This window comes from Carassius carassius, chromosome 23 (assembly GCF_963082965.1).
Source record: "Carassius carassius chromosome 23, fCarCar2.1, whole genome shotgun sequence".
NCBI classification, from domain to species: Eukaryota; Metazoa; Chordata; class Actinopteri; order Cypriniformes; family Cyprinidae; genus Carassius; species Carassius carassius.
In genome coordinates this window covers 19,105,695-19,177,783 of record NC_081777.1, presented here as the reverse complement: position 1 = coordinate 19,177,783, position 72,089 = coordinate 19,105,695, and the positions used below count along the sequence as shown (strand labels likewise).

Genomic DNA, 72,089 nt, shown 5'->3' with positions numbered 1-72,089 from the left:
CTGTGGTTTTTTTCCACATAGCTGGCCCCTTCCCTTCCCTTCCGGAGTCTCTCCTATGGTGTACCAAATGAAAAATAAATCACTTAAAGTAATTCAAACTCAGTAAAATAATCAGTATGTGGATAAAACGTTTAGAGGGATCATGAATTGCATGTTTAAATGATCTTCTGATTTAAATACTCAAATTAAAGGGATGTGTCTGCTTAAAGACTTCAGTGTAAATGCCCACTGCCATGATTAACATTTTTTCATACAAATCTGTATTACATGAGGAACTCTTTTGAAAACTTCCTTTACATTAGGATCCTTTGAGAGGTAATATTAATTTTTAATCCACTAATCCTGTTTTCTCTCATCTGTGAGTTCACTTACACACCAAGTGAAGGGCCAAAGAGGCATTGAATAAATTGATGCAGTTTTTGTCATCTCTGTTACAGCATAATCAGTCAGATTATTCAAAAATACTTTATTTTTAGCTGCACATTATTGTAGCATCACAATCATTTTAAATTGTAAAGAAATAGTCCAAAAAGTTTTCAAGGCAATCAAAATTGCTAAAGTTGCAGTGGCCTTTTCTGATCTATGTTGCACTATTTAATTTTTGTGTGTTAATGATGTACAGACATCCACTGCTCATTTAGAGCTGTTAATTATGACCAAAGTTTTACTTTAATGTAGTATAGTTTTTGATAAATGTCTCTTGAGGCCAAAACATTTGGCTTTTATCCTTAGATCTTAGTGACAAGCAGCAATTATAATGGACTGTGAAAACTGCACTCTTTGGAGTTTGTCAGTGATTTATTATTTTTTTGCTGTTGTTGTTGATCTGTTGATTTCACAGTTGTTTACTCGGTGGGTAACAGTTGTTCCTGCTATACTCACCATTCTTCGATGAATTTAATGTAAACAGCATATGCCCCTCGGTTCACACATGCTCGTAGTATCAGATACGATGCCACTGCAGAGGGTGACAAGGGGGAATCCCCTTCGATCGTTTTGCCTGTTTAACAGGGACAAGGGGTCATTTTTCTGATTCATTACGGGAAAACTGAGTCTCATATAATATGCAGTGGAAGATCTGACCCCAAATGTTATGTCTGTATAATTAAGGCAGTTGGCAACCCTACTACAGGCGCACATCGAATCTACCCGCAACTTCACATATATTCTTCATCTTGCACTCAATATTGTTTATGTAAAATAAATCCGCAGACTGTTTCGAAGGCTGCTTCCTCAAGGAGGTCGCATTTTGTAGGCCACATACGTCATATAAGTTGCCTCATTTGAATCATTAACGTTAGATTCAATAGTAAAGAAATTACAATTTACACCTCACAATGAATAATGGTCCATTTTAGAATTAAGGCCCTGTCCACACGGACACGGGTATTTTTATAACCGTGACTTTTTTTACGCGGTTCGGCCTTTCGTCCACACGAAAACGTGGTTTCAGGGCACCGAAACCGAACATTTTTGAAAACTACGGCCAGGGTGAGCATTTTCAGAAACGCCGGTTGCAGTGTTGTCGTGTGGACAGTATAACCGGGGTTTTTGCCTTGCGATGTCAGAGTGTGCGCCGTTATCCGCTGTGTTTGACGTCAGATTGTGCGCTGCTGACTGCTTCTGTTTGGCCAAGGTGACTTTACAATTTGGGTTATATCACCGCCTGCTGGTGTGGCATGCTCTTGACAGTGCTTGATAGCATGTTTTGGCGTTTTCATGTGGATTTTTTTTTTAAACGCAGGAGGAAAAACTCTGGTTATAAAAATACCCCTGTCCGTGTGGACTAGGCCTAAGACACCCTTCATGTATGTGGCCGACAAATGCAACAGTCTTCGAAATGGTGCTTGGTAGCAAATAATAACTGATTAAATCATTGTGTAAATTGTCAAACTGCCTCACTAGTTATGACAAATAATGACATATCAAGAATCTGGTAGAACTTCAGTTAATTACTGTGTTCAATTAGCATCACTCACCTGTCTTTACTCCTCCTGATCGGCCATGTTGAAGAGACTGTACCGAGTGATGGTGCGTTCAAGTCCTCCTGGGAAGTTCGTACGCACTAGGTGGGAAGTCGTGCTTATGAAGGCATGTGCGTTCAAGTCATTTTCTTTGGAGAAAGAGTACCTAAATACAGCAATGTTCTTAAACTCTTGTTCTAGAAAAGGAAGAACAAAGAAATGTGCATTAAGTATACTTCGTTTTTAATGTTTTAAATTAATTTATGAAGCCACTGCCAACTTTATTGTTACAAGTTGCATTGTTATATTATAATGCCATCATATTATGCATCGTCGATTAACTTACTGCGCTGTAAATAGAAAAGCCTGACAATATCACAGCTAAATACCTTTAAGTATTGTGTATTCCGCCATGTTAATCACTGACACGGCCCCAACTCGTACAGATCGGGGCTTAAAGAAAATCCCGAGTAGAGGTCTTCACAGGTCCAAAAATTCATGCCCGAACCCGAAAGAGACTCGTAATGTACTACACCGAACCGACCCGGCCCAGTCTAATATTTCAAAAGCTGGACCCGGACCCGTGTAGATCCGAGAAATGTCTACCCGGACCCGACCTGTACCCGTCTATTTGATGTCACGGTGACGGATGACAAATGCAGCTGTGCACATGTACATTCTGACTCGAGTTAACTCGCATAATAACCTCAACTGTTTGCCCTTTTGAACTATAATAACGATAGCTCGTGCAATGCCATGGCAGCTGATGTTATTTATTTGCAAACATCTCTGTGCTCTCTGCTCTGCGTCGAGTCTGAATCTGACCAATAAAACTTTAAGATTAAACGGTTCATTTATATTATTGTAGGAAGTGAAATTTAGTTATAATGTTCTATGACTTTAAATAGGAATTGGGTTAATATCCCGAGAATAGCGCCCGCGATTGAGATCGCGGGAGTGGAGGAACGCGGGGTTTTGATGAGATGAGAGAGAGGGAGAGCTAAGACGCACCCTGTAATCGGCTGCGGTCAAGTTGGAATATTGCCTCTGATTGTTCAATAAACAAGTGTTGTAATCACCCGAGCTCCTTGCCAGTGTCCTCTCTATAGTGTGGATAACAGAACGAAGCCAAGAACCCACGACACAGCGCTGGGTAAGGACTTTAGCAAGTGAATACTCACGCGCGTTACACTGGTGGCAGCGTTGGTTGGCTTTTTTTTTTTTCTGTTGGACGCTTGTTTTCTCCATATTGAACGACGCGAATATCACCGCTTTAACCTGCAGAGCCGTTGAAATACTGTTACATTTTTTTTTTTTTTTCACGTGCTCCTTTTGCAAGTTTGGATTACGTGCACACCCCCCCCCCCCCTCTCATTAAAATGGCTGATGACGAGAATGACGCAGCTGCAATACAGAGAGACAGACACGCTGCAGATGAAATGAGTTCACATATGCCATTTAAAATTGATCTGCCTGCTCCTTTTTCTGGAGATGGTAAGGAGCCTTTTAGTGCATGGATTCAGAGATTCGAAGTAGCATTAAATGTCTCAGCTGTACCACTGGAAAAGGCCAAACTTCTCCCAGTAAAGCTTACTGGTTCAGCATTTGCATACTGGCAGTCTCTCTCCACTGCGGTGAAAGCTGACTACGATTCGACTAAAGCCAGTATGACCACTGTTTTTGGACGTACAACTTTTTGGCCACATTTCAGACTTTTTTGAATGCTCGTCCACGTAAACCACAAGAACCTCTTGAAGTCTATGCGGCCGAGCTCACAAATCTAGTGACTGAAGCATTTCCTCATTATGATACAGCAGCACGGAATTGTGAAATTTTTCGCAGATTTGTGACCGGCTTAGATCCATCACTTCAGCTAAAAATCCATGAGCACGGGGCTGTAACGTTAGCTAATGCCTTGAAAGTCGCCACTCAATGTGAACGTGCTCAGTTGGCCATTAGTGTTGCTAACCCTTCAACTGTTATGCCTGTGACTGTAAATTCACAACCATCTTCCAGCACGGTGTCTGCAACCCACATCACTGAACTAGCATCAGCCATTGCTGAACTCCGAACCGACCTGCATGCCTTACGTCAATCTCACCTGCGACGAACTGATGAACGCATGGACCAGCTCTCGCAGCAGATTTCCAGCCTTCAGGACAATGTGACATCTTCCACACACTCTCCACATCGGACCTGTGCAGCTGTGGACTATGACATTACAGCGCGCCATCGGCAGTCCGATCAGGACGACCACCATTATCGCCGGGACGACCACCATTACCGCCGTGACAATCAGCATTACAGCCGAGACGGTCATCACTACAACCAGGGCTGCTGCTGCTCTTCACAATGTACACAGCGAGGTCGACAACAACACCCGCAGGATGACTGCTGTCCCCCACTACACTACCACGGCCGTTCAGAAACCGATCGAGCACTTCCAAAGGATGACTTTTCCTACCAAAGGCATCGCAGCTACTCCCCTTCCTCCCGCAGTCGTGAGTCACGAGTTTATCACACTACACAATCTGACAAATATACCCCCCATAAACATTATTATAGTAGCTTTAGCTCTGGCCGCTCGCCTACACGAGACCGCCGGTCTGACTTTGAATATGAACACAGAACCCGTTATGCCCGTTCACCCTCACCAAGCCCACAGTACAGAACTTCCAGTTACCACAGACACAGCTCCCCGTCGACACCCCCCCATTCCCAGAGTTTGTCAAGATCACCCACACAACGTGTGCATTTTTCCCTACCTCACAAGGGGTCTTCCTCACCACAACGGGGAAACGAGTAGAAGTTGTCATTGGGGACCAAATGCCAGCTTCATCTCCACTAATGGTCCATTCTGATACAGTTAGTCTTAAAGCTACTCCACCTACACCATTCATCCAAATTGCACTGGCGGGCACCGAACTCCATGCTTTGGTCGATACTGGGTCAGGTCTGTCCCTCATTACAGATGAATGTCGTAAATCAATTCCAGTTTTGTCTACCCAGTCTATCAGTAAATCATTTGTGTTAGCGTCATCTGTAACCGGACAGCTATTGGACATAATTGGCTCTGTCATAGCTCCCATACATATTGGAGATGTAACATTTTCTCATGTTTTCCATGTGGTACGTACAGCTACTCATCCTGTTCTAATAGGATGGGATTTTCTAATTGAACATGCCGTAACTGTTGACATCCCACATGCAAGTTTACAACTGTATAACACGTCAGTGCCTTTCTCACCACCCCAGTCCCTGATTCCAGTGCAAAGCTCTGCTGTTACTATTGCTCAGGTGACTGTCCCGCCTATGTCAGAAATGGCAATCCCAATTTCTGTCAAAGATAATGGGGTAGCAAATCCTTTCACAGACACATATATAGGTATACTGGAACCTCAGGCTTCTTTAGTCATGACGTTAGGCATCGCACGAACACTGACATCTGTTCAAAAGGGGAGGGGCATTGTTAGAGTTGTTAACCCGACCAACGAAACAGTCTCTCTTGAGGCTGGATGCCCATTAGGGCAGATTTTCTCTGTCACTGGCAATACACTTGATGAGTATGCATTAGTCTCAGCTGTGACCACTTCCACAGAAGTTGCTCATCCAGTGCCTGATGTGCATTTGGAGAATACAAACTTAAATGCCGAAGAACAAGTACAGCTCAAAAATCTGTTGACAGAGTTTGCTAACATTTTTACCTCCCATTCTCATGACTATGGTAAAACTGACCTGATTACACATAGTATCAACACAGGTGATGCGGCTCCAGTAAAATTGCGCCCTTATAGAACGTCACCAGCTACTCAGGCTGTATTACAGCAAGAGGTGTCGAGGCTTTTGGATCATAACGTCATCGAGGAATCTCACAGTCCGTGGTCAGCTCCGGTAGTACTGGTCCGGAAAAAAGATGGCACACACCGGTTCTGTGTAGATTATAGACGTCTCAATGACGTCACCATCAAGGACTCGCACCCACTTCCTCGAGTAGATGATACCCTCGATAGACTTTCGGGGGCCAGAGTGTTTACTACAATTGATTTAACTGCTGGTTACTGGCAAATACCACTCACTTACTAGAACCAGGAAGTATGACCATATTAGCCCGGTCCTGTCAACACTGCACTGGCTCCCTATCAAGCATCGCATAGATTTTAAAATATTGCTTATTACTTATAAAGCCCTGAATGGTTTAGCACCTCAGTATTTGAATGAGCTCCTTTTACATTATAATCCTCTACGTCCGCTACGTTCTCAAAACTCAGGCAATTTGATAATACCTAGAATATCAAAATCAACTGCAGGCGGCAGATCCTTTTCCTATTTGGCGCCCAAACTCTGGAATAACCTACCTAACATTGTTCGGGAGGCAGACACACTCTTGCAGTTTAAATCTAGATTAAAGACCCATCTCTTTAACCTGGCATACACATAACATACTAATATGCTTTTATTATCCAAATCCGTTAAAGGATTTTTAGGCTGCATTAATTAGGTAAACCGGAACCGGAAACACTTCCCATAACAACCTATGTACTTGCTACATCATTAGAAGAATGGCATCTACGCTAATATTTGTCTGTTTCTCTCTTGTTCCGAGGTCACCGTGGCCACCAGATCCAGTCTGTGTCCAGATCAGAGGGTCACTGCAGTCACCCGGATCCAGTACGTATCCAGACCAGATGCTGGATCAGCACCTAGAAAGGACCTCTACATCCCTGAAAGACAGCGGAGACCAGGACAACTAGAGCCCCAGATACAGATCCCTGTAAAGACCTTGTCTCAGAGGAGCACCAGGACAAGACCACAGGAAACAGATGATTCTTCTGCACAATCTGACTTTGCTGCAGCCTGGAATTGAACTACTGGTTTCGTCTGGTCAGAGGAGAACTGGCCCCCCAACTGAGCCTGGTTTCTCCCAAGGTTTTTTTCTCCATTCTGTCACCGATGGAGTTTCGGTTCCTTGCCGCTGTCGCCTCTGGCTTGCTTAGTTGGGGACACTTCATCTACAGCGATATCGTTGACTTGATTGCAAATAAATGGACAGACACTATTTAACTGAACAGAGATGACATAACTGAATCCAATGATGAACTGCCTTTAACTATCATCTTTGCATTATTGACACTGTTTTCCTAATGAATGTTGTTCAGTTGCTTTGACGCAATGTATTTTGTTTAAAGCGCTATATAAATAAAGGTGACATTGACATTGACATTGACTCCAAGTGACAAAGAGAAAACCGCTTTCTCCACTGGTACAGGCCTATATCAGTTCCGTATGATGCCAATGGGGATCTCGAATGCCCCACCCAGTTTCCAGCGCTTAATGGAGCTCGTGCTCCGGGGTCTGCACTGGAGTATTTGTTTGATCTACTTAGACGATATTATCGTCTACAGTGCTGATTTCCCCCAACACCTGCAGCATCTGCGCGAAGTTTTTCAGCGATTTTGTACAGCTGGACTCAAACTTAAGCCGTCCAAGTGCCATCTGGCATGTTCTTCTGTTACCTTCCTGGGCCACCGTGTTTCGAGTGCCGGTGTCGAGCCAGACCCAGCAAACATAGACAAAGTCAAGACATGGCCAATTCCAACATCAGCCACGCAGGTCAGGGCTTTCCTGGGTCTGTGCTCATACTATCGTCGATTCATTAGACATTTTGCACGCACGACAGAACCCTTGTACCATCTCACACACAAAGGAGTACCATTCTCTTGGTCAGCAGAAGCAGATGAAGCTTTCAGTGTACTGAAACAGGAACTGACGTCCCAACCAATTATGGCATTTCCAAATTTTTCAATTCCCTTTATCCTTTACACTGATGCTTCCCTTCATTCACTGGGCTCTGTTCTGTCACAACAAGTAGATGGAAAAGAGCATGTCATTGCATACGCCAGCCATGTTCTATCTGCTGCGGAAAGAAAATGGTCCACCTTCGATCGGGAATTGTTTGCCATTGTGTGGTCGGTCCGTCATTTCCGGCACTATCTTGCTTGTCATCCGTTCACCATCATTACTGATAATAAACCTTTGGTTGGTCTCAAGAAACTTCCCTTAGATCACGACCCCACAGGTAGACGAGCACGTTGGGCTATAGAATTGGATCTTTATGACTGGCATGTCATTCACCGTAATGGAGTTAAACACCTTAATGCAGATGCCATGTCTAGACGGCCAGAGACCGATCCTCGGGAACCGGACCGGTGTGTCCAGAGCAATGCATTGACTGTCTCTGCCGCAACTCAGACCACATCAGAATGTTTGCAGGAAAAAACGATGTTAGCACACTGCCAAACACTGCCCATGGACAAAAATGCCCCCTTGCCCATGCTTGGTCCAAACCACACAACAGCAAATATGGTTCAAATCCAAAGTGATTGGAACATTATAGAACAACAAATGTCAGACCCGGATTTAGCTGCTGTTCTCTCGTGGATGGAAACAGGACGTAGACCACCCTTATGGAGGCTACGTGACGCATCATCATACCTTAGAAAACTGTGGGCACAGTTTAGTCGCCTCGTTATTCATAATGGGGTGTTATGCAGACATTCACGCAACTCTTGTGGTGACAAGGCCTTGCAAGTTGTCATTCCTACATCATTTATTCCTGAGATCCTCAGTCATGTCCATGGACACCCCTCAGTGGGTCATTATGGTGTGGCCAAAACACTGGACAGAGCCATGCGGTCCTTTTACTGGCCTTACATGTCGTCAGACATTGCTAAACATTGCTCCCAATGTGCTGCTTGTCAGTCAAGGCGTTCTCCTGTGCCCCGACCTCAGGCACCACTCATTCCTATCTCCCCGGACCGTCCATTTCAAATAGTTGCTGCAGACATAACAGAGTTGCCTATTTCTACCAAGGGTAACCGTTATGTTCTAGTAATGATGGACCTATACACCAAATTTGTCAATCTCTACCCATTGAAGGATCAAACGGCTGTCTCCGTAGCAGGCTGCATCTTTGACCGCTACGTTCCACAACATGGTGTCCCTGAGGCCCTACACTCTGACCAGGGCAGACAGTTCGAGTCTGACCTCATAAAGCACCTTTGTAAATTGTTGTCAATTAAGAAGCTTCGTACGTCCCCTTATCACGCTCAATGCGACGGGGCTGTGGAACGCTTTAATCGTACTCTAAAAGACGAACTTTCCAAACATCTTTTTGCATCTGGCACAGAATGGGACGAGCACCTCCCGCAGGTTGCATTGGCTTATAACACCACCAAGCACACTAGTACGGGATTGACACCCTTCTTTCTGGCTCATGGCCGTGAGGCACGCATCTCCCTGGACACACTGCCCCAGAATGATAATGCTTGCAGTACAGCGACAGCGGGCACACCAGCAGGATATGCAAACAAGCTGCGCAAAAGATTGACCGCTGCTTATCATTCTGCAACTGCTTACCGAGACAAGGCACAAGATCAGCAACGCCTGAACTACGATCGTCGTTTAAAGTACACTCCTTATAACTGTGGTGACTTGGTGTTAGTGGATGATCCTGCCCACCGCCATAACAAACTGTCTCCACGTTGGGTCGGCCCCTATGAGGTTTTGCAACCAATATGCCCCTCTGGTATTTCCACCCCCGTTAATTTCGAGGTGCAGGATGTATCCAGACCGGGGGCAAAAGCAAAAATAATCCACTACAATCGTATGAAACCTTACATTACAGACTCAAAGAACACACATGCTTTCCCCCCCCCTTTCCCCCCTTTCCACCCTGTTCATCCGAATACCTTGAATACATTATCAGGCCTCGTCCCACCTCACATTACACCAGTGCCACCAGGACTCCCTGCACCCCAGGTTCCATTGGAGCCCACACCATTGCCCCAGTTGCAACGTTGCATTCAACAACCTGGCACCCCCCAACCGTCCAGCTCCACACAAAATGCACAGGACAGCCGTGTTACCCCGAATCCTGAACTCTTTCCTCTAACACGGTGCATACCGGAGGCTGGACTGTCAACTGGTGCTTATGAGTTTCCTGACACTCCGGTGTCCACTCGGGGTATGCCCCCCAGGACACGTCGGTTGCCTTGCCATTTGAAAGACTTTGCACTTTACTGATTTGCTAAAGGTTGTTATTTTTTTATGTTGTTTTTTTTTTTTATCTATTTTATGTGCAAAGCTGTATCAATGGGAATCTTTATTTTGAGAGGGCTCATGTATATTGAGACCTTTAAGAGTCTATTTGATTTATTCTGTTTCAGTATTTCCAAGCATGTTTTGTTAATTTCGACATGTTGGTAGACAATTGAAAAAAAAAAAAAAAAAAAAAAAAAAATGGTTTGTGTGGTTCCAGGACTGTGTAATAGAAATGAGGACATTTCTTGTTGGGTAAGGGAGTATTATGTAGGAAGTGAAATTTAGTTATAATGTTCTATGACTTTAAATAGGAATTGGGTTAATATCGCGAGAATAGCGCCCGCGATTGAGATCGCGGGAGTGGAGGAACGCGGGGTTTTGATGAGATGAGAGAGAAGGAGAGCTAAGACGCACCCTGTAATCGGCTGCGGTCAAGTTGGAATATTGCCTCTGATTGTTCAATAAACAAGTGTTGTAATCAACCGAGCTCCTTGCCAGTGTCCTCTCTATAGTGTGGATAACAGAACGAAGCCAAGAACCCACGACACAGCGCTGGGTAAGGACTTTAGCAAGTGAATACTCACGCGCGTTACATTATTATACAAATGGTAGAAAATGTAGCGCGGTTTGGTGGTCAAAGTGTCCCTCACTGGTTGCCATAGAAACATGAAACGCGATTGAGACTGCACATGCGTGCTAGCTGTATCAACCTAAAATATGCTTTAACGCAATTTGAGCATCATAGAAAACATTCATGTGGCAGTTCACCTCAGATTGTGTTGCTGATTTGAAATATATTAAATATTAGTGTGTCAAGTCTGCAAGCATTATCACCATGCATGCACTTGCATTAACTCTGAGTCTGCGCGCTCTGATTCTAAGATTCTAAAGGGGGGGGGGGGGGGGGGGCTTTTATTTGGCTCACTCTTTTCTTTTCCTAATTTTACAAGTTGCAAGTTACAAAAAACACAAGCAGTGTTTGATCACGGCCGGGTGTTCTCCGAGTCCGATGACTCCGATCGCACGGGTATTACACACAATGTTAAACAGACCCGGGACCCGAGGTAATAGACTCGAACCCGACCCGGACCCGGCTGATCATTTAAAATATAGACCCGAACCTGTACGGGTCCCGGGTCGACGGGTCTCGGGTGCACTGTGAAGACCTCTAATCCCGAGCTCCCCACTGGTATTTACAATATTGTGGTGGTGTTCATGTGCATTCAACTCGTAAATACCATCTATACGAGATGACTTGAACGCACCATGACTCACGTTCATGTGTCTCCTGCCCTGGTTGTTAGGCAAAACGTGATTGGTTGGAGAGAGAGCGTGCTGCGATTGGTAAACTTACCCTCACATTCAAAAATGCACTTATTTGGAGACATTCTTGAACAAATTTTGTTTGGAAGTAAGATTTTCGGCACAGAAATTCTCAGTCATTCTTCTAAATTATTTTTATTTTAATGGTTGAAATTAGTGACTTGAGGGAGATTTTAAAAGAACCATGAAACCAATTTAAAGGGTAGGCTACATAACATACAAAATACAGCAATCTGATGCAATTGGACTTACATGAATGGGGTCTTTTATCACAGGGACGGCTCCATGTTTTAATAGCAAATGATGTGCCAATCCAGCGTCGACTTGGGCCTTGTTTATAAAACATTCGTCAATCAAATTATTAGAACACACAAACGCACTTGATACACTCCGTTGCTGCCCTGGAAAAACGAACTGCATCCACTGATCATGTAACGCTGGGTTCTTGGTGAAGCTGAACACGGTAAATTTTCCCTCACATCCAAAAATGCACTTATTTAGAGACATTCTTGAATAAATCCTATTCAGCGCTGCCGATGATTTTGAAGTGCATTGATGTGCGCAGTCTCGCTCTCCTCGGGTCAATGTGTGTGCACGGGCGGGCTTTTCCGGGAGAAATGCTCATATAAGGACTTCCGTTCTCGTCTACGTCATTAGATCCACGGTCAAAAAAAAACAGCCAACAGAAATGTATTCCAACCCGGAAGTAAGATTTTCAGCACAGAAATTCTCAAGCATTCTTCTAAATGATTTTTTAAAACTTTGTTTAGCATGAGAATCCATCTCTTTAACACTGTGAACAACTCTGAATACATGAAACACCATTGTACCCCCCCCCCCCCCCCTAACCCTCAAATGGTCCTTGTTTCCTGTTTATTAATATCTCATTAAACCACCCCCCTCCCAAAAAAAAGTCTAATATGCTGCAAAGAAAGCAACATCTTGAAGAACCTTGTTACCTTGAAAGTGCAAAATAGTCAGTGTGCTTGAACAGTAAAAGTACAAATGTACAAATACAAAATTTATGTTTTTTTTTCAGTTGTTGCAGGTGTCTTCTCAGCTTTTTGGGGTTCACTTAGCTTGTTTTATGTATTCTCATGAACATGATAATTGCCATTTATGTGTTTTGCAAATTTATTACGTCACAACAGAATGGTTTGAAATTATAAGACTGTTTACACATTTTTCAGTAATACTCATCAATTTGTGGATTAAAAAAAAAAATTAATGAACATACTGTAATATTTATTACTGATCCACACAGACAGCATAAGGACATAATACCATATTATCTTCATGCACAACAAGAGAAAATATGTTTCATAAACACATTGGCATCGTGCATTTAAATAAGGTTTTAACACTGTCACCTCTGTTAATGTCAACAGTTCATATAAATACCATATCATGTTCACATCATGATTGATGCAACAATGTTTTTTGTTTCTCCATGTAATCTTTTAATCCTTCGCTTCAGCAAAAATATATAATGGATAGAATAAGAAAATCAGGCATACAATACCTAAATAAATTTTAAACCCTAATGCAAAACCATCAGGCACAGTTTTAGTGTAATGTTTCCACCTGAGAACATTAAAGTTCAGCTGTGGTTTATTTAATGGCAGGATAATATGTGTGTACATACATATGCAAGTGTGTATATATATATATATATATATATATATATATATATATATATATATATATATATTCTCTTCACCCGCATGACAGATTGACAGAAAGGACTCACTCCCCTTTCATATTCCTCTGTACACTTTCTCACAAGGCTATTACATTTACTGAAGTTGAAAATCTAGGTCATTAAGGCCTAAATATATCCTGTAGTGACACTTCAATCACAAGAAGTTCAACTAGTGGATGTCACGTGACTCTCTCAGAAATACACACTTTGAACTCACAGCAATGATCATGGTTCTGTTGATTATAGAGCACTGTCAGAGCATGCAACATCACATCAACATAAATGATAGTATTCACCTGACAATAAAATGAGGAAAGCTTTACAGTTTGTCAGTCTCCAGTTGGACCCTGTGACATAAGAAGCACCTTCCCTGAGAATAATGATGTAAATGTCACACCCAGGGGCTGGCTATGCTTTAACTAAGCCACACCCCTTCTCAACTTCCACCTCGAGGAGGTCCCCAAACCCGACCCAATGGCCAAGCAACACGAGAACAAGTAAGTGATAAAACAATCTTTATTTAAATATTTAAAAATAGCTTAGGGAATAGGGAAAGGGCAATTAAAACTAAACTCTGACTCGGCCCTCCAGATGGGCTATGGCCGGGAAGAGGTCAGGGAGCAAGGGGGCCACGGGGATCCGGGGCGTGGGGCTCGGGCCCCGGCCTGAGTCTTAGGTATCCGTAGCGCCCTCCTTCTTCCTCCTCTTCGCTGAATACAGCTCACGGTAAGTACTGGTTCACTCAGTTCGTTCTCGAGGTGCCCACTCTCTTTCTCTTCCTCCACAGGCAACAGCTCTTCGCTGATTACAGCTCACAGTAAGTACTGATTCACCCAGTTCGTTCCTTGGGTGCTCACGCTCTTTCTCTTTCTCCACAGGCAACGGCTGGGACACACAGGCACAGTTAGTTCAGCTTGGTTTTGCTCTCACCTCTTCGCTGATTACAGCTCACAGTAAGTACTGGTTCACACAGTTCGTTCCTTGGGTGCTCACTCGCTTTCTCTTTCTCCACAGGCAGCGGTCGCTTTCTCTTTCTCCACAGGCAGCGGCGTAAGTACAGGTTCCCTCAGTCTCTCCTCGTGTTACCCACTCTCTCTCCTTTTCTCTCCACAGGTATCAACTTGGGCACAATAGCACAGTTAGTTTGCTTTGAATGGCTCTCACCTCTGGGCTGGACACAGCGTACTGTAAGTACAGGGTTCGCTCTATTCCTCCTCGTGGTATTCACTCTCTCTCTCCTTTCCTCTCCACAGGTATCAACTTGGGCACAATAGCACAGTTAGTTTGCTTTGAATGGCTCTCACCTCTGGGCTGGACACAGCGTACTGTAAGTACAGGGTTCGCTCTATTCCTCCTCGTGTTATTCACTCTCTCTCCTTTTCTCTCCACAGGTATCAACTTGGGCACAATAGCACAGTTAGTTTGCTTTGAATGGCTCTCACCTCTGGGCTGGACACAGCGTACTGTAAGTACAGGGTTCGCTCTATTCCTCCTCGTGTTATTCACTCTCTCTCTCCTTTCCTCTCCACAGGTATCAACTTGGGCACAATAGCACAGTTAGTTTGCTTTGAATGGCTCTCACCTCTGGGCTGGACACAGCGTACTATAAGTACAGGGTTCGCTCTATTCCTCCTCGTGTTATTCACTCTCTCTCCTTTTCTCTCCACAGGTATCAACTTGGGCACAATAGCACAGTTAGTTTGCTTTGAATGGCTCTCACCTCTGGGCTGGACACAGCGTACTGTAAGTACAGGGTTCGCTCTATTCCTCCTCGTGTTATTCCCTCTCTCTCCTTTTCTCTCCACAGATATCAACTTGGGCACAATAGCACCGTTAGTTTGCTTTGAATGGCTCTCACCTCTGGGCTGAACACAGCGCACTGTAAGTACAGGTTTCCTCTGTTTCTCCTTGTGTTACTCACTCTCTTTCCTTTCCTCTCCACAGGTATCAACTTAGACACAAAACACAGTTACTCTGCTTTGGATGGCTTTCACCTCTGGGCTGGACACAGCGTACCGTGCTATCTCCGGAGATCTGAAGCACGCTCACAACATATACTGTACTGAACTAGTGATGTCGTCGTTGCGACTACTTCAATAAGTATTCCTTCGGCTCTCCCACCACACTATATTAGGGGTAGGGCCACCCTCCTCCTCCTGGAGAGATCTACACAACGCCAGGTCAATATACAGGGCACTTTCGACTGGCTCTTAGTACTCACATCAATGCCACTTCCAATCCCCTTTTTCACGTCGTCTCAGTTCGCCGTATAATCTGTTCACTTCTCAACCTTTAAGGTTCGCGATGTCTTCACAATCATACAATTCCAGCCTGAGGGAGAGAGAGAGTTAGACAGCTACCAGCAGCGTACCAAGACGGGCACAACCCAGTGCTTCACACACACCAAAGAGAGCTTCCCAGACTGTAAAATAACTTGGCCTTAAGTACTGCCTTGTCCAGCGTATCCTCCAATCACCAACCGCTGTCCCTAACTAGGCACAGGTGCATCGAATTCCCTGATTTTCCTTCTTACGGCGCTACCGGAAGTTCCGGTGTTCTGTTTTTCCGGTCCGGGCGGAAACACTTCCGGGCGGAACCAAACTTCCCGAATTTTGGTTCCGCCCCTAAAGATCGTCACCTTGTGACATCCTCCCCCGCCAATCCGTTCTAGTCCCTAGAACGTCCTCGGGCTGTCCACTCCCCATAGCGGGCAGGGGGTCGGCCTCGGTTCTCTCGCTGGGATCGTCTCACTGGTGAATCGGGCTCAGCTTGTTCAGGGGCTGCTTCTGGTTCTCTCGGGGCGATCGGGGGTGGTGCCACCACGGGTCTCCCTGGTACCACAGCCCAACCTTCAATCCAGGGGGCCGCTGGTACAGGTTCCGTGGGGACTTCTTCCACGGCTTCAGGGTAGTTAGGGCATGGGCGAATCATGTTCCGGTGCACCACACGGTCGGGGCCTGACTTCCCTTCTGGCCGGATGGTATAGACCGGCTGCCCCGGCCTCTGCTGCCGGCAGACTACATAAGGGGTGGCCTCCCAACGGTCACTCAGTTTCCCCTTCCCCTGCCGCCGATTATCTCTCACCAACACCCTCTCTCCTGGCAGTAGAGGGGCTTCTCTAGCAGTCCGATCATACAACCGCTTACTTTTCTCTCCTGCCGTCTGTATCCTTTTCGACACCTGCTCGTAGGCGAAATGCAAGCGCTGGTGATGGCGCCCCACCCACTCCGTTACACTTGCTTCCTCTTGGTCGGCTATCACTCCTAGGACCAGGTCAGTAGGCATTCGTATGTGTCTGCCAAACATCAGGTAAGTGGGAGCGTAACCCGTAGTACTATGTATACTGTTGTTATAGGCCTGTAGGAGGTTTGGCAAGGCACTCACCCAATCGTCCTGCCGTTGTTGGTCCAAGGTCCCCAGCAGCCCCAATAGGGTCTGATTGAATCTCTCACAGCCGCCGTTCCCCTGAGGATGATACGAAGTGGTGTGAGTTTTCGTGCAACCGTACAACTGGCATAGTTCTCTAATTACCCTGGACTCAAAGTTGGCTCCTTGATCGGAGTGCAGAAACTCCGGGCATCCGAACGTCTGGAAGACGGCCCGCCATAAAACTGTAGCGGTGGTGGTTGCAGTCTGGTCGAGGGTGGGGATAGCCCAAGCGTACTTTGTGAACAAATCCGTTATTACCAAGATGTTCTGGTAGCGATCTCGTGGTCGGCCCAGTGTCAAGAAGTCCATAGCCATGATATGAAGGGGGGCCTTCGCATGGATGGGTACCATTGGCGCTCGGACCTCCCGTCTGGACTTAAACAATATGCATCTCGGGCAAGCTTGAATTAGGGCGTGCACCGATGCCTCTAGCCCGGGCCAAAAGAAGAATCTCCTAAGCAGGGACACGGTCCTCTCCTGTCCCTGATGCCCCAACTGGTTGTGGTACGCCGAAACTAAAGCCGTTACCTCATCTGCGGGTACCACGATCTGGCGTACTTCTTCGCCCAACTTCGGGTCACTGACCCTTCTGCACAAAACGCCATCTCTCAGCTCCAGCCTGTCCCATTGCCCCAGCAGCCTCCTCCCAGTATCCGTCTGGGCTAACCTCTCCGCTGGCGTCAGCCGTCGGCCCTGTTCCAGCCATTCTCTTACCAGCCGCACATCTTGATCCCTGGCCTGTCTCTCCCTCCACCGACGGGGATCCCATCCCCAGTTCTCAGGCACGGCCTCTTGTCTGCTGCCTGGTGCCTCTACTGCTCCTACCATATAGCCCTCCTCCGGGCTGGCCCCTCCGGGGCTTTCCGCTTCGGGCAGCCTTGAGAGGACGTCCGCGTTCATGTGTTCACGCCCTGGTCGGTACTGTAGTTGATAGTCAAAGTTGGCCAGTTGGGCCACCCACCGCTGCTCCACGGCTCCCAGCTTCGCCGTCTGTAAGTGTACTAATGGGTTATTGTCTGTAATGATCGTCACCTTGGCACCCCAGAGGTAGTCTTTAAATTTCTCACTTAGGGCCCACTTCAACGCCAGCAGCTCCAATTTGAAAGAACTATAGTTCGCATCGTTCCTCTCGGCTGGGTGGAGGCTCCGGCTGGCGTACGCGATGACCCTCTCAACTCCGTCCTGCCGTTGAGCCAACACCGCTCCCAGCCCGAGATTGCTGGCATCTGTATACAAAAGGAATGGTTTTGTGAAATCTGCGTATGCCAAGATAGGGGCCTGTAGCAGCTCCTGCTTCAATGTCTGGAACGCCGACTCACAATTTGCATCCCAGTCTACGTTGGGCGACCCCCGGCCCCGGTTACGACCTGTGCCAACCAGCAACTGATTAAGGGGTTTAGCAATTTTTGAAAAGTCCTTTATGAAACGCCTATAGTATCCCACAAATCCTAAAAAGGATCGCACTTGCCTCACTGTCCTCGGGGCCTTCCAGTCCTTCACGGCCGATACCTTTCCAGGATCTACGGACACTCCAGCCGCACTGACCACGTGGCCCAGAAAGTTGACTTCTCTCCGTAGTAAGTGACACTTATTGGGCTGTAGTTTCAATCCGTACTTCTCCATGGCCCGAAAGACTTCCTCGAGGTGCCTCAGGTGTGAATCAAAATCTGGGGAGTAGACAATCACATCATCCAGGTAAACTAATACTGACTCCATTAACTGACCTCCCAAGCACCGCTGCATCAGCCGCTGGAAGGTGGCCGGAGCGTTACAGAGCCCGAAAGGCATCCGGTCCCATTCAAATAGTCCAAACGGGGTTGTAAAGGCAGTCTTCTCCCGGTCTGCTTCGGCCACCTGCACCTGCCAGTAGCCACTGGCCAAATCTAGGGTAGAGTACCATGCCGACTGCGTGAGGCTGGCAAGCGAATCTTCGATCCGTGGCAAAGGGAAAGCGTCTTTCTTAGTCACGAGGTTCAGCTTACGGTAGTCCACGCAGAATCTCCAAGCCCCCGTCTTCTTTTGCACCAGCACTATGGGGGCCGCCCACGGGCTGCTGCTTTCCCTAACAACTCCTTGCTTCAGCATGCCTTGCAGGAGTGTACGTACCTCGGTATACAAAGTGGGCGGAATTGGGCGATACCTCTCCCGGCTGGGCCCTGCATCCCCGGTAGGTATATGATGTTGTACCACCTGGGTGCATCCGTAGTCTTCATCGTGGGTGGCGAACACATGCTGCCATCTCCGAAGGAGGGCCTGTAACTTCTGTGTCTGTGCCTGCTCTAAATCCTCCCCTTGTAACGACTCACCCGCCAGGTGGCTCGGCACACTCCTCTCCATACCACCCCATGGGGTGTCTACTTGTGTCAGGGCCACCTCGATGACAGTGGGGCACACCTGACGAAAACTAATATCCCTCTCTTCCCTTACTTGGTGGGATGTAACCGTTGTCAGACGGGCTAATCGTTGGTGCCGATGTAGTTGCACCGCGTATGGATGTACATTCCGTATCCTCACGGGGACTCTCCCCCGCCGGACCGTCGATAGTCCTCGTGCCACTTCCACTTGTGGACAATCCACATGGGGCTCCACCAGCACCCACTCTTCTGGGCCCGCTCTTCGGGGCGGTACTCGCGCCCACACAACAGCCTCACTTTTTGCGGGGACAGACAAAGCAAAACGACACATCACTCTTCCTACCTCTTCCTGTTCCCTGCGGACTTGGCTCATTTGCACCCTTCGACAGTCAACTACCACACACTCCCACTTGCGCCTCTCTGCAGGTGGTATCTTCGATACGGGCCTAGCCCGAAATAGCTCTTCCCAGCAATCAGCGAGGACATTCATGCCCAACAGGGCTCGATGTGCACCCAGACAATGGTCTTGCACGATAATCACACCTTTCTGGGGGACCATCACTCCGTGAACCTCTAGGTCCGTCAATCGGTAGCCAATATATGGGATGTCGAGGCCGTTTGCGCCCTTCAGAGTAAGCCAGGGGGCCTCCGCCCCTGGTGCCCCTTGTTTCCCAAACACTTCTTCGGATAAACTCTCAGCAAACAACGTCACTTGGGAGCCTGTGTCTACCAGGCATTGAATCTCCTTGCCGCACACTCTCACCTTCGCCACGGGGCTACGCCCAATCATCTGGCTCCTAGAGCCATATCCTCTTCCAGGGTCTTCTCGAGGGGTCCCGGCCACACGACCCACAGTGGCCGGCCGACCTAAAAACCCCCTTCTGACGCCCTGCGGGGCCCACACTGGCGGCTATAGTGACCTGGTTTGCCACAGCGGTTGCAGATGGGTCGCCCTTGCTCGTCCCATTCGAAACGGGGCCGGTTAAAGTGGTTCGGGCGCCTGAACGGCTCTCGGCCTCCCTCTGAGTACACTCGGTCTCGGGGCGCCGGCCGTGGTTCCTCCCGCGCCCGTCCTTGGCGCAATTCTCCTACGAGGGCTTTAGACAGTTCAGACATCTGATCGCGGACATCTTTCAAAAGTTCAGCCTTCAGTGCTTGCTTCCAGTCAGGGCCTCCGGGTTGTGCTGGTGCTACTTCACTGACAACCACACACACTGGGGAACCACTCACCTCAGTCTCATCACCTTCCAGGGCCAGTGCCTCTTTCTTCAGATCTTCGAACGTAAGACCCGGGTCCCTTCGAAACTGGATACGTAGGCTCTGTCTCACCGGACCCTCCTTCAACCCCAGAAGAAACTGGTCCCGCAATAGAGTCTCTCCATCTCCCAACCCGTGGTCCCGACGGGTCTGTAGTCGGGCGAATTGCTCTCGCAACCTCAGGGCGAAAGCTCTAATCGGTTGGCGGGGGCCCTGCTTACAATTGAAGAACTGGGAGCGAAGGACAGCTACGGGGGTGTGGTCACCATACTGTTCAGTGAGGAACTGGAACACGGTTTGGGCGTTGGCTCTAACGGCTTCGGGGGCGGCATGCACCTCTCGCCGCGCTTCTCCATCCAGGGAGTTTAACACAAATTGAAGCCGCTGGGCTGCACTAAGGCCCTGTAGGTCGGCCAAGTACTCTAGTTGAGCCTTCCATTCAGACAATCGTACCTCGGATTCTGTCCCCCCATATTTTTGAATCCAGGGGCTCCCCATAAAAACGGGCATGGCACGGGGTTGGGCTGAAAGCCCCGCGTTGTCGGTCATTGGACGACCTTGGTTACTCAACTCGAGGTGGAAACCCTGCCGACTACGCCAAATCTGTCACACCCAGGGGCTGGCTATGCTTTAACTAAGCCACACCCCTTCTCAACTTCCACCTCGAGGAGGTCCCCAAACCCGACCCAATGGCCAAGCAACACGAGAACAAGTAAGTGATAAAACAATCTTTATTTAAATATTTAAAAATAGCTTAGGGAATAGGGAAAGGGCAATTAAAACTAAACTCTGACTCGGCCCTCCAGATGGGCTATGGCCGGGAAGAGGTCAGGGAGCAAGGGGGCCACGGGGATCCGGGGCGTGGGGCTCGGGCCCCGGCCTGAGTCTTAGGTATCCGTAGCGCCCTCCTTCTTCCTCCTCTTCGCTGAATACAGCTCACGGTAAGTACTGGTTCACTCAGTTCGTTCTCGAGGTGCCCACTCTCTTTCTCTTCCTCCACAGGCAACAGCTCTTCGCTGATTACAGCTCACAGTAAGTACTGATTCACCCAGTTCGTTCCTTGGGTGCTCACGCTCTTTCTCTTTCTCCACAGGCAACGGCTGGGACACACAGGCACAGTTAGTTCAGCTTGGTTTTGCTCTCACCTCTTCGCTGATTACAGCTCACAGTAAGTACTGGTTCACACAGTTCGTTCCTTGGGTGCTCACTCGCTTTCTCTTTCTCCACAGGCAGCGGTCGCTTTCTCTTTCTCCACAGGCAGCGGCGTAAGTACAGGTTCCCTCAGTCTCTCCTCGTGTTACCCACTCTCTCTCCTTTTCTCTCCACAGGTATCAACTTGGGCACAATAGCACAGTTAGTTTGCTTTGAATGGCTCTCACCTCTGGGCTGGACACAGCGTACTGTAAGTACAGGGTTCGCTCTATTCCTCCTCGTGGTATTCACTCTCTCTCTCCTTTCCTCTCCACAGGTATCAACTTGGGCACAATAGCACAGTTAGTTTGCTTTGAATGGCTCTCACCTCTGGGCTGGACACAGCGTACTGTAAGTACAGGGTTCGCTCTATTCCTCCTCGTGTTATTCACTCTCTCTCCTTTTCTCTCCACAGGTATCAACTTGGGCACAATAGCACAGTTAGTTTGCTTTGAATGGCTCTCACCTCTGGGCTGGACACAGCGTACTGTAAGTACAGGGTTCGCTCTATTCCTCCTCGTGTTATTCACTCTCTCTCTCCTTTCCTCTCCACAGGTATCAACTTGGGCACAATAGCACAGTTAGTTTGCTTTGAATGGCTCTCACCTCTGGGCTGGACACAGCGTACTATAAGTACAGGGTTCGCTCTATTCCTCCTCGTGTTATTCACTCTCTCTCCTTTTCTCTCCACAGGTATCAACTTGGGCACAATAGCACAGTTAGTTTGCTTTGAATGGCTCTCACCTCTGGGCTGGACACAGCGTACTGTAAGTACAGGGTTCGCTCTATTCCTCCTCGTGTTATTCCCTCTCTCTCCTTTTCTCTCCACAGATATCAACTTGGGCACAATAGCACCGTTAGTTTGCTTTGAATGGCTCTCACCTCTGGGCTGAACACAGCGCACTGTAAGTACAGGTTTCCTCTGTTTCTCCTTGTGTTACTCACTCTCTTTCCTTTCCTCTCCACAGGTATCAACTTAGACACAAAACACAGTTACTCTGCTTTGGATGGCTTTCACCTCTGGGCTGGACACAGCGTACCGTGCTATCTCCGGAGATCTGAAGCACGCTCACAACATATACTGTACTGAACTAGTGATGTCGTCGTTGCGACTACTTCAATAAGTATTCCTTCGGCTCTCCCACCACACTATATTAGGGGTAGGGCCACCCTCCTCCTCCTGGAGAGATCTACACAACGCCAGGTCAATATACAGGGCACTTTCGACTGGCTCTTAGTACTCACATCAATGCCACTTCCAATCCCCTTTTTCACGTCGTCTCAGTTCGCCGTATAATCTGTTCACTTCTCAACCTTTAAGGTTCGCGATGTCTTCACAATCATACAATTCCAGCCTGAGGGAGAGAGAGAGTTAGACAGCTACCAGCAGCGTACCAAGACGGGCACAACCCAGTGCTTCACACACACCAAAGAGAGCTTCCCAGACTGTAAAATAACTTGGCCTTAAGTACTGCCTTGTCCAGCGTATCCTCCAATCACCAACCGCTGTCCCTAACTAGGCACAGGTGCATCGAATTCCCTGATTTTCCTTCTTACGGCGCTACCGGAAGTTCCGGTGTTCTGTTTTTCCGGTCCGGGCGGAAACACTTCCGGGCGGAACCAAACTTCCCGAATTTTGGTTCCGCCCCTAAAGATCGTCACCTTGTGACATCAACACATTCATGAGCTACTCATGTGTCAATCAAATATAATTTTAAAGCTAAAAAGTTTGTTGTAATTGCAAGGGACATTAAAGGTATGGTGTTGGACTGCAATCTGACTTCATACATTTTTTGGTACATCATTCATAATGTAAAGTGTGATTCTACACACATACGGTTTGTATTTAAGTATGTTTGAATAGACACTCAAACGTACAATATCAAAGTATTGACAGCATGACAATGCAGCATTGTACATATGAAAATAAAGATACTAAGTCCTTTTTATATTTGTCAAATATTGAATTAATTGGTGTATTTTCATGTATTTATGTCTCTATACTTTTCTGTGCGATTTCTGGTGCTGTACTGTAATTTTGAAGGATTTTCTAGGATGATTAAACAATATACATAAAATCGTTCCAACAATATTTTTTTTTTCCTCGTTTTTAAAAGTAGTCTCTTATACTCACAAGGCTGCATTTATTTTATCAAAAATACAGTAAAAGCAGTAATATTGCAAAATATTAGAATACTTAAAAATTATATTTTTATATATTTTATTTTTGTATTAATTTTTGCTACATTTTCAGCAGCCATTACTCCAGTTTTCAATGATTCTTCAGAAATGATTCTCATATGCTGATTTGAAGCTCTAGTAACATTTCTTATCATTAATGCTGAAAACAGTTTCTACTTAATATTCTATGCTTAATATACTTTTGAATCATTATAAATGGTTTTATTGCCATTTTAACCAATTTAATGCATCCTTGCTGAATAAAAGTATAAACATTTTTATGGAAGTGTATACAGCAGTATACTGAGACTAAAACGATTGTCACTATGCATTTATCTGTCTATTACACTTTTATATTTTATAAGAGTGGTAAGGTTAACGGTAGGAGTGGGCTTCAAAATATGTATATGTACAGTATACAGTTATCACGGAAAGGCGCCAGAATACCTGAGCTTATTAAGCCCCAAAGTCCAAGTAATACTAAGACTATCAGGTAAGTTATTTGTAAACACGTTTAGGTTTTAGATGTTGTTGATGCATTCATATTGTACATTTGAGCCTACATCCAAACATACCAAACAATGTACGTGTATACACCATAAATACAGATTCTGAGTTCAGGTTGCCCAGTAATACTAGCACAGCCCTCTTCACATTACACGATAGAATCTCTAGGGTCTGGGTTGATTTCCGAAAAGAAAGAAATGTTTCCAAATAACGCCAGACAATTATTCAAGAACCACCTCAAAATGCTAAATCCACACTTATTATCTGTCTTGTTTATTTATTAGATGAAACTAATCTCTTCAGCAATTCAAGAGCGATGCCCTTTGTGATAGCAGGTGAAGATGTAAAAAAAAACCTTTGATGTAAATGACATTTTCAACAAAAGCCACAAGTAGAAATGGTCTAATTAAACTGCAATGTGATTGACGTATTTAGTAAAGAGCAAATGATTACAAAACTTAATCACCTGTATCAGGAAAATAGATGGGTATTAAATATAACAGCTCATCAGTGAATGAAATGTGACACACTTGGGCTCAATTGGAATCTGTCTAATGCTGTTGAGGAGAACCGGCAGGAGTGTGTTGTTGTCTCATTGTTCTTGTGAGCAGCTAGACAGCCAGTACAAGGCCTGCCTTGTCACATCCGTATCTTTAATCAAATGACACTTTCAAGGCTCGATTGGTAGGGTTGCCACTACTCCTTGTTGTCAATGTCAGCTGGCTTCTTATCTTCCCCACTCACTGCATTCTGCTCCAGGTCAGCTCCTGGACTGGTCTTGGTCACTCTTTTCATGCGAAATGGGGATGGTGAGCATTTCAGTGAGCCCGTCATGATGGAATTATTCTCTGACTCTGTGAGTACAATCGCATTGCGACAGTAGCGCTTCAGTCCTTTGCGAAAATGGATGGTAAAGAGGCCATAAGTGATGGGATCCAAAATCGCATTAAAGAGTCCAAAAATAAACAGCATGTGAGTGAGTGAGTGAGAAACAGTCTCTTCTAAATCCTCAGGAAGGAACCAGTACCAGAGACCGAGCAAGTAGTATGGTGTCCAGCAAACTATGAAAGAGGTCACTATGACTATGCTCATTTTCAAAGTCCTCATACGGGCCTTTGGGATGTTGCTGTTGGAACGCCGTAAGTGGACCTCCTTTGACGATACTGTAAAAGCAAGAAGATTTTTTATAAATTTACAGTGGAAATATAATTTATACAGGTATTTTATTTCATTACAGTATTTAAAGGGATAGTTTACCCACAAATGCAAATTCTGTAATAATTTATTCACCCTCAAGTCATTTAAAACCTATATGACATTCATTTTTCTGTACAGCTCAATAGTAGATATTATAAATAATTTGACTGAAATTTATGACTTCGTAAAATGAAAGTCCAACATAATTAGACCCTCCCTTGGTGGAGACTCATTTGCAGTCTCTTACGGACAAAAAAAACTCTGAGACACGATTTCAGAATGTTTTTATGTTCCATTGAAAAAATTAAGTCATACAGATTTGGAATGACACTAGAGTAAGTAAATGATGACAGGACTTTCAAATGTCTATACGTTATCAAGATGGCGCCAAACATGGCTGCCATGGTGCTTAGCTCTCAAGTTGTTTTACAGTTTTTGTTAGTTTTTCCTGTCTTTTGTTTATAAAATACAATCAGTTTCACCATGGATGAACTGATGAACATTCGGCAGAACACACCACGCGATCTTCTACTGGTTTTCGATTATTCAGACGTTTAGCTGAACACTGTAGTTGGTGGAACAGCGGTTGTGATCAAAAGCTTTAGGAAGTACAAATGGGGGAAGCGAGCCGGTGTGCTCGTGAAGCTTAGACAGCACGGATTTCGAATGGCACTGCCTTACATCTGGCATATCTCTGCTCTCTACCCAACAAAACAGACCAACTTCTTCTGCTCTCCAGGAAAAATAATGTTGCTCTGTGTTTCACTGAAACCTGGCTGAATGATGCAATTCCGGACAGCGGGCTAAGTCTGTTGGGCTTCCAGCTGTTCAGAGAGGATCATAATGTAGAATCAGTGCATGGTGGCAGGACATGCTTCTACATCAACTTTAAGCCTTTCTACTCACCGTGGGAGTTTTTCTCTATCATTCTCATAAGTGCCTACATTCCTCCACAAGTGCACATGAGCTCGGCTTTGCAGAAACTCGCAGATCAGATCACAGAAACAGAGCAACAACACATGGACTCTGTTATAATAATTCTAGGGGACTTTAATAAAGTAAATCTTTTCCTTGAACTGGCAGAATACAGACAGCACATTACATGTCACCCCAGAGACAGTAACATATTGGATCACTGTTTACACCACAATAAAGGATGCATATCACTCTGTCTCATGGGCAGCTCGAGGCAGTCGGGCAGTCTCGAGCCCCTGCCCCTTTGTGGTCTGGCGCTAAAGTGCCCTTGCACTCCGGTCTGCCCCCAGTCCGCGATTTCTGTCGAGGGTAGGGTATTAATATTTTTGATCGTGGATGATAAAAAATGTCCCCACAATCTGCTTTTGAAGAAATATCGTTGTATTGTGCTGCAGCGCACATTCTCAGCTGCAGTTCTGGTGCCACCAAATCAATATACTGCAACATATATTAACATCAGTGTTAACTCGGCGGTAGAGTCACTCTCACAGGACACTGGATTTATAAAAAAAAAGAAAAAATGTAAAAGTTTCATTCGTGTGCTTTTCTTACGTGCGGTTTTTCTGAGCACAAAGCGCGGCACGAAAATTAAAAAGCCAGTCAAACTGTGCCAGATTACTGAACTAACTTATGTTTTGTGCTGATACTGTCAAAACACACAAGGTTTATGTATAGACTCAGTTGGACATGTCTAAAATGAAAGTAAACAACTGAACGAAACAGATGCATGTCTGTATATTAGATGCTTGCAGGTCTTAAAGGGACAGTAGGCTACATGCTGCCGTGTGAATTAAATGGATAGTTCACCCTAAAATTAAATTTCTGTCATTGTTTATTCACTCACATGTTGTCCCAAACCTATATTAACTTATTTCTTGTGTTGAACACAAAAGAAGATATTTTGAAGAATCTGTGTAACCAAACAGTTGTTGGTCCACATTGAATTCAATAGTAGGAGAAAAAAATATATACTATGGATGACACTGTGGATCAGCAACTGTTTGGTTTTCCATCTTCTTCAAAATAGCGTTTATGTTTAGCAGAATAAGGAAACTCATTCAGGTTTAAAACAACTTTTGAGTGAATAAAACACTATTTAAATTTTTGAGTGAATTATTCCTTTAATGTTAATAAAACACCAAACACACAGAGAAAAATCACTCAATACTCTTGACTGAAAAACTACACGTGAGTATCGCGATATTTTGTTTGGCGATACTGTATCGATTCTCGAAAACGTAATATAGATATTAAAATAAATAAATAAATCATACAAGATTCATGGCAGTTGTTTCGTTCTGAGTTTATTTCCCGACCGCTAGATGGCAGTCTTCGCAGTTTTCGACGCCGGTAAAGTTAGTTTGACATTTGACAATCATTAGACTTTCTTTTTTTTCTATTTTTTTGCCAATTAAACTCTTAGTGGCTGTTATGTTTTGAGCCCAAACTAACTCAGTCATAAATATATACCCTTTATGTTGCACTAGGCGTAATTTCTAGAGAATTTTTTTTTACAAATTAACCATGACATTATAATATAAAACCAATACTAAAATGTTCAGAAAAACATACTGTTATTGCACAAAGTTCCATTTTTTGAATTACCGTTTTAACTTTTAATATATGCAATAATATAAATCCATTAAACGACAACACCAATTGATCTAAAGGTATCAAACCAACTGTAAAATATACAGAATATTATTCAGTTTAATGCATAAGGCTTACTTTTTCAGATTATGCCTTTATTGTTTTTATATACAGTACCAGGGCTCTGAATGGGTCAAAGAACAAAAACGAAAATTTTGACAGGAACAGAACCAGAAACAGAAACTAAATCAAATTTTATATTTCCGAAGAGAATTGAAAATTTGAAATGGCAGTTAACTGGTTAATAACGTTATTTTATCGTTCCATTTAGTATTTGAAATTTGCTGTCAACCAATCACAAATTCCAGCAGTACGGCATATGCAAATGTGACGCTAAAGCCAATGAGTGAAATGTCCACTCAGCTGTGAACTCATCATAGGTGAATCACAATGGCAATGCACCGCCTTCAGGGCTGGATATTTGTATATAGCACACCTGTACATACAATTATTGTCTATTGACTTACTGTCTATTGTGTATTATGGTTCACATATTTATTTTTAATCACTTGTTTATTTTGTTGTCTGATAGCAATGCAGTGATAAGGCTCATTGATACAGTATGTAACATTAGACTCGTTTCAAAATAAAAAAAATGCCACCTACTGTTTCCCTTGGTCATTCTTCGAGAGATCTCCACCAAGATCCTTGTGTAGCAGCAGATCATGATGGCCAGAGGCATCAGAAAGAGGCAAATGAAAGTAAACATATTGTAGATGGTCTCCTGCCAGTGTTTGACAAAGCTCCCTCGAGTGGTGCACTGAGTGAACTTGGCTGGCACAGTGATGGTCACATTGTGAAACAGGAACATCTGTTGGGGAATTCAGCAGGTCATCAGATCAATCACAACTTTATTTTTAATACTATTAAATACCTTAACAATGCCTAATATAAACAAACTTTTTAAGGTCTAGTTCACCCCAAAAATATGAAAATTAACTTTGTATTTATTCAACCTGAGGTCATCAACGATGTAGATGAGTCTGTTTCTTTATTGAAACAAATTAATAATGACTATAATGACTAATTGTGCCTTTTCTTCACTGAACTCTAAGTGACTTTTAAATGCTAAATGTTAAACACATCTACAGCCAACTAATCAAGTGAACACTGTCAGCTGTGCAAATCAGATGTGGCATATAATCCCTACAGCAAAAGGCTCAATGTTCCCAGGATCAGTCTTTTGCAGAACATTTCATAAATATTATGATGCCAGACTACAAATTCTAACTATGACAAGGAGATTCCCTAATGACAAATAAAGACTGGCAGAGCCAATAGTGACATACAGACTGAAGCCATCTGTCTGTTTATGCCTCAGAAAATGAATCACAAAAATAAAACGATAAACAAATGATAACAAAATATTTGCTATAACCCGTTTTGACCTTATATCTTTTGCCATATCTGTCTGAAATTAAATTCTCTCCAATATTGGGTGTGAGGGTCATTTGAGGCTTGTGCAAGAAAACATGTAAAATGTAAAAACATCCGATTGACTTACAAACTGCATACATTATCTTTTGTGTTTGTGTGTGTGTGTGTGTGTGTGTGTGTGTGTGTGTGTGTGTGTGTGTGAGTGTGTGTGTAATGTTGAGTAATGTGTCTTAGTAAGTACCAGTCATTATGTTAAATCTGAGGTGAAATTACAGGGCTGATGAGAGCGTGTACTGTAATTGCTGAACTAATCTAACGTCTATGAATTTTTACAGCACTTTCTAGTTCTGATTCTAATTTTACAACAGGTCTAGGGAGAATACTGAATATGAAATAAGTTACTGATTTAAAACATGAGGCTTTCAGTATGATTTGAAAGACAATCTGACAAGAGAATTTTTTTTTTACAGTAATACATTAAAGGGATACTTTGAAAGACAATCTGACAAGAGAATTATTTTTTACAGTTATACATTAAAGGGATACTTTAATCCCCTTTACACCCTTTACCTTAACTTTACACCCCAAAATGAAAATTCTGTCATCATTTACTCACCCATTACAACACTGTAATGACTTTCTTCTTCTGTGAGAGGCAAAAAGAGACGTATGCTTAATGTTTATGCTGCTTTTATTCCATACAGAATTATGGTGACATTGGGGAAGTTGTGGCCTAATGGTTAGAGATTCAGACTCGTAATCCAAAGGTTGTAAGCTCGAGTCTCGGGACGTGAATGTAGTGCTCTCTCCACCTTCAATACCACAACTGAGGTCCCCCAACTGCTCCCTTGGTGCCGCAGCATAAATGGCTGCCCACTGCTCCGGATGTGTGTTCATGGTGTGTGTGTGTGTGTGTGTGTGTGTGTGTGTGTGTGTGTGTGTGTGTGTGTGTGTGTGTGTGTGTGTGTCCACTATGGGTCACCATACTTGGCTGTATGTCACATCACTTTCACTCACTTAAAATCGAATAGTGATTGATATGATCAAGTTCCAAAAATAACAAGAAATCTAACCATAAAATAGCAGTAGCAGTACCAGTACCATAGCAGTCCATGCAATGATATATGACACCTTTGTGTTAGGGACACTAAGGGTTAACTAAAAATGTCTTTTGTTATGATTTTAGTATGTGCATATTAAAATTCGATGCATTGCAGTGTATATGTAGCATGACATCAGTGACATAAATCATGGTGTGAAATGCCATATTACATAAGTGGGATTGTCGGTGATGATGCATTGCACACATGCATTGAATAGAAAAGAGCAGTTTGGACAATCTGTTAAATAACTTAAATATATTCCACAGAAGAAAGTTAATTAAACTGGGGTGCGTTTCCCAAAACCATAGTTGCTAACTAAGTTAGCAACTTTGTTGGTTGCAATGCAATTTCCCATTGCCAACCAACTAAGTTCCTAACAGGTTAGCAACTATGGTTTTGGGAAACGCACCCCTGGTCTGGAATGACATGAGGAGAGTAAATGATTACAGGATTTTCATTTTCTATTTTAAAAACTGTATAGCACGCTTGTCAAATCCATTCTCCATTTAAAGTAAATGCATTTTTGGTTTAAAATTAGATTAAATATGAAAAATATGAATATTAAAAAAGTCTGAGCTCAAGAAGGCAAGCCATTAAACTTTCTGTTGTTTCAATTTTGATCTATCTACTTGATTCAGGATGTTATACCAGACTCTGGGGGTTCTGGTGAATTCAAGCAAAGCAGCATACAGAGAATAGACATAATGAAAAACGTAAAAAATCACCTCACCTGAGGGACAGAGAAAACAACACTCATCACCCAGGCCACGCTCAGCATTATTTTGTTCTTCTTCTTAGCCTTATTGATGGCCAGAGGGTTGAGAATGGCCGATTGCCTGTCCAGGCTTATGACCACAGTCACGAACGCACAGGAGTACATTGCCACGAGCTTCAGAAACATTAGCAATCTGCAAGCCAGATCCCCCGCCAACCACTGAACTGTAATGTTCCAAGCTGCATCCACTGGCATCACGATGAAAGTCACCAGCAGGTCGGCAACGGTGAGGTTCATGATTAAAATTCTTACATGAGATTTGCGCTTGTTGTTGGTGCTGGCAGCCCACAACACGGAGAGGTTGCACACAGCTGACACTGCGCAAAGAGTGAAGGTAATTATCACCCTCACTTTTGCTGCCATGGAAAAAGTGGGCAGCTGCAATGCCGCTTCACCTGTGCTATTGTTACACATGGGCAAGGTGTAGTCACAGCTACTATTCAGAGTATCTGCAGTCAGCTGGTGAAACATGATGTTCTCAGATATTGGAGAGCTGTCATTCATCTCTGAAAAGCGAAAGCTGGTGTTTGCTGCATTCACTCGGCTCAATGAGGCTCACAGATGATTCATCATGATCCGGGGAGGAGACTGTGATAATACCTGGAAAAGCCCCTTTAGCTGATAATACTAAAGTGGGATTTAAAAAAAATAATAATAATAAGACGTCAGTCTGATACATTTCACAAAATAAAATAAAATAAAAAATGGATGGATGAAATCAAATGTATCATCATAATGCAAGTTTAACAGTATTGATTTATCTTTAAATTATCTTTAAATGCTAAGACACTATGTACCATCATGTACACTATATAACGACTTTTTTCAGTTGTAAACAAAACACTGGAGTATGTTAAGCAAGAAGGTACAATTTCAGTTTTTCTATACTTCAAAATGTCACGTTTAATTCAGTGCGTTAGCCTACTTGTCCTATCTGTTTGTAATGCATTAAACTCCCAAACTGGTTAATCTAGCCTACTCATTCAACAGCCGCCTATGTATTTTAATGTCTCTATTCTAATTAAAATAATTTTCAGTCTTACCGGTTACACTTCTCATGGAACGATCGTTTAGAGCATTAGAAGAAATCCAATCACCTTGAAATAAGTAGTTGTTCATAAACATTGGTCAAGTCGTATTATCCATTATCTCTAAAAACCGCTCTTCAAGTTCAAATGTAGCTCTTCTCAATCACTTGTCCAGACAGATGAGTAGTTTGTCATCCAACAAGACACCTGTTCGCAAGATGATTCGTCTTGGTGATTGGCTGTAAGTTATTCAGGGTAATTTGTTACTAAATAAGGCACCTCTACTTTTTCAGAAAAATTACCTTTTAAATACACCGAAATAGTCTGTATAGAATAAGTTTAAAAATATTAACCAGTGCGTATCTACCACAGCATCCTCGGTTGGTGCTTTCTCCAGTTGGAGAGTGAAGTGTGATGTCCGTTTGTGTGTGTGTCTGCTTCACTCCGCTTTCCACCTCTTAATTCCCTCGCACGTCACTTGACAACACCCGCGCGCTCTCTCGCCGCGCGTGACAATCTGAACTGTCATCACGTAGGGCAGTTGTGTTGCCGTTATCCACGTGGAACATGCATGTTTTAGTAAGATACATTCTGTAATTTCATCTAAAAGCAGAGGACGCATTATTCGGGTGGGAGGGGGAGGGTTTATCTGGGGATTTGAATCCAGTCCAACCCGAAGGGGGGTTATAGATAGCCTACTGAAGAGTTTTAATTATGCATAGTGTTTCATTGATATTTCAAACATAATTTAAGTAAACACAAAGATTAGATTACAAATTGGTTAGCACCAATTTGTTCACAAATTTAGCTCGAGATCACCTGGGGAGGTTACTAAAGCACGAGTTCTAGTGGTTCAATAAAACACATAAATAGTTATTATCATTGTTATAAATGTGTTTTCATTGTGTCTAAATGTGCCCCTGGACCACTAAACCAGTTTTAAATATCAATTTTATAGATTTATACATCTAAAAACTAAATATAAAGGTTTGATAGGATAGGACAATATTTGGCAACTATTTGAATATAAAAAAGAAAAATCGAAATATTGAGAAAATCACCTTTAAAGTTGTCCAAATGAAGTCATTAGCAACACATATTACTAATCAAAAATTAAGTTTTGATATATTTACGAAAGGAAATTTACAAAATATTTTCATGGAATATGATCTTTACATAATACCCTAATGATTTTTGGCATAAATGAAAAATCTAAAATTGTGTCCCATATAAATGTATTTTTGGCTATTGCTACAAATATATATCTATATATCTATCTATCTGGCAACATGCTTTAACTGATTACAAATTCAACATATAGAAATATGAAAGAGACAACATTTAGACATTTATTTTAAGATTTTTTACATTCCACCTTAATGCATTTTAATTTTTTTTCTAAAGGGAAACACATCTTTAAAACATTAAAGGCATTAATGTATAGCCTAACTTTACAAAACTGCTGTTTTTCTATACTGTTTCCTATTTTATTTTATTGATTGAATGTCATCATAATGGGGGGGGGTTGTAACTGATGGATTTGAATATTGGGGGGGTTACCTCCCCCCCCCCCCCCCCCATAAACTACGCCCCTGAGCAAATCTACGATGATATAGGCCTTAAGAACTAAACCTACAGAAAATCTTTTATTCTCCTGACTGATTTGTCTCTCTGCCATTTTCTGTGATGCCACAATCCTCCTAAATGCAATGCAAATGTATAAATGAAATAATATTTCATAATAACTCATGGCTTTTTTTCAGTTTAGCTTACACAAAACATTTACTGCAATTCAAATAGGACAAAATCTTCTAAGAAATGTTCTTTTTACAGGAGACCTACAGTATTATGCCCCTTTTTACAATGTGCAAAATGAGTCTCAGGTCAGGGACGTGCACAGATATTTTGAGGGGCAGGGGCTCAAGTGGGAAAAAAGGGCAGTTCTCATATTTTTTTATTTTTATTTTTTTAACAAAACATTAAATATATTAGGGTTGTGCGATGTTGACAAAAAAAAAAAAACATATCTCAGTATTTTCTGGGATTTTATCGATAACTATAATTAGAAAATATTTAACTTAGTCTGTTGTTGTGCTCATATCTTAAGGACTAGCGTGAACAGCCGACTCCTAAAGTTTTTGATATTCTGCATATTTAGTGTGGTAATCAGTTCACAGCAGTGATAGAAATTTATATTTTCCAATGCGTTTAAATGGATTATTTACATTTTATGGGCATTTTTACAAGCCCCCTTTTTTTTCTAAAAGTGTGCATCATCTTTTCAGTCAAATTCTTAAATTTAATCAGTCAATTAGAATTATAAGTCTTTTGGCTGTCACCAAGCATATTGAATCAGTATTGACAAAATTAATCTTTGCAATGCAGAGAAAGCACAGAAGCTGCATTAGAAGTAGCATTTAGATGCATTTACACACTGTTTAATGCAGGACATGAACGCAGTTAACCTGCAGTTACAAATGCATTAAAACTGTTTTGATATTTTAAACATAATATGTTGAATACTGATATTTGAAACTATTAAAATTTTTTTTAAGATACTTTAAATGTGAAATTAAAACTGTCAGTAGGTGGCAGCAAGTCACTGTTAATGAGTCATTGTGAGCCATTTAAACAATTTATTCATTCAGGAACAAAACAGCTTCATGTGGCTCAGAGATGCAAACTGGAATTAGAGCTGAAATAGAGCAAAAAACAGTCAATGTTGTGTCTAAAAAGTGTCTTAATATAAAATTCTTGTTTATTTAACTGCTTTATAAAAATCTAAATCAGATTTGTAATCATGCTGCTTTTTTGGTGGAAAAAAAAATGTGATACTGATTAACTATGACATGATAAAAAATATACATTTCTGAACCCAAATATTGAAGTTTGTGATAATTCTAAATGCATTTAAATAAACTGAATCATGCAGTGAAAGAACAAAAACTGGTCTAACAGAGTTAGCTAAACTTTAGCTAATTTACATGGTAGGTCTCATGAGTCATGGATGTTAGCAAGACAAATGAATAAATGAATAATTAGCTGTAAATTTAAGGCACGGGTAGTTTAGCCTCACTTCCACAGCAAGACAAACACAACTGGAAAGGGAGGGAGTGCTTTACTTCTGCAGTTCTCTGTCTGTGATGTGATGTGCAGCTGATCAATGTGTGCTTCATTGCTGTTCTGCACCTGTACGGAGGGGAGAAAGACACCGGAACTGATGTCTATGTGTGGATGTGCCTTTCTCAGGTGTCCACAGAATGTGTCTGTGAAGTTTCAGCTCCAAATACCCCACAGATCTTTTGTTAGGGCTATATCATTTTGAAAATGCCTAATTTGAGTGGAAGCAGAAATACTGTTTTTGTGCATGTTTCTTTAAATGCAAATGAGCTGCTGCTCCCCGCCCACTTTTCCAGAACAAAGCTATATAGCTTGTTCCCCAGATACTCTGCTAAAAAAAACCATCTGTTTGGTTTTGATTATCATGTCTATAGCCTTATCTTTTAAACCATATTATTTTAAACTTTTGATATAGGCTTTTCTGAGTGCACATTTCTGAGGCACACACATAGAAAGCGGCTGTCACACGGCATGTGAGTACTAATCTAAGTTCTCTTTCATGTTTTCTTGTGCTTAAACTGGCAAATAACACAAGTTTATGTTAAAACACACAAGTTACAAAAACAGTTATGTCTGTGAAGGTAAACAGCTGGGAAAGAAATTACTAAATCTGAGTTGTTCTTTTTCATGTTTTCAGGGTTGGTAGATGCACCAGAGACACAATTATAGCACTTAAAAATTGGAAAAGTAAGAATTTAATTATATGCCAGCTTTTTCATGAAACTATTTGTCCCACTTTACCTGATGTAAACTCACTTTTACAGAACTCGCCCTATTTGTGTGACCAGTAAAATGTTAAGATCTCTTTACCATTGAGAAGAATTCGCTTGAAAGGTAATTTGTGGCTCAGGTTAGAAAACATAGTTATTTATGTTATTTATGATGTATATAATAGAGAAACTGGTTTCACTGGGTGTAGAAACTGGGTGTAGGCAGAGTTTGTGACCCTACAGTACATAAAACAATCGGAGACCACTAGCTAGCCCTTGAGAACGTACTTTAATTGAAATGAACTTAAAATAAAGCCAAATGGGGAGTTGGGCGAATGGTTTATCAGGCATGTATTGTTAAGCATATAATAAGTAGTATTTATATTAATATAAAAAAATCTATTTTTATTTCTTCTGAACTGTTTAATTAATTATTGTGTAATTTGGACTTCCGGTTATGACGTGCAGCTGGTAAGTCACACGAGTTGGGCTCGCAGCTAAAAATACTCACAAAAATTCTCAGAAAGACCACCAGAACTCGTATAACAGTATTTTAGTAACAAAAAAAAACATTTAAAAGTTTTGCGAGACGAAATGCCACCAAAAACCATCAAATCTGGACATCATTCGAAGCCGTCTGTGCAGATGGAGGAGGAAAACTTGGCGCTAGCAAGCAAAAAGCTAATCGAGGTTGAAATTAATACGGCTACAAACGATGACATCCTCAGCGCAATTCAGTCTCTGAAAGCTGACTTTACAAAACAATCTACTGACATGCTCGATGCAATAAATGGCATAAAATCAGACTTACTGTCACAGTCGCAAAGAATAGGAGAGGCAGAAGAGAGAATCGCACAAACTGAAGAGGATGTCTCAACCCTTCAACACAAAGTTAAAAAACTTGAAGGAACAACGGAATTTCTACGGAACAAAGTGCAAGATCTGGAAGACCGCGGAAGGCGTTCTAACCTGAGATTAGTAGGTCTGCCCGAAAAAACAGAAGGATCTAATATGTGTGCTTTCATTGAAGACCTGCTCTCCAAGGTTCTGAGCGTCACGTTCAGTTCCACACCTGTCATCGAACGAGCACATCGGGTTGGACAAGTTAACCCAAATCGGCCGACGACTCCAAGAGCGATCGTGATGAAGTTCTTGAGCTACCAGGATAAGGAGAAAGCCTTGAGAGCATCTAGGAAAATGAAGGAATTACAATATGAAGGACAACGGATCAGCCTGTTCCCGGATCTATCAGCCGAAACGCGTCAGCGCCAACGGCAGTTTGATGGAGTGAAGGCCCAACTTCGAGGCATGGAAATCCGCTACGGTATGCTCTATCCAGCGCACCTGATAGTTACGCACTCCGATCAGCGCCATATTTTTAAATCGGTCTCGGAGGCAGAGGACTTCATTCGGTCATTGCGTACCACAGCTTAAACGCCGTAGACAGGTGGGGACTTGTTAACAGGTCTTAATTCCCGTGTTTATTAAGCAAAGGTAAAGTTTTAGGTGTTCGAATTTATGTGACAACAATCCTTAGTGACTCATTGTCCATTTCATTATATGTATGCGAGTAGCCTACTTAAGTTTACGAATAACTGGACATGAGTCAAACGTTATGCCTGGTGGAAGTACGATTTTAATAATGTTAGTGGTCCAGATTTGTTCAGTATTTGGTAGCGAGCCCAGAGGGGGTGAATAATGTTAGAGAGCTTGCAAAATGTTGCTCCATGTTATGCATCAAACGTGTTTCATAACCAAAGTTGGTGATTGGGGGGTATTTTCATGCTTTCCGTTTGGGGGAAAGCATGGGGGATGGGGGTGGAAGTGGGAGGTTGTTGAGGAACCACACTTTTTCTTTTTCTCTCTTTTTTTCTTTCTTTTTTTTCCTTTTTTTCTTTTTTTCCCTTTCATTGTATGCTCGGACACAGCTATGTCAACATGGTAACACGAGAGTAAATGATCAGTAAGTCAGAGATAAAAATCTGTAGCTGGAATGTAAGAGGACTAAATAATTTGGTAAAACTTAAACAAGTATTAGGTCGAATGAAACAAATGGGATCAAGTATAATTTTTCTACAGGAAACTCATTTAATAAAAGAAGATACTAGCAGGGTCACGAAGAGATGGCCAGGTCAGGTCTTTGAAGCCTCTTTTGCCTCTCGAGCTAGAGGAGTCATGATCCTCATTCACAAATCTGTTCCATTTCAGTTAAAAGAGCAACATATAGATCCGTTAGGGAGGTACATAGTTCTTAATGGTACGATCTTGACAACACAAATTAATCTAATAAGTATATACGCTCCTAATATAGACGACCCTTCTTTTTACCAGAATTTCTTTCTTACAATATCATCATATCCCGGACATTATGTAGTTGGAGGAGATTTTAATTGTGTATTAAACCCAGTGCACGATCGCTCTTCAGGAATAGATAATACCCATCAACAGTCTAAAAAAATTATCATTAAGTATATAACTGATCTGAATTTAGTAGAGATCTGGAGGTATCTTAACCCTAGCAAAAAAGAATATTCGTGCTTCTCAAACACACACAAAACATACTCTAGAATAGATTATTTTTTTAATCTCTATCAGCCTAGTTTCAAAAGTAGGTAAATGCTGGTACGACAGTATATTACTATCTGATCACGCCCCTATTACATTTACACTCCAAATGGACAATCTTGTATTTTCCCCTCCCAGATTTCGATTTCAAGCAAGATGGCTTCTGGACCCTGATTTTGTTAAATTCATGGATAACAAAATAGACCTATATTTTCTATTTAATACAAATCAGACAAGTGCTTCAGTCAAATGGGAGGCCTTCAAAGCCTATATTAGGGGGGAGGTATTAAGTTATACAAGATATAGATCCAAAACATATCAGACACAATTAGAAAATCTGGAAAAACAAATCAAGGTATTAGAGCAACACCTCTTTAGCAACAATGACCCTGTAAAGCGAAAAGAACTTCTTGTACTAAAAGCCCAATATAATGAATTAACCAGTAGTAAAATAGCTAAGAATTTAATGTGGCTAAAACAATCATATTATGATCAGGGAGAAAAACCGGGGAAGTTGCTTGCATGGAGAATTAAAAAAATACAAACAGATAGAGCCATCAATTCAATAATTTTAGAGAATGGGGCGAATATTGTAGATCCGTTGGAAATAAATAATAATTTTAAATTGTATTTTGAAAATCTGTACAAATCTGAATTTACCAACGATTTAAAAAGGCAAGACAGCTTTCTGGATAAACTTAAGTTTCCTAAAGTATCAGAGGGGACAAGAAGTGAACTAGAGAGAAATCTAAGCATAGGAGAGCTCTCAGAGGCATTACAGGGCATGGGTAGTGGAAAAGCCCCTGGACCTGATGGCCTCCCAATGGAAATTTATAAAACGTTTGCAGGGAAACTTTTACCGCACTTGCTTGAAATGTTCAATGAATCATTTGAAAAAGGAATATTACCCCCATCATTGAGATCAGCACTAATTACCCTTATATTAAAGCCAGGTAAACCCGCCAATGAAAAATCATCTTATAGGCCCATATCTTTAATGTCATGCGATACAAAAATTCTCTGTAAGGCCCTAGCTAAGAGAATTGAAACATTTATACTGAACCTTATTATGAATGATCAAAATGGATTTGTGCCTGGAAGGCAAGCCTTCCATAACATACGTAGAGTCCTAAATATACTATATAAAAAACAAAATGCCAAGGACCATGCGGTCCTGTCATTGGACGTGGAAAAAGCCTTTGACAGGATTGAATGGGGATACCTTTTTGAGGTGCTTAAGAGATTTGGGCTGGGTGATGGGTATATTAAATGGATTAGGCTACTTTATAATGATCCACTGGCAGAAATAATAACAAATAACCAAATTTCAAAACCCTTTCATTTAAGTAGAGGTACACGACAAGGGTGTCCACTGTCCCCTCTGTTATTTTTATTTGCAGTAGAACCCCTTGCATTGGCAATCCGGAGTAGTCCTGAAATAAAAGGCATAACAATAGGTGAGAGGGAACATCGCTTATCTTTGTTTGCAGATGATATTGTGGTGTTTCTTACAAATCTAGACCCTTCTATTCAAGCACTCAATAATATACTAACTGTATTTGGAGAGTTTTCAGGTTACAAAGTTAATAATAATAAAAGTGCCTTGCTATTATTGAATGGGGATGAAAGGAGAAACTGTCTGACTTCCAGGCAATTCACCAGCTCCCCTGAAGGTTTTACATATTTAGGAATTAAGATAACCCCAAATATAAAAGAAATTATTCCAATTAATTATGACCCATTAATAAAGAAAGTTATGGACTCACTTGAGAGATGGAATGCTTTGCCAATTTCTACTATTGGACGTATAAGTATCTTAAAAATGTCAATTCTACCAAAATTTTTATACCTTTTCCAGTTGATTCCACTTCCCCTTCCAGCTACCTTCTTTGCTATACTCAAGAAAACATTCACAAGGTTTATATGGAATAACAAACATCCTCGGTTACGTCTGTCCTTACTCTGTCTACCATACGAACGGGGAGGGCTTAAAGTACCAAATATAAAACTCTACTATTGGGCTGCTCAGCTTTGCTCTGCTATGTACTACTTCGTAGATACAGACACTCCAGCGTGGATAGATATAGAAAAAAATGGAATAATAATTCCATTACAGATGTATCTTTACTCATCTTCAATTAAAATGCTCAAAAAAACTACGCATAATCCTTTTCTTAGGAATACAATTTCTGTATGGTATGAAGCTCACAAGTTTTTAGATGAAGCAATTACATTGTCAGGTTTGTCACCAATTTGGGGTAATACAAATTTTGTGCCGGGGAGAAGTGATAAGGGATTTAAAAACTGGATGTATAAAGGAATAAGTCAAGTAAAATATTTATACGAGGAAGGTATAATGTTGTCATTCCAACAACTGATGAGAAAATACGATATTCCTCAGAAACATTTTTTCAAATATTTACAAATAAGAAGTTTTATACACTCTGAAATAAAAAATTATTTAGAACCCCCTTTGTCAATTATAGAAAATTACACGTTAAAACATTTAAGGGACAAGGGCAATCTGTCATTCTTTTATAATATACTTTTAGAGGGATCAAAAGAGAGTTCGCTGTCTTATTTAACAGCATGGAAGAATGATCTTCAGGAAGACATTTCTAAAGAAGAATGGATGGAATCTTGTTTATTTGCCCAAAATCACAGCATCAATACTAGGTATAAATTACTGCAATATAAATGGCTTATGCGGACCTACATTACCCCAGTAAAACTACATAAATTTAATCCAAATATTCTAGATAGTTGTCTAAAATGCAAACAAGAAATTGGTACCCTTTATCATTGTATATGGGAGTGTAATGAGATTCAAGGATTTTGGAAGGAGATTGTGTTTTATGATTGGTAAACTGGTTGAAGAAAATGTTCCTCTTGCACCTAAATTTTGTTTGTTTCATATATACCCAGTAAATTTTGAGGTGAATGCAAGAAAGCGAAAACTAATTGATTTCAGTTTGCTTCAGGCCAAGCGTGCTATTGCTTTAAAATGGAAGGAGACCCAAGGACCCTCCTGTAGTCAGTGGTTTAAAAAAATGACCTGCAACCTTGCATTGGAAAAACTGACTTATGTCGTTAAAGGGAAACTAAAAGACTTTTACAAAATTTGGGCTCCCTTTTTGCACTACTGTAACCAAGTTGATCAGACAACATGGGATGACTGAAATAGCAAAGTAAACTACACAATGTAAAGCTGTGAACTGTGATACCGAAATGTGTATATATATATATATATATATATATATATATATATTTTTTTATGGTTTAGTTTTGTTCTAGATGTCCTGTAATGTGTTTCTTGTTATTGTCTTTATTTATTATTTATTATTTTTTTTGTATTTATTTATTTTATTTATTTATTTTTGTCTTTGTTTATATTGTTTTAATGTACAAACAAAAGCCAATAAACATTTTTTGAAAAAAAAAAAAATTCTTGTGTAATTTAATATGTAAATTATCTTATCGTAATGGGATTAGTCTAGGCTAATGTAAATTATGTTGTAATTTACATTATTAAATTATTATTTACATTGTTAAATTTCATTATTATTATGTAAATAAATTGTTTTTTTGTTTGTTTGTTTTTTGCCACATGGGACAATTTGCAGCTCTTTTTCACACTTATAACGCTTTAATTAATTGTATAACTATACTGAATTACAATTTACTCTCTGAGGTATGATGTAGCCTTTGCATTGCACTTCATTATTATGATGAAGCCCACAGCAGGTCTCAACATTGGCACACAGAATAATTGCCACAATTGATTATGCAATGAGTACAGCGTGCTCTCCTTATTAAAATGTATCTTCTAAGCATTAGCATGACAGTAATTGATTTCACTGAGGCTTTGTATTTAAGAGAAGGTGTCAGCACTGCAGCTGCAAGGGAAATTAATTTCTTAGTGACCTCAAGGTCTCTTGTACCCACCCAGACCTGGAAACAGGAGAATGTGCTGTGGCAGAAGTCAAGCTCAATTCAGCTTCAGAGGGCGTTGAAGACAGATCTGAGCTCCTAACCGCCCGAGCTGGTCCCATTTCCCTGCTACAGGGAGCTGAGCTGTCTGGCACATCAACACTGCAACAAATACGGCTCCCCCTGTCTTTTCTCATTAAATCTTGCCATGTATAAACAAACACACAACCCCTCCTTCCCAAACACACTCAGGTATAGACATCCTGTCACCAGGGAGAAGAGGAGAACTTATTATACCCTCTCCACAAGCATAATATGCATTGCAAACTTGCTTAGAGAGCAATTGCAGCCAACTGAGAATTTGAATGACAGACTTTTGAACTGCCACCTTCAGGTAAAATATTGAAAGATTACCTGCGAAAAGAATGGGTGCTTTTGTAAACTGGAAATATTGTATAGGTGGCCTACTAGCCTTTGTTCTGATTCTTATTTCCTGTATAGTGTAATGCTCCTCTTGCCCTCATTCAGAGAGGGCAGAGAAAGTTAATTTCCAGAAATCTCATAAAAGAGAATTCACCCTTACAGCAATAAAGAGAAGCATAAATTGAAATTAACATGACTCTCTATTGGGTATAGAGACTGCCCCGAGACATATGCACACTATTTTGGTCTGTTCAAAGAGAAAACTTAATCAATCCGTACATTGTTAATAAAGTACAGAAGAGTCAAGGAAATGTTACAGTAAAATTATCTATTTTTGCATAGGAACTACTTAGTTTTCACATTCTCTAGAATGTTCTGTCACCTTTGATTTTTTTATACAATGGTTAGTTAGTTTGGTTCTTGAAACTGCACTCTTTAAAATAAAGTTTCTTTATTAGCATAACTTTTACCATTCATGGAATGTTTCCATTCCACAAAAGGTTATTTATAGTCAATAAAAGTTCTTTAGATTTTGAAAATATTCTTCACATTAAGAATAAAAACACTGAAATATTGTTGGGGAATGGGGAACCAAAAATGGCCTCTATGGCTGCGAAACAGGTTCCAAGATTGCTGATATAAAATTCCAAAAGCATCAGGAGTTTGTGCATTATTGATAGGAATACTCAGTGATTCCTTTTGCAGTTATTTTTTCCTGTGAGACTGGTTTGGGTGGACCTTCATGTTTACTGTCTTAACAAGTGAATCACTGAATCATTCATTTGACTACTTTGTTTGGGTTGTTCACGATCAAAATCAGTTTTCTCAACTGATCCTAGAAAGTGGCTATGTGACTATGTTAGTGACTATGACTATTGACTCTAGTGACTGTTTAAAAACTATTTTCACAGTCGGAGCCAAAAACAGACACAACTTTAAACAATTTTTTATTCAACTCAAAGCAATGCAAATACACGTACATGTTAGGTGTTTGTTCGTTCATTCAACTTGAAGCGTCGCTGCGCACCGATCATTGTATGACACCAAAGTACCAAGAGAGTGATTTTAATGCATAAGGAGCCATCTGCTCTGCTCTGGCTCTTTTGATTGAGTGTCATACAAGGATCAATCTGCATAGCACATACAGACAAAATCTGGATATTTTAGGCAATATAAAAATCCTGGCAAGGACGCGTCCTAACCCTAGTGTAGTGAAGGGGTATATGGAGGTCCCCCCGGTGGAGCAGTCAGTTGTGATGCAGTTGTGTCCTAATACCGCCTCCATCCCGGCAGGGCAAACCGTGCCTCCCTTCCCGGGTCTGTAGGTACTCATCTGGCCTGACAGGCGTTGCTTATATGGCCTGTGGAGAAGCTGCCTCCTGAAGGCACTGAAGGACCTGCACAAGGGTGGTCACGACCCAGAAATTCTCAGAGAACTCTGTCTCTGAGCTGTGGGATGTCCACTAGGGTGGTTCATGAGCACCAAAAGTGTCTGGTTGATATGATGGACGCTGAACAGCTTTGGATTCTTAACTCCCCTGTGTCCCAGACTGACTTCTTTAGCGATGCGGTCGAGAGCCTGGCCCAGAAGCTCATGGCTGCACAGAAGCAGATTGAGGTGGTTCGTCACACCCTGGCCTGGTGGGCAGCTGCTTTCTCAACCCGTCTGTGCCCCCCTGCTTCTGTCCCAATCCCACGCTGCATGCGCAGAAGCCTCTAGCAAGCGTCACCATGGAGCTGGGTGTAGGCAGGTCACCCCACCCGTCCTGGCCCCCGTTATACCTGGTGGTGAGAGGAAGAGCAAGATGCCCCAGGATGGGCAACCCAGAGAGGGAGGAAGCTGCTCTTTGGAGGATGGTGAAGGCCCCACTTCCTCTCCTGGAAGTGAACGATGCATACAGCCAGTCTCTCCAGCTGATATGATGGGGTTTTACAGCCCCTACTTCAATGTACCCAAGAGGCAGTGGGATACGACCTGTGTGTTTTGAACCTTGTCCTTCACCAACTACTGTTCAAGGTGATGCATCTATCTCCCGAGATTGGTTTGCAGCAATAGACCTGAAGGCCTTCCCTTCTGGCTGTCCCTGTCTCCCCATGTCTTTATGAAAGTCGCGGAGGTGACCATTCTTCCCCTTAAAGAGCAGGGTGCTTGCATCCTCAACTATCTTGATGATTGGCTTATATACTAGCACAGTCTCGAGGTTGCTTGTGCTAGCACAGGGATCTGGTGCTCCGGCACCTCAGACTGTTGGGCCTTTGGGTCAACTGGGAAAAGAGAAAACTCTCCATGATGAAGAGGATCTCTTTTCTCGCTTTAGAGTTGGATTCAGTCAAACAGACAAGCATGTCTCACAGAGGAATGTGCGCGGTCAGTGCTGACCTGCTTGAATTCGTTCAAGGGCAGGACTGCAGTCCCACTGAAACTATTTCAGAGGCTACTGGGGAATACGTCAGCTGCAGCGGCACTTAAACTGCTAGAGCTATTGCATGTGAAACTGCTTCTTAAGGTGGGCATTGCAGCGCGGCACTTTACGGGTCAAAGTTACACCGGCCTGTCGCCAAACCTGCACCCTGTGGTCAGATTTTACGTTTCCTCTTCAGTGGAGTTCGCAAGTGGATTTGGCAGAGGGAATGGAGACGGGCGAGTCCCTATCTCCTTCCACTTCCGCCAGATCCGGCGCCCAATCACTGGAGTTGGAAGCACGTTCTGCGGTTCCTTCCACCCAGGGAGAGGGATTGACACTCCACCTCTCTTCCTCCGAGGAGGTTAACGTGGAGTCTGTCGACAGGGATTCGCCACTCCACTCGCCGCAGTATGATGAGCTCTTAGAGGTGGGGACTCGCGCGAGCGATCTGTCCCCCGGCGCTGCATCGTCTCTGAAGGCCCCGGCGTTGCCCTCCAAGCCGCTCAGAACAACATCGGCTTTGGTGGGCAAAGGGTATGTGGCTGCAGGTCAGGCTGGTGCATGTCTGCACACCATGGCAGTGTTACAGGCGTACCAAGCCAACCTGCTTAAAGAGCTAGATGAGGGAGAGGAGGGAGAGGAGATCAAGTCCCATGATATTTCTGAGCTGAGAAGGACCACTGATCTCTCCCTCCGCGCCACCAAGGAGACCGCCCGAGCGAGTGGGCAGTCCATGGCAGCTATGGTGGCCGCGGAGAGACACTTATGGTTGACCCTGTCCGAGATCTGCCTCATGGATGCCCCAATTCAGCCTTCTGGCCTGTTCGGCGATGCAGTCAGCACTGTCGTCGACAGGTTTCAGGAGGCCCGCAAACAAGTGGCGGCATTCCATAAGTTCTGGATCTGGGCGAGAGCTGCACCCTAGCTCTTCGTACCGCGAGGCCCAAAAGCAGAGCGTTGCCTCTCGTGCTCCTCCGCGTCGGAAACGAGAGTCCCAGCGATGCTCTCGGCCGAGGTCTTCTAAGCCTAAACAAGATCTAAGGGCAGTTATTGAAACTAAGAAGTCCTCGGCCAAGAAGCCCTGACGCCAAAAGCCCAGGGTTTCAGAGGGCAGCCTCTGTTGGGGTAGAGTGGTGTACACCGCAGTACACGGTGCCCGTCTCGCCTCAGCGCCCTCTGGGGCCGACCTGCCAACCCTGCCAGTGTTCCAGGGTGCAGCGGTCCCCAGTGAGCATCGTTCTCAGTTTCTTCAGCCCGTGCGCGTAGCGGGGCTGAGACGCTCGCCTCCCCTGCGGGGGCCTCTTACACCAGAGATCAGTCTCAAGGAACTGATTCGGGGGCGAAGCTTACCAATATTGAGTACTTCCCTTCGGCCTTTCACTCTCACCCCGCGCGTTCACAAAATGTGTAGACGCGGCTCTGGTCCCCCCGCATTCTTGAATTCATGAATTACATTGACGATTGGTTGATTTTAGCTCAGTCAGAGCAGGTTGCGGCCCGACATCGAGATGTCGTTCTCGCACATATGGGGGAGCTGGGTTTGAGACTGAACGCCAAGAAGAGTGTACTTTCTCCAGTTCAGAGAACCACCTATCTAGGCGTAGTATGGGATTTCGACCGCGATGCAGGCACGATTGTCCCCTGCTCGTATCGAGTCGATCTTCATCTCAGTCGAGAGAGTCAGAGAAGGTTAGTCACTCACTGTCAAACAATTTCAGAGATTGTTGGGTCTGATGGCAGCTGTGTCCAACATGATACCTCTTGGCCTGCTGTACATGAGACCCCTACAGTGGTGGCTCAAGACCAAGGGATTTTCCCCGAGTGGCAATCCACTTCGAATTATCAAGGTCACGCGGCGCTGCCTCCGTACCTTAGACATGTGGAAGAAACCTTGGTTCTTGAATCAGGGCCCGGTGCTGGGAGCTCCTTGTCGCCATGTAATACTAGCGATGGATGCATCCCTCACTGGCTGGGGTGCAGTCATGAGTGGCCACCCTGCCCGTGGTCTGTGGAGTGGTCGCCATCTGACATGGCATATCAATTGTCTAGAAATGCTAGCAGTTTATCGTGCACTGAAGCACTTCCTCCCAGACCTGAGGGGTCACCATGTGTTGGTGCGCACCGACAACACATCGGTGGTCTCTTACATCAACCACCAGGGAGGTCTGCATTCGCACCCCTTGTAGAAGCGCATAAAAAGACGCCAGCTGTGCGGCACGTGCTTTTATAGCTTCCTGGTCCCTTACGTCACCCCGCCTGTGACGACATGCTCTTCCATTGGACTGATTACACACGATATTCAGAGTCGCTCACGCTAAGCGCGTTCCCCAAAGCGTTTTCGACACAGCGTCTCGTTCCCTCGAGGAACTAGGGTTACATACGTAACCTAGAGACGTTCTCCAGGTAGGAGTGACATTGGAACAGGTCTCCAGGCATGCTGTGATTTACACGGATGCCTCCAGCTGGGGGGCCACGTACAGCAGGCACACAGTGTTGTGGGTATGGACGGGCCCCCATCTGCACTTGCATATCAAATGCCTAGAGTTGTTAGCAGTGCGCCTTGACTTGAACCATCTCAAAGGGTGCTTATGAGGCAAGCATGTGCTGGTCCGGACAACGGACAACACAGCGACAGTTGCGTACATCAACTGACAAGGTGGTCTGCACTCCTGTCACATTTCGCAACTCGCCCACCACCTTCTGTGGTTTTCATACCACTGCTATGCTAATGACACTCAACTCTACCTCTCCTTCCATCCTGATGATGCGACGGTAGCTGCTTGAATCTGAGCTTGTCTAACAGACATTTCTTGCTGGATGAAGGACCATCACCTTCAACTCAACCTTGCCAAGACAGAAATGCTTGTGGTTCCAATAAACCCATCGTTTCATCACAATTTCACCATCAAGTTAGGCACATCAACCATAACTTCTTCAAAAACAGCCAGAAACCTTGTAGTTATGATTGATGATCAGCTAACTTTCCCAGACCACATTGCTAAAACTGTCCTGCAGATTTGATTTGCTTTGTTCAACATCAAGAAGATCAGGCCCTTTCTTTCGGAACATGCTACACAACTCCTTGTCCAAGCTCTTGTTCTGTCCAGGTTGGACTAGTGCAAAGCTCTCTTGGCAGGTCTTCCAGCCAGTTCTATCAATCCTCTACAATTAATCCAGAACGCGGCCGCAACTGGCTACCAATAGCTGTTCGCATAAAATTCAAGGCATTGATGTTTGCCTCATTCTGCAAGTGAACATCACTTGATTGTGCCATCCCAAAGAAGCACAAAGTCACTTTTACAGACTTTTAAATTAAATGTTCCCTCCTGGTGGATTGACCTGCCCAGCTCAATCCGAGCAGCCTTAGCCATCTTCAAGAATCGGCTAAAAACACATCTATTCCATCTTTATTTAACCCTCTAACTTTAGCACTCACTATTCTAATTCTATTCTTTAAAAAAATAAATCTAACTAGCCTTCTAATCTTTTTGTATACTATCTATTCTATCTGTTTTCTTTTCATTTATTATACAATTATAAAAAAGACCTCTAACACTAGCTTGCGCTATTCTTTTTCTATTATATCTGTTTTCTTTTGATATAATATATTTTTTAAAAGCCCTTGCTACGTGTACTGCGTTTAAGCTAACCAAGACTTGTTATTGCACTTGTATATCATTGCTCTTTTGTTGTTTTTGATTGCTTCCATTGTCCTCATTTGTAATTCGCTTTGGATAAAAGCGTCTGCTAAATGACTAAATGTAAATGTGATGTATTTCATGCCATTCACATTCCCGAGCCTGCTCATCCATATGGCCGATGAGCTGTCTCAAGCCACGCTTCCAGGAGAGTGGCGACTCCATCCCCGAACAGTCCAGCTGATTTGGAGACATTTCGGAACCACTCGGGTAGACCTGTTTGCCTCTTTAGAGACCTCTCACTGCCAGTTGTTCTACTCCCTGACCGAGGGAACACTCGGCATGGACACTCTGATACACAGCTGGCTGCAGGGCCTGTGCAAGTATGTGCTTCTCCCAGTGAGCCTTCTCACACATACGCTGTGCAAGGTCAGGGAGGACAAGGAGCAGGTCTTACTTGTGGCGCTGTATTGGCCCACTCGGACCAGGATCCCAGAACGTCTTTAGAGAAAGTCAAAAAAGAGTGAAAGTCATGACATTTGCCAAGTATGGTAACCCTTACTCGGAATTGGTTTCTCTGCATTTAACCCATGCAAGTGCACACACACAGCAGTGAGTAGGGAACACACCCAGAGCAGTGGGCAGCTATTTGCTCAAGCACCCAGGGAGCTTCTGGGGTTTCAGTGCCTTGCTCTAAGGCACTTCAGCCATGGGTATTGAGGGTGAAAGAGAGCCCTGTTCATTCACTCCACCCAACTACAACTCCTGCCAGCACTGAGATTCAAGCCTGCAACCTTTAGGTTACAAGTCCAACTCTCTAACCATAAGGCCACAACTGCCTACAAAGCAACATTGGCCTCCCTGGATTCAAACCAACGAAAGAGTAGCAGAGTACTCACTGAATCCTGAAAAAATAGAAGGTTAGAAGGTTGGGTTCCATATGTGAGACCTAATCCCATAAGTGTAAAGTCCACGGTATAGCCTCAGAACCCATTTTTCCCCAGCAGACTTCTGCCATTTCCAAGAGGGTTTCAATCACCTCTAATTCTCCATATGCACGTAAATGGATGTTCATATGCGTATTTGCTCCTGAGACTTCCTTCGAGAAGGATGGGGCTTCCGCAGCATCCCTGTTTCAAGTGGAACTGGTATGTTCTACCAGTGTTATCCAATCTCATTGAGTGGGTAGTGCTATGACAACAGTGATTGGTCTTCTTTTTGCAAGCACCAGCCTACACCAAAAAGGGACACAGGTGGCTCGTGCAGAGCACTGGAAGGGCAGATTCCATGGCGCTTTGGTAGAGGATCCCAATTCGTCGGTCACCAATGTGACGTCTACGTTCCCTCCTTCAGGGAACGAGAGTTACATACATAACCGAGACATTCTTAAGAGAACCATTTTTCTAATTGTGAAGAACATTTTAATAATCCGAAGAACCTTTTTTTCTGATCCAAAGAACCTTTTGTGCAATGGAAAGGATCTATGGATTCTAAAGTTTCTTCATAGAACCATCGTTGCCAATTAAGAATTTTTATTCCTTGTAACTGCTAAATTTATGTCTTGTAATTGTAAATTATGTTTTATTTTAACCTCACAATTAAATCTCACAATTAACATTTTTATTTATTGCAATTTATAAGTGGGCTTCTATTTATGCTTTTCATTTTTAAAGATATTTCTATGGAAGCCTGCAACTTTATTTTGAATCTAACAAGATGACTTTATGAAATTGTGACTTAATGCAAAAACATTATTATAGATCACAATGTAACTTTGTATTTTGCAGTGTGACTTTTTATCTAGCACTTGCAACTGTATTTCTTGTAATTGTAATTTTTTCTTGTAATTGTAAACGATTTCTTATTTTAACCTCATAATTAAATCTCACAATAACAATAGATTTATGTGTGGTTCATTAAGATGAGTGAGGAAAAAAAAATCAATTTAAATATTTTTTTCATTTAATTTTATCTTGCACCACAGCAGAGTGAGAAATTAGAAATAAGGAGTGACTGCATCGCATAAAAAACCCCACAGAATTTTTTTTTTTTTTTTTTGCTAATCATCACAAATGACAGGTATACAGACACAAGAGGTTATTAGATACAAAACCTACACAGACAACTTGGAGAGTGTAATGGAGTTCATGCATAAAAAGACATAATTTTCATCTTGTCTTGTAATAGTGAGGTCAAGAGGAACACAGTCTGAACCATTAAAGTGCACTGCTAACCGAGATAACAAGAAGGAAAAACAAACTGTAAGAAGACTTAAATATGAAATGCACTGCTTGCTGCTCTAACAAGCAGCATTACAAACATAATCAGAAGCAGGGACTGTGAATGACATGATGCAGCTTTACAGTAGATTACTGATATTGCAACATAGGGTTCACAAAACAGCACGATGTAAAACACCAGCCTGTAACCAAACAGCATTAACCAATAGATGTGAACATTTAAAGAGGGTTTTCTTTATTTTATTTTCTTTAGAGTGACTGCTTAAAGGAAATTACAGCGTGATAGCAGAATTTATTTACACACGCTGCATTGTTTTAGTGTCCAGTCCAGTCAAACAAGTTCTGCAAATATGATAATGGTCAAAATGTGCCCACAATATTCATGCTGGCTGCAATTTGTAATGCCTCATCCTGCACACACACACACCACACACACACACACACACACACACACACGCACACACACACACACACACACACACACACACACACACACACATAAAGTTGCAGCTAGGCTATAATGTTGACTAAACATGTGAAATTAAATGCTCAATAAAACATTTTAGCCTCAGATGTTGCCATTGGTGCATGGTGCTAAATATAAAAATAAATAATAAACAGAATCAGATTTAATAATAGCTACCGGTTCACGAGTTAAGGTGTTAACCAAGGCCATCAATGGAACAGATCTAAATTTTCTTCCTTATAAAATTTATTGCATTTTTTTTTAACTGTGTGAATGAAGTTAGTGTTTCTGTGCTGCTAATTTAACATGAAAATAAACCCCTGTGGGGTTGTTTCTCTGCTCACAATTGGATTCTCATTTGTTTGGCTTCGTTGTACAGTAACTTCCTACAGTTGTTACTAAGCAGCATGATGAATTTTTACAGGCTCTGTCAAGGCTTTTCTTTTCAGGATGATGGAGAATGCCAGAAGGACATTCATGGAAGTGATGTAGGCAGTCTCTAACCGTATGTATCTACTGTACTGGTGCAAAAGTTTGGAATTCATATTTTTATTCAGCAAAGATAAATGAGTCTTTTACATTGTTATAGTAAATATTTAAAATGAATGCTCTTCTTTTTTTCTTTCTATTCAAATAATACTGTAAAAATGTACCACAACAAAAATATGAAGCAGCACAAGTGTTTTCAACAGTGATAATAACAAGAAATGTTTCTTTAGCATTTCTTGGATGGATCATGTGACAATGAAGATTGAAGTAATGGATACTAAAAATTCAGCTTTGACATCACAATAATAAATTACATTTCAAAATATATTAAAATAAGAAACTATTGTTTTAATTTGTAAATTTGAAACTGTAATGATATTTTCCAATTTTACAGTTTTAAAGGTATTTTTGATTAAATAAATACAGTCTTGGTAAGTGTATAAACAAATGTGGTCATGCTGAATTGCACAAAGTGGTGTAATTGTTTGGCAAATTCATGCTTTTTTTCGATCAACAACTTTTGCACAAAATATGTGGAAAAGTCGGAAAACTAGGAAAGTGACAAAAACAATATAAAAGAATAAATCAGAACCAAATAATAATATGATTAAAACTGTGGATTGATTTGGTGAAGACAAGCTAACACTTTAGCAGTGTCCTCCAGTGGCATTCATCAGACAAATTTATCAGACAGAAAATGCATTTCCACTGATCTTGAGTTCAGTGTCAGTGAACTTTACATGACCCCAGTCTAACTTTTGATTTTAGGCTTTTGCACAGATGGAAACTCATTACCCGATGCTCATAACCTACTGAACAGTTTTTGGGCCAGAATTGCTTTTCAGAGCAGTTTGGATAGAGAATATTTATACCTTTCAACAAGGGCCAGAAATTAGTACAGAAGTTGATTCCCATGATGGAGTCACACTGAAACTCTTTTAGCTCTTTCTTATTTCATTCATTAACAGCGTGTTCCAGAGGGAGAATAATCATGTTGTGTCATGTTGTGTTGTTCCAAATAGAAATGCTCAAAAATAACTACTTCAGAGCACTTCGAAACAATTTTGTGTGGTAAATCGCACCATGCTCCAAAATCGCCATGTGTAACAGAAATTAATCCATCTGCATTTGCAAACTCACTTTTTTTTAAAAAATCTTGATCTCTGGGGTTTTATAAAGTCTGTATTATTATGAGCATCTTTAAATGTTTTTTAAATGCATCTTTTTGTTGCTGATGTTATTATATTGTAAATTCATTTGATCTGTATTTCTAATAAGGATAAGGCTAGTTTTTAAAGTCGGCATGAAACGAAAGTAGCAACTGTCTTTTATTCTCTACTGTGACGTCTAGCCGTGTGAAACGGCATTTGAAATGAGAGGGCAGGACTTGATTTCGTCTTTCCGGAATTGGTTGGATCATTGGAAGTTGGGCCAATGCTAACAAAATGGACGCAGATCTAAATGCCAGTTTGCAGTTAGTTGTGAGGGGATTTCTTTCCACTGGATTCACTGGTGACACCCTAGAATGAAGAAATGTTTTACCCATTGAGAAAGATGACGACGAGGACAATCAATGGCAGAAAACATACCTAACAGATAGAGAGATAGAGAGAGAGAGAGAGAGAGAGAGAGAGAGAGACTGCCTGCCTGAATGAGTGTGTCTTCCATCAGGTTAAGTCATATTCATAAAAAAAATTAAAAAAAAGTTTGCAATGTCCTAAGAGTAATATTGTGGTAATATCCTAATATCCTTTCAACTTTAAAGGGTAGTGTACTCCCAGATGACTTATGTCAGCACTGGTCAATGCATTGATTTCTATAAAGTGAAGCATCAGCTTCAGTTTTTTCCCCGGCATTTAGCCCTCACGTCACTAGCTCTGCCCTTGTGCCATAGCCCGTGACCGGAAGAGAAGATGAGTCCTTTTGAGGGGGAGGGGAGGTTTACATTTTTGATTAAAGATAATGAGGGCACATACATTTTTAAAAAAAAATAATGAAGTGCATGGATAAATTATGTATAATAAACACTACAGTATTCCATTAAAAAGTAAGAATTTTACATTTTGATTTCATGGTGACCATAAGGATGAAAATGTCAGTTCCACATATATATATCTGTCTTGTACCTGCTTCTGTCTATATAAGAATTAACAGTTTTTGCTTAAATTCTGCATAATATTTTGTGGAAAGAAATAAAGCAAAAGCAGCAAAAGATCTCTTTACTGTCACTTTTCATCAATTGAATGTCCTTGCTACACACATGTTGTCAGACTTGTGTTTCTGTTTTTGTTGTGTTTTTCTCCCCATGTGCTTCCCGTGAACCAGTTTCTTCCTCTTGTTTTGATTACTCAATTCAATTCAAATCAATTCAATTCAAGTTTATTTTTATAGCGCTTTTTACGATACAGATCATTGCAAAGCAACTTTACAGAAAACTAAGTTTCTACAATATTTAGTAGTAGCTTATCAGTGGGGACTGTCAGTCGCATGCATTTGGCAGAAATGTATGGAAAGATCAATTAAAGACGTAATCAAACTGACGATGAACAATATTAACAGCAATTATTACATGATGCAATCAAACGTATAATGTGATGTTTTTATTGGTCGGGTTGGACAGCTTTCTGAGTAAAATGAACTTGTGATTTGATGACATCAATTAATGCTTTATTTATTGAAAAACAGCAGTAACTTAACGGTTTTTGTGTATATTTTACTCTTCATTTTTATTACAGCAAATGTACTGCAGTCCTAGGATAAGGTAATGTATTTAGTGCTAATGTATTTAAGTGTATTTGTTTAGATCTTGAGGAAACAAAATAATAATAATTCCTGACTTCTTATGGCTTTTGAAGTAAACACACATAAATTATAAGTTTCGCTCCATTTTCAGGAGCTTAAGAACCCACCCACAGGAAAAGGTGTAGAGGCTGGTAGTGTGACCGCTGCCACCTGGCCGTGGTACAATGCTATGGATGCTGCACTCCAGGTGCAGCACTCAATTAGTCCGCCTCTGCTTGTTGCACCAAACCTGACTGCCACTACAGGTGGCTCAGTCAGCACACCAGCCTCTTCCTCTTCAGAAGAAGCCAGGAGCAGCCAGCAATCTCGCAAGAGGTCAAGGGACAGACAGGCGCTTCTGAACTTTTTGAAAGAGCATGCAGAGAGGGAGAGACGAGCATTGGAGAGAGCTGCAACAGCCAGAGCGGCGATATATCTGTCTCTATTTGAAAAACGTATTCATTAATTGTGAATAAATTATCAGGTGTAGTTCAACACAGGCAATTTATTCTTGATAGTAACAGTGTAGTATTCTATATATATTTAAAGTGATGTGACGCAGCCAAGTATGGTGTCCTATACTCTGAATTTGTGCTCTCCATTTCACCCATCCAAGTGCACACACAGCAGTGAGTATTGAACACACACATGCCGTAAACACACGTCTGGAGCAGTGGGCAGCCATTTTTGCTGCAGCGGGGAGCAATAGAGGAGCCCCCCATTTATTACAAAACTCAAAAAATATATACATATAACTGTGTCTTGCAGTTATAAACAATTATTTAATTACAGTTATTAAATACATTATCCAGAAGAACATGTCTACATTAAGAAATTTATATTAATAATATAAATAATAATATAAGATAAATAATAATATAAGATTAATAATGAAAGTAACACAAATGAATAATGTACACATCTAGTCATATCTATTTTTTAACATATGATCTAATGTTTTAACTATGTTACAATTGTTTATATTCACACTTGTAGTGAACATTACTACATCTGGAGAGGTTTACTGTCTAGATGTAGTCATGTTCACCCAGACACGTAGGCAGTTCTTCGGGAAAAGAAAGCTGAGCAGCAAGTAGTCCGTGGAGACGGTTCCCAGACAGGCCGCTCTTACTACAATTTACTTTAGTTTACTTGTGTATGTGTTCTTACCTGCTGGCGGTATGGTGTCATGATTGTAACAGGATGCTGCAGGCACAGGTATCCATCATCTCCCGACAGAAAGTATCAAGCTGGTGGATGCAGAGCCTGTTGGTACATTGGTGATCTGCGCAGATCATGGGCATCATGTAAAGAGCCTGGATTCCCAATGTAGACATCTTTAAATGCACCCTTGGCATCACAGGTGCTTTGCAGTATTATGGAAGGAAAGAGTTTCCTGTTTATGTAACTTTTCCTTTTTTTAGGCTCTGCAGGAAAAATAATTCTGATGTGGCACCCATCGATGGCACCAGCTGCATAGCGGAATGCTTCATGACCAGCAAGGCAAGCAAAGCCAGCCCCCATCTCCTCCTATGGGAAATTAATAACTTTGTGGAGGATGGTCATCATCTCCTCCACAATGTTGTGAACAGTCCTACAAATTGTCGCAAGTGAACTGCTGAAGGTGTTTAAAGAAACCCTGTAGGATGCTCCACATGCAAGCCAATAAACTGTAACCAGCACTTCGATTTCATGGCTCTATCCATAGGCTTTTTGACGGGGCAGCATCTGGATCATGCTGCTCCTGGAGAGCCTGAAGGCTGGTTTTAAATAATCTCCAGAAAAAAACTTGACCAGGATAGGTACCTGGTCATTGATCTGGGTATACCTTTGAATTGAGCTTTATATATATATATGCAGTATATAGTATGCATTTCTTATATATTTATTGCTTATCTCATTGTTTTTACTATCAAATATTTATTCATCTGTATTCTGAACTTATTGTCTAAAAAATTGTTGAAGTCTATCTGTATTCAATTTCTCTCCAACATTTAATCTGTTTGGTAAGGTACTTGCCTATACTGAAGGTTTCTGTTTTTGTTCATTTATTGAAGTAGGCTACTATAAGATCACACCACTCTCATAAAGTTATTGTAACCTATACATGATTACTGAATCAAAGAAATGAAGTGTCATGTTTGTGTTTATGTATTAATTTTATGTTTGTGCATCTAGCTGTACAAAGCCTGACCAACTGAGTATCAACCTCTTGATATTTGAGCACCAAAAAGGACAAATGAAAATCAGTTGGGCAGCCTCCTTTTCAGCATCTTGATAAATTATACCAACTGCTCTGTTCAGTAATTTAAAATAGAAAGAAAGAAAACAGGCAGTTGTTTTATATCATATTTCATTTTATTATAAAGTGAAGATAATCAGAGTACGCACATGTTGCTTAAACCACATATTAATGTTTAATAGTTTTAAAATAAAAACGAAAAGCAAGATGTTTTGTGTTTATACAACACATTTCATTGTAAATTGACACAATGCAATAGGCAAATGCAATTAAGTAAGCTATGTTCCATTTCACTTCGCGTACTTGGTATTGAGACATGGCTTGAGTATTTCAGCCACAGTGTGTTCAGTCTTTGGTTGGCCTGTCACCGTTATGTTATGCTGTGTTTTCCCTCACCATTCTGCCTGTGTTGTGTTCTAAGATTGTTCATTAAACGAAGTGAGTTTGAACTGCACCTCCGGTTTTCACCTTCCTTCTTGCATCACCGTGACACATGTAGGCCATATTATTATTATATTTTAAAATATTTCTTTCCTCAAACTTTTGAATGGTACTGTATCACTTGAATGGTATAGTAGCTTTAGTGAGCATAAGATGCTTCTTTCCCAAAAATGATTAGGCATTATATGTATAGCTTATCTGAATTGTATAAACTGAAGAGCTTACTGAATAAAGCTGATTTTAAACAGTCCAATCAGGACATATGTCCACAAATAACCTGTTCACATATTTAACGCAATCAGACAAATGGCAAATTGGACTAATTGCAAAATTCACAAAGCTTGTTTGAATCATAGAACCTGTTCAAATGTTCCACTGTGTTCTCCTGTGTTTCCCTGGGTTCCCGATCGTAACAGAAGGACTCCATCATGTCGAGATCCAGCGGTGTGGGACTTCATACCCGTTCCCCAGCCAGTATGGTGGAGCGAAGGGCAAAATTCATCAAATTAACCACCCTCCGCCAAGAGGGTAATGAGGTGGGTGGTATGGCACAAGTGTTCTGGACCCTGACGGATGGTATGGGATATAATGATGCGGCCCTAAAAGACATTTTCAACACCAGAGCCTCTCCACGTCTCTGCTGAACTACCAGAGCCTCTCCACGCCTCTGCTGAACTACCAGAGCTTCTCCACATCTCTGCTGAACTACCAGAGTCTCTCCACGTCTCTGCTGAACTACCAGAGCCTCTCCACGTCTCTGCTGAACTACCAGAGCCTCCCAATGTCTCTGCTGAACTACTAGAGCCTCTCCTCGTCTCTGCGGAACTTCCAGAGCCTCGTCATGTCTCAGCCGAACTCTCTGAGCGCTCGACTGAGCCTGTCATGGCCACGGAGGCCACCCTTAACTACTTCATGTTCTCTGTTTCAGACTTGCCTAACCAGACTTGCTCTCCTGTTTCATCGATCCCACTGTGGTGGTCTTCTGCGCCGCCCGGGTGGGCTTCTGTCTCGACCGCACGGATGTGGTTGTCTTCTGCGCAGCCCTGGTGGGCTTCTGTCTCGACCGCACGGATGTGGTGGTCTTCTGCACCGCCCTGGTGGACTTCTGTCTCGACCGCACGGATGTGGTGGTCTTCTGCGCCGCCCTGGTGGACTTCTGTCTCGACCGCATGACTCCAATTCCACCTTGCTCCACTCTGGATTCCTGCCCTGTCGGTTCGGCCCTGGGCCACTGAACTTTCTGTTCCCTCCTGGACTTGTGTTTTGTTGTTGTTTTTGTTTTAGTTTTTTTTTTTTCTCTCTGTTTCCCTCTATGGACCTGGCCCTCCGTCCCTCCCCCTGATCCTCCGCCGGTCCACCTCCCTCCTGGTCTCCTTGTTTTTGTTTTTTGCACTTCTTGTCTCTGTTTCCCTATATTACCTGGCCCTCCATCCCTCCCCCTGATCCTCCGCTGGTCCACCTCCCTCCTGGTCTCCTTGTTTTTGTTTTTTGCACTTCTTGTCTCTGTTTCCCTATATTACCTGGCCCTCTGTCCCTCTCCCTGGTCCTCCGCCGCTCCATCTCCCTCCTGGTCTCTGTGTTCCTTGGTCGGTTCTTGTGTTTGGGTGGAGCATCTGGTAGCTGCTCCATGGAGGAGGGGGTAATGTCACGGTGTCTGGTCTCTGTTTCCCTGGGTCTCCACTAGTGGTCTCACTTCCCCATAGGCACCTCACCTCAGGCACTACAATTCCCACAATGCCTTGTCCCTTCATCACAGTAATTGCACTCCTGTTAATTGCACTCAGGTGTCTTCACTTCATAGTCATTACCCTGCCTATATTAACCGGTCTGTTTCTGTTTGTTTTCATGGAGTCCTTTCTTTCCATCAGTGTTGGGAAGGTTACTTTGGAAATGTAATAGGTTACAGATTACAAGTTACCCTATTTAAAATGTAATAGTAGTGTAACTTTTTTAATTACTTTAATAAAGTAATGTAACTAATTACTTTTGAGTACATTTTGATTACTTTTATAAATTTCTAATGAATGTTAATTTGCAACTGTTAATCATCTTCAACCATTTTACACCATGCAGGTTTAACCTTACAGTAGTGCTCAATACTGTCAGACTTTCATCATTCTTCATCACCTGAATTAAGATGATCAAATTTGAACACATCCACCACACAATCAGACTTTAGTACTGCCTTTTACTTAGAGATTGATCTGAAGTTCAAAGCAGATTTAAAATCAAAAGAAATAGTTTATAGATACTGTTTTTGAAACCAAATCTTTGCATAACTACAGGCATCTAACTGCATTTAACAATGGTTTGGGGAAAAATAGTTAATAAAAAAATAAAAGCATATACATCAACTCAAATACGGTTATCTAATAAGCATGTGTCCTATTTTGTGTACTAAACTCCTGAAACGTTGGTGTCTTTTTGAAACACTGCTGTCTCTTTGTATATGATATGATGATAGTTTCTCAAAATAAGTAAAAAATGCTCATGAAGTGACTGTTCTAGAGATTAATTTCCATAAGGGGCGGACTGGGAAAAAAAATAGCCTGGGAAATCTCACACTCATACACCCACAACCCATTCTGAAACATGGACAACCCTATTTTTTTTTTTGGACCTGACATGAAAAAGATTTAACTCCTTAGGTTGGGGGACATGCAACGTAATTAAGAGTTCTCTCCTGAACTGCACCTTCACTTCCATTATCCATCCATCTCTCTCATGACTTTAATACTGAAGATTTTTATTTGACTTTTACCATGTTTTGTAAGTGCAATTTTGTTTTTTTGGCAAATGAATTGCCACTTGTATTTATTTTTACTACAAATTCCATAGTTAAACCATGGTTAGTGCCATATACCATAGGCTACATTAATTTTCCTCAGGGTTGTGTTTTTGTATCCACTACCTCCCCCTAAACCTATGATAAAATATGATGATTTGTCTGCTAACTTACTACTGTAACATTACAAAAGATAATAATGACGTCGTTTATACAGTATTTTGAGTGATTGCGAGCAATGTGCTGCTGCTGCTTGACTAAGTAAACAAAGACAAAACTACATTAGCATATTTACAGATGAAACTGACCTGCACCTGAAACCCTGAACAGAAGTGTCGCTTCTCTGCTCCAGCTGTGCGCTTAGACGGTTCACTCCGGTCTCTCTATCTCGCACTGATTACTCGGAGTCTGATCCAAACCGTTCGGCGGAGGCGCAGAGAGCGCGCGAGCCCAACCATTGCCAGTCACGACTAACCGATTCATGATTTATTAGAGATTTAATTATCGAATGGCGGATTCGGAAATAATCGCTTTAGTATATTCGGCCTGCAATTATACAATAACAATATTAAAGTAGAAGGCCAAATCGTCTGCCAGGCCACCGGGAATAGTCCCGGTTCTCCCGATGTCCAGTCAGCGCCTGATTTCCACAGACACGCAGAACGTGCAGGATTCATATTCAGTCTTATGACTGGATTCTACGAATGTGTTTTCCGCGTCTCGGAGATTATGGGCCATATGTCTTAGTGCAATTTGGGAAAGAAATAAGCTGTATGTGGATGTGTGTAAATATTCAAATGTAATCCTCTTTGTAATCGCTACAATATTCATAAGTAACTGTAATTTAATTACTCATTTTTTCTTAGTAACTGTAACTGATTACTGTTACATTTATTTTGTAATTAAATTACGTAACGCCGTTACATGTAACTAGTTACTCCCCAACACTGCTTTCCATCACCCAGTTTCCTCACCTTCCGAGTTTCATGTTCATTTCCTGTTCCTGTTCCCATCCCTGTTTGTTTGTTTGTTTGTTTGGATTGATTTTTGGTTTTGACCCCCCGCTTGTTGGATTCTGAATTTGGATTACCCATTAAACTCACACTGCGTTTGGATCTCTCGTCTCCTGTGTTTCCTTGGGTTCCCGATCGTAACAGTTCCTCTCTACTGTGGTGTCCTATTGTGAGAAGGCGTAAGACAAAATGTCCACGAGCTGTACTTGCAATCACTTTACCTTCATAACAAAAGATCACTGCTGATGATTGTATTTATCTGTGACCATGTCGCCACATGTCTCATTCTACTTTTCCTTACCAAAATAGCATAGTAAACTGTGCACATTTCAGACTAAACCACTTTGATTAATTTTTTTTAATAGTTTTAATATTTTTAATTATTTTAATATTTCATTTAGACTACGAAATACTGTTCTTTTTATTTTTTAATTTAGTTGGATGAATAATTTAGCACAACCAATATTGCACGACACTTGATACCCCATTTAAAATATAAAATTCCATCTTAAGTTAATCCATTGTACTGCACATAGTGTGACAGCAATAAGTGGCACTCTTAAAAAAATCAAGATTATATTGCTGCTAAATGGCAGCACTTTTTGTCTCTTTAATCTAGCTGTAAAGTATTTTGTAATGAAATGATCAAAGTGAGTGAACTGAAGTCAGCAACGTTTCATTACAGGAGATACATAGGCTCTGTGTGTCCTCTCAAGATGCTTCTGGCAGTAGTGAGATGTTATATCAAGAGTGTCACAAAGCTGTCTCAGTTTTACTTGGACTTGATTGCACTCCAAAGAGAAATGTATCAATGTCAGTTCTGTTGGATCTTATATAGCAACGCCGATGAAATACAAATAATATTTGCAACTACAATTTATTGTGGTTATTTTACCTTGAGAGATCTGAAATTATGTTGTTGAAAAACAGAAAATTGCTTTGTATTCAATACAAAGTATAATCATATAAGCTTGCACATGGCCTTCCTAACAGTCAGTAAATGATCCCAACAGGATGCAAGGTTCTTTATGTTCATTTTTAGACCTATATTCTTTTTATTTATATTTGTTCAGTCGGTGATAAGCAATCTCTAATTTTTATTTTATTTTTTTTACCTGAAAACAAATGAGGGGGGAAAGACAAAAAAGAAAAGGAGGTCAATGCCGTGGCCTTAACAGGTAGCACAGAAACTTTGACATATTCCCCTCACTGCTCGTATGATGACAAGATTTAGCAGAGTTGAAATATAGTTTAAAGTGTGTCTGGAAAATTGAGGGGTTAAAGGATGTTTCAGACTGCAGTAAAACATATTAAGAGGATTTTCTCTTGGAGCATGAGAGGTCTTGATGCACTAAAATGCTGTGAGGTAGAAGTTGTTCCATTAGACGGTAGACCCAAGTTCTTTTTTGTGTTTTTTTATTAAACTGATGCAATGAACTGTATTCTGTAAGGCATCCAAAGAGGGGGTTTGAGAGGAGAATAATTAGAACAGGTATCAGAAATGCACATGGATATAAAAATATACTATATATAAATCTATGACAGGTTTTATCATAACAACAGTTGTCAGAAGACCTGGTTTTCCATCCTGCAAATCACAGCAGTTTAGATCCAATGTAAAAGACTCAGACAGCAACAGACCTGGATTGCTGGTGTTGCTGGTTTCAGAAAAAAGTGCAGACAATGTGAGTTCAGAGTCTAGAGCGGCATCCGACATACATCAAAAAGAGTCAGTGTGAAGTGGAGCAAAATAAAGGTTAGATAAGAAATCAGGTGGCATGAGGACAGAGGGACAGACATAGAGAGCAATGTAAAGGGACAGAGGTCCCAATACACAAGAATGAATTTAATTAATGAATCCTCTAGTTGAAGAAATTACAGCTTTGCTTAGGTAGTTTCTTGTATGTTTTCTGTATTACTTCCCAATGGCATGTCAACAATCCACCTGCCCTCGCCAATTTTACATTAAATCTATACTGAAAGTGTGATTTTATTTTATTTTTTCATGTTTGATAATTCATGTAATGAATGGAATTGTCATTAGCATCGTTTCCATGACAACATTACATCAAACAAAGTAGTTGCAGTAGTACTGCAAATGATTCTTGATGGAGATTACTGGAAAACAAAACTGGACATCTAGTGAAATGAGTTAATGAGTTTGTGTTATGATTTATAATTCACCAGTCTTCTTACCTTATGAAATCACATTCGTCGATCTCCGCTGAGTCACACCAGCAATTTTCCAACACCACTATCACCAAATAACTTTGCATTATTGGGGCAGCTGTGGCCTAATGGTTAGAGAGTTGGACCTGTAACTCGGAGGTTGCAAATTCGAGTCTCGGTGCTGGTAGGATTTTGATGGAGTGAATGAACAGCGCTCTCTTCCATCCTCAATACTCATGGCTGAAGTGTCCTTCGAGCAAGGCACTGAACCCCCAGTTGCTCACCGGTTGCTGGATATATAGCTGCCCACTGCTCCGGGTGTGTTTACTTCTCACTGCTGTGTGTGTGCACTTGCATGGGTTAAATACATAGCACCAATTTTGAGTATGGGTTACCATAAATGTCACGACTTTCACTTTCATGATATACTATCAAGGTTCAATGTAGCTTAAAACAAGCTTACTTCTTTCCAGCTGTTCACATAAAAAAGTACAACATGAAACAATTTGTATTTCAGTGGATGCATACGATGATGTTTTTTTTATAGCAAAAATAATACTTTAATTTGGTCATCAAACAATTGAATTAAAACTAGTGCAAGATTTTTATCTGTAATTACTGTGCAAATATACACTTTTTCTGTGTTTAAGTCCAACTTGTTCCTCTCTTGTTCCATGTAGATACAGGGTAAGTACAACATTTGCGGGCAGTAATTTAAAGTGGTAATACACACTGAAAGTCAAGATTAAACTATGTATTATAGTGAACTGACAGTTTTTGATTTTACCATTTTGATCCATGTCCTTAAGCACCATCACTCAATTTCCGACTTTAATGCTCATAACTTAATGTTCAATGTTGTGAGAACATACTCGGACAAAACTTCCAGCTTTAAAAGAACACATTTGGGGGTGGTTCAGAGATCAGTGATGCATGGGGAAAAAGATGCACCACTGCCGGTCCTGGCCTGGAGACTCCGCAGTCTCCTTCCTGATGGCAGCAGACTGGAGCAGCTCTGTGTTGGGTGGGTGTGATTACCTGCGATGCAGAGGGCTTTACAGGTGAGACGGGTTCAACAAATGTCCTGGAGATGCCGGGTCTCGTTCACTGGTCCACTTTTTTGTAATTATGGTGTACCTATTCAGAACCTCTCTGTAGGTACTGGCCGGGCCTTGTACCACGTTCACTGGTCCAGTTTTAAACAACACACTCCTGACAGTTTCAAAGTCGTCTCTCATCTGCGCTTCGATTGTTTTCCACACATTCCCAAGTTAAGCACCACAAACACAGATTTCGGCACACACAGAACCATTTGCGTTTGAACTCGCTTAATTGCTGCATGCTCTCTTTCACGTCCTCCACATTCCTAACCCAGGCCTGTCCCTTAAGAAAATTTACCATGGTTTTACTAACTGTAGTTTAACGAAGGTATTTGTAGTAAAACTGTGGTTGTACAAATGGTAATCATTATGCCAGAAACCCATAATGATGAATTACTACACTTTTACTATGATATAACCATGGTTAATTTTCATAAGGGTTATAATTGATCAAATCAAGACAGCTTCCTAACCCAACAGTCTCAACCGAGCATTTGGATTTAAACAATAACCCATTGTATTTCTGTGTGTGTGTGTGTGTGTGTGTGTGTGTGTGTGTGTGTGTGTGTGTAGGCTATTAAAAAGTACATAGTGTATGTTGTTAATAATTGCTTGCAAATGTAAGTTTGTTGTTAGGTCATACATACCATGTAATATTAGAATAGGCACTCCATAGTTTCAAAATACTTACAGTAGAAATAGTTTGTATTTTTACAGGTTATTACCCATTTATTGCCAAAACTTAACATAGGCAATTATTCCCTTATACCTACACGAGGTACTGAATAAGTACACTATAATTACAAAAAGTTATGCTGTAAATTCAGTTTACTTATGCTGTACATTGAAGGCTGTAATCTAAAGCATGACCTGTGAATGCTCACTAATGTTTGTCAAAATGTTGTTAAATTTGCTTTTAATATATTCATGATTTAATGAATTGGAAACAATCTACCTCTAGAGCCTGTAAACAATCCATCAAGATGAAATACTGTCACATATCAGTGTCTCATTAAACAAAGATCTGCAAACACTGCTGCTGTCTAAGGGCTCACATTTAAGCATTAATTATTTAAATGACAAGACATTTCAATTAAACTGTCATGTACATTCTTAATTATGCAATTTCATACAGGACACTCTGTAATTAAAGCATTTAAAGACCCTCTGTGCATTTTTATACTATTATTGCATTTTATATATATATTTTGAATTAATAATTACATTTTCATTTTAAGTTTTAATGATTTTGTTATTTGTTTTTGTCGTTTTAATAATTTTTTGGGGATTTTTCATATTTCTATTTAGCTTAAATGTAGGTTCATTTAACATTTAATAAGAAACAAATCCATCATTAAGATGCTTTTAGCTTCCGTAGCACAGTCCTCTATCCATAAAATTGCTTTCTCCAGTTAAAAAGTCGTCTTGTCTGAATCAGGAGAGAAATATGCACAGATCAAGCACAGTTTACAAGTGAAAACAACCCAAAACAATTCTAAACAAATGTGACGGATTATCAGACACATTATGTGAGAGGACAACAACATATATGGACTTTTCACTGGAGGATGGATTGTGCATTTTGGATTTAAAGAGACAAACTCATCTACCTGTTGGATGGCCAAAGGGTGAGTCAATTTTCAGCAAACTGAAATTTTGGGGTGATTTATTTAGTTAAGTTCACCAAACAAAAGTTTTAGTTAACAATAGCAAATCTGGTGTTAAATAAATCAGGTCCATAATCTCTGTCACAGCATCTGTCTCCCATTTCTCAGATACAGTCGAATGGATTTTAATATAGATAAATTTTGCCACAATTATGCATTTTGGTGTTGCTGGTGATGGAAGAAAAATAAGATTTAATTTTATTTTTATTAATGCGTATGAAATCTATCTCTCTCTCTCTCTCTCTCTCTCTCTCACACACACACACACACACACACACACACACACACACACACACACACACACACACACACACACACACACACACACACAGGCCTGTGAATGACTCACCAAAGAGTAAGATATTACATACTGTGCAAAACACTAGTGACATTCATCCCAATTCCATTATTTTGACATCTTTGATCTCTCTAAGATTAAAATTCCACAATATTTTCCACAAATTACAAAAACTTTGTTAAAAGACTAATGAATGTCACAAAGTTAATATGTGAGTCTGTGATAAAGCCATTCTTGGCATTAACAGAAAGGAAAGTATGAAAGACCGAATCAAGCATATTGTTGATGATGTACTGGCCTCAGCAAAAGTAATATTGTGATTTTAACAATAAAATACTGTAAAAATGCTACAGTAAACAATAAGTTTCCATACTATATACGTGTGTTATTACATTTAATGTAATTTTACAGTAAGATACTGTTAAAAATATGGTTTCTGGAAGTGAAAAAGAAAAAGTCACACTCCCACTTAATAGACTCTCCCAGAATTCCTTGCATGACACTGTATATTTTATATTTTTGCTGTTGTTGTTGTTGCAATAACTGTTTCTTCTGTTCTTCAATTGTATACTTTAGGGTTTTATCTTATATCTATATGTTATTGCATTATTTCAGTATTGTTTGTTATCATGATGGTGTTTAGTGGTTGTGTAAATGATACTGTGCACCTGCTATATATAAATATTGCCCTCCTCAGCTTGTAGAATAGCTGTTTGCAATGAGCTTTGGTTCCTAATGTGACCTTTTCATCACCGCCAGTTTTTAGTGGTTATCAGTGCATTACAATGGTTCAAAATGGATATTAGTACTTCAATATTTTGTTTGTTTGTTAATATTACATCAGTTAATTAAATACAGTATTTTATTGTGAATTTAAGTTATGTCTGTAAAATCTAAAATGTTTCTACAATATTTTTTATGCTGAAGTTCTGGCAACCACAAGCTGCCAGTATTTTACCGTAAATGTCATAGTTTTTTTTTTTTTTTTACAGGTAACCTTAGTCTGTGATTTTTGACTCGAAAATTAATGCTTCAGCAGAAAACAGCAGACCTACATAACCCTCTTTCAAAAACTACTCATGAACAGGTGTGCAAAGGTCACCTAATTGAACATGACCCGACCAATTTGAAAATGAGTGTCAATTTCTCTCTTTGGATAATTTCAAGAGGAAACTGTGGGAACTTCGGGTACATGAGGGGATATGACAGCCTGTGCTGCTCTTTACATGAAAGTAAGATTTGGAACACAGAGTCTCTACCTGGACTCTGTATGAAATGCTAAAGGTGACAGCACTGGCTCTGACACAGCTGCTGAACTGTGGTGACATCCATACTCAGTGCTCGACTTCTATCTATTTCTGAAAAGCAGGCCACCACACCTTTATTCTTTCTTCCAGTTCAGTGTAATGCAAGGTCCACTGATTTGATGCTTCATAAGAATCTGAATTTCTTAAGATAATGTTTAATTATTATTTTTTTCACAATGCACAGGAACAAACAAAATTACGCATATAAATGCTTGACAGTTGTATGCTTTTCACATTATGTCTGTCGTAGAGGTACAGACTCATTAATCACCTGTAAAGACACCATGAGACTATTATTTCAGTTGAAAAATACAGGATTACTCCGGTGTCTACAAAATCATGTAATCAGGTCTGGGCAAAAACCGGACAGAATAGAAAAAATACATGCAGAATGCAAAACAATGCAAAAAAAGTCCATTATGTGGTGTTCAGCTTATTTCAACAACCATGTGGATTTTAGTGTCATGACAAACGATAAATGCATACCAAAATGTTTCGAGTAGTTTAATGTACTTGATTCTATGAAATCTATTTCTGTTTGAAGAGGTAGTTGAGATACATTTTTAAACAAGAAATAAGCTGAGAACAAAGTTGCGAGACTTAAAGTTATTTATATGAAGTCAATATACATATACAATTGTAAATAGATTTAGCAATTTAATGTTGTTTTGTTTTGTTTTGCTCTATTTTTGATAAAATCCTACTGATCCCAAACTTTTGAATGGCAATATATATATATATATATATATATATATATATATATATATATGTGTGTGTGTGTGTGTGTGTGCACGTAGTATGTATATATGCATTATATATATTTACACTCACCTAAAGGATTATAAGGAACACCTGTTCAATTTCTCATAAATGCAATTATCTAATCAACCAATCACATGGCAGTTGTTTCAATGCATTTAGGGGTGTGGTCCTGGTCAAGACAATCTCCTGAACTCCAAACTGAATGTCAGAATGGGAAAGAAAGGTGATTTAAGCAATTTTTAGCGTGGGATGGTTGTTGGTGCCAGACGGGCAGGTCTGAGTATTTCACAATCTGCTCAGTTACTGGGATTTTCATGCACAACCATTTCTAGGGTTTACAAAGAATGGTGTGAAAAGGGAAAAACATCCAGTATGTGGCAGTCCTGTGGGCGAAAATGCCTTGTTGATGCTAGAGGTCAGAGGAGAATGGGCAGACTGATTCAAGCTGATAGAAGAGCAACTTTGACTGAAATAACCACTTGTTACAACCGAGGTATGCAGCAAAGCATTTGTGAAGCCACAACACGCACAACCTTGAGGCGGATGAGCTACAACAGCAGAAGACCCCACCGGGTACCACTCATCTCCACTACAAATAGGAAAAAGAGGCTACAATTTGCACAAGCTCACCAAAATTGGACAGTTGAAGACTGGAAAAATGTTGCCTGGTCTGATGAGTCTCGATTTCTGTTGAGTAATTCAGATGGTAGAGTCAGAATTTGGCGTAAACAGAATGAGAACATGGATCCATCATGCCTTGTTACCACTGTGCAGGCTGCTGGTGGTGGTGTAATGGTGTGGGGGATATTTTCTTGGCACACTTTAGGCCCCTTAGTGCCAATTGGGCATCGTTTAAATGCCACGGCCTACCTGAGCATTGTTTCTGACCATGTCCATCCCTTTATGACCACCATGTACCCATCCTCTGATGGCTACTTCCAGCAGGATAATGCACCATGTCACAAAGCTCGAATCATTTCAAATTGGTTTCTTGAACATGACAATGAGTTCACTGTACTAAAATGGCCCCCACAGTCACCAGATCTCAACCCAATAGAGCATCTTTGGGATGTGGTGGAACGGGAGCTTCGTTCCCTGGATGTGCATCCCACAAATCTCCATCAACTGCAAGATACTATCCTATCAATATCCTTTCAGCACCTTGTTGAATCAATTCCACATAGAATTAAGGCAGTTCTGAAGGCGAAAGGGGGTCAAACAAATTAGTGTTCCTAATAATCCTTTAGGTGAGAGTATATTTATATATATATATATATATATATATATATATATACACAAACACTCACACACATACACATACACACACACACACACACACACACACACACACACACTATATAACACAAACTAATCAACAAAAAAGGGAAAAAAAGAAATAACACTATCAAAAAGGTATCAAACAATGGCAATAAAACTACGCAAGACTAAACTTGACAACAGCATAAACAAGAGCACAATCAACACAGACAAAAGCCAGGCTAACTCAGCAGAGAAAAGATTCAATCTGGCACAGGACAGAAAACTAGAGAGAGATATAAAGGGTGACTAATGATCTAAAACTGGTGTAAACCCTAACAAGATCATCACGTAAAAAATAGAGGCAGGGGAAAAAAGACACTGGCAAACGAAAATACCAACTGACAGCCATGTGCTCCAGACAAACAAGGACACAACCCAAACAAACCCAGATCAGACGGCGCCTTCAGAGTTTCTTTCATATAGCAATGTTAAAAGTGAAACTATTGATTTAGATCTATATTTTTGTTTAGCAGATGAAGCGCTCAGGATTCGCTTTATTTAATTTACTGGCATAAAAATCAATATATACTACAACTCCCAGTGGATAATATAAAGTCCCATGATACATTTCTCCTCATTTCACTCAGGTATTCAACATGCCACATTGATGAAGTAAAATGGGTTGGAAAGAGCGATTCAAACTGACTTTTAATGCAAAGAGCATCTGTATTTGTCGAAGGTGTCGAACTTGCCCAATAAACCCACTAATCAGATCCAAAAAGTGCTTTCGACTTCACTGTCAGGATATCTGCCTGATGGTGAGTTGAGAGATAAAGCAAGTGAAATTGAATAATCTGATTAACCCTTTTCCTTGCAGAATTGAATTTATATTGATACCAGCGATTGAGGCTACACACTTACAACACAATCAGTTATTTTGCAACACTTGCTAACTCTTATAGCCTAAAGTCATCTAGCATAATTGAAAAAAGTGACTGCAGCAAAGACTCAGGGTTATCTTCAAAACAAATGATCATGGGTCCAGCATTAGAAGATTCAGCCTTTGTCTTTCATATTCTTGCACACAAAGGTTTTTTATGCTTACATCATAAAACTGCTTCTAAGTACCAGTGAATCAGCCCATTAAAGAAGTTCACATCTCTGTAAAGATTAATCACAGGCTACCGATGATTCAAGTACATGCTGAAGATTGTAATCAGACACAGGAGAGATAATTTTAGACTCAAACACAGATGAAAAGCATTGTTCTCAAGCTGAACACTCACTGTGACCTCTAGTAAGTAGCAGAAGGAAAAATATTTTTTATCTATGGAATGCATCCTTGCAGAATACAAGCATTCATTTCTTTCAAAACAATTCTGTACTGATCTAAAACTTTTGAATGGTAATGTACACATAATATTTGAGGCAGAAAACTACATTGTCTAATAATCCACCCTAGAATATTATAACAAAGAAATAAACTAAACTGAGCACTATTAAGTCACTTGTCGCATACATTTTACTGTAATGTTTCACTGGCGAGCCATGTCATTAGTTGGGAATCAGTCCTGGATAATAAACACAGTAGAAATAATTACAATAATAAGAAATACAAAGCAGCAACCGCTGTCTAGTCGGATATGCAGTATGACAAAGGAAGGAAAAAAATAAGCTTTTTGAGTAAATGTTTAATTGATTTGGGGTTTTCTCAAGGTCACTGATAAACATAAACTGTATATGCAGTGGGGCTATAGCAATATTCTCACAAATGACCTTTTGCTCCATTCCATATATATATACAGTAAATGGTAAAGTAGAATAATAATTTAAATGTGGATCATTCTTTATCCATGCAAGCTTCACAGTCAGTTCACTGTGGAGAATGCCTCCTTTTAATGTATCCTTGGGCACAGATTTGGTAGTCTTTTGTGCATGTCAAATCAATTGCACATCCATGTCATAAACCTTGGAAGTGAAAGGATATGACTCAAAATTGCATTAGCTGTTGCTGTTGATTTGTGGCGTATGTCCCTTTCTCCTTGATTACAGCTGAATTATGCATACAATACATACAATACAATGCACACAGTACAGCAGGTGAAAAACAGGAAGTGAAAAGAGTAGTATATCTGAATTGACATTAGTTATAAAACAGTTAAATA

General features: G+C 41.3%; 1 protein-coding gene across 1 annotated transcript; it reads right to left on the bottom strand.

Annotated features, from left to right (window-relative positions):
- Positions 1–24,359: 24,359 nt before the first annotated feature.
- LOC132101931 (putative gonadotropin-releasing hormone II receptor) lies at positions 24,360–32,685 on the bottom strand. The gene is made up of 5 exons (XM_059507149.1): positions 32,481–32,685; positions 32,129–32,320; positions 31,041–31,712; positions 28,437–28,641; positions 24,360–25,171 (listed from the first exon to the last, which is right to left on the bottom strand). The coding sequence occupies exons 3-5, from the start codon at positions 31,587–31,589 to the stop codon at positions 24,705–24,707; spliced, it is 1,221 nt and encodes a 406-aa protein (XP_059363132.1). The 5' UTR covers positions 31,590–31,712; positions 32,129–32,320; positions 32,481–32,685; the 3' UTR covers positions 24,360–24,704.
- Between the last annotated feature and the right edge of the window lie 39,404 nt (positions 32,686–72,089).

What these genes read in the sequence shown, in the direction of transcription:
- LOC132101931 (XM_059507149.1), bottom strand. Translation starts at nt 31,589, where the DNA reads ATGAATGACAGCTCTCCAATATCTGAGAACATCATGTTTCACCAGCTG. An exon ending in TTGTTTTCTCTGTCCCTCAG is followed by an intron (nt 28,642 to 31,040) that starts GTGAGGTGATTT and finishes ATTCCCCAACAG; the next exon opens with ATGTTCCTGTTTCACAATGT. An exon ending in AAGAATGACCAAGGGAAACA is followed by an intron (nt 25,172 to 28,436) that starts GTAGGTGGCATT and finishes TTGCTTTTACAG; the next exon opens with TATCGTCAAAGGAGGTCCAC.